Source organism: Oncorhynchus tshawytscha, linkage group LG26 (genome assembly GCF_018296145.1).
Source record: "Oncorhynchus tshawytscha isolate Ot180627B linkage group LG26, Otsh_v2.0, whole genome shotgun sequence".
In the NCBI taxonomy this organism is placed as follows: domain Eukaryota; kingdom Metazoa; phylum Chordata; class Actinopteri; order Salmoniformes; family Salmonidae; genus Oncorhynchus; species Oncorhynchus tshawytscha.
In genome coordinates, this window is record NC_056454.1 from 30,244,543 (window position 1) to 30,316,631 (window position 72,089).

Sequence of the window (72,089 nt, forward strand, 5' to 3'; positions counted from 1 at the left end):
AGCTGTCCTCCCCTCTCCAGCCTCCTGTGTACACACACACATGCAATCAACATCTCTTGAGTGATTTTATTGACCCAGCCAGCCAGTGTGAGGTGACGTCAGCGTCTGATGACGTCTTCAGAGCAGGGGGGTAGGCTAATACATTAGGGGTATATTGGGAGGGGGAGGAGGTTGTAGTGTGTTACTGTGTATGTCCCTTGTGCCCTGTGAAAGGAGATGCACTGGTGAAGAGAGGAGAAGGGGAAGGAAAGGGGGGTATCCCAAATGGAGTAGCATCAGTAGCACCAGCCACTCTCCTCTCTCTCACAAAAATAACACTACCCCGATGAGTGCACACACATCAGCTCACATTGCATTTGTGTGTCTATAAGGACTAACACTGTGTTGTTTGTGTGTCTGTAGGTAGTGAACGGCTATGCCACCACTCTGTACCGCAGCAGAGACAGGAGGAGTGAAGCAGTCATGAGAGGACCCCTCACATCAGAGAGAGAGGCTCTGCTACTGGGTACAGTACATATACATTTGATGTATACTACAAAGCATATGCATAATATTATCTGGATTGCTACATTTTCGCCTGTAATATTCATCTGACTGGGAGTGTTTTAATGGTTGGTGTTAGACATGTTGGAGGGGAGCCAATTGTTAATGGGTGTGGCCTCCCGGGTGGCACAGCAGTCTTAGGCACTGCATCTCAATGCTAGAGGCGTCACTACAGACCCCCTGGTTCGAATCCAGGCTGTTTCACAACCAGCCGTGATTGGGAGTCCCATAGGGCAGTGTAGGCCATCATTGTATATAAGAATTAGTTCTTAACTGACTTGCTAGTAAAAAAAAGGTTAATTAAGGCAAAAACAAATGGAGGGTCGTTGGTCGGACGTATAATGTAAACGTCTAGTAATCCAAAGGGTGCGCATTCAAATCTCATTCTGGACAACTTCAGCATTTTAGCAAATTAGAACTGCTTACTACCTTTTAGCTACTTTGCAACTATTTAGCACATTAGCTAACCCTTCCCCTCACCTTAACCCTTTAACTTAACTCCTAACCCTAACCTTAACCCCAACCTTAACTCCTAACCTAACAAAAGTATGTGGACAACCCTTCAAATTAGTGGATTTGAGCACAAAGTCAATCTCCATAGACAAACATTGGCAGTAGAATGGCATTACTGAGGAGGTCAGTGACTTTCAATGTGACACCGTCATAGGATGCCACCTTTCCAACAAGTCAGTTCGTCAAGTTTCTGCCCTCCTAGAGCTGCCCCGGCCAGCTATAAGTAATGGTATTGTGAAGTAGAAACATCTAGGAGCAACAACGGCTCAGCCGCGAAGTGGTAGGCCACACAAGCTCACAGAACGGAAACGCTGAAGGGCATAGCACGTAAAAGTAATCTGTCCTCAGTTGCAACACTCACTACCGAGTTTCAAACTGCCTCTGGAAGCAAAATCAGCACAAGAACTGTTCGTCAGGAGCTTCATGAAATAGGTTTCCATAGCCGAGCATCCACACACAAGCCCAAATTTACCAAGCGTCGGCCAGAATGATGTGAGGCTCGCCGCCATTGGACCCTTCACCATCTAGCACTCCGACGGATGAATCTGGATTTGGCGGATGCAAGGAGAATGCTACCTGCCCAAATATATAGTGCCAACTGTAAAGTTTGGTGGATGAGAAATAATGGTCTGGGGCTGTTTCTCATGGTTTGGGCTAGGACCCTTAGTTCCAGTGAATGGAAATCTTAACGCTATAGCATACAATGACATTCTTGATGATTCTGTGCTTCCAACTTTGTGGCAGTCTGTTTCAGCATGACAAAGCCCCGTGCACAAAGTGAGGTCCATACAGAAATGGTTTGTCGAGATCGGTGTGGAAGAAACTGGCCTGTCACTGGCCTGCGAGCCAGGCCTAATTGCCCAACATAGAGCCAGTCACAATGTTCCAACATTTGGGATGAATTGGAACATGATTTAGGAATGAAACCGCATACTTTTGGTCTTGTAGCCGGATTTTGTAAAATATAATAGTTTTGCCTAATGGATGAAGCCCAAGGAAGGGGGCTCTGAACGTAGGCACATGCTGAAAGGCACATGCAAAACGCACGTATGCAGGCGCACACACAAACACACACATGATCTCTCCCAGCTGCACGCGGCAGTGCTATGGTTGTGTTCACACACAGAAACACACTCCATCGCAGGGCGCCGGGGACACTGAGATAGACGAGGATGCCGTCAGCCAGAACAGAAGAAAAGACAAACCGGTTTCAGGCGAGAGGAGAGACTGACTGTAGAACACAAATTGCCTAATTCTCCCGTGGCCCTTCTCTCCGTCTCCCTCTATCCTCCCCCTCTACCTCTCCCTCTTTCCTCCCCCTTTCTCCTCCCCCTCTACCTCCCCTCCATTTCAGCTCCCAGAAATGTAGTTTCATCACAAAAAGGAAGCAGCTTCTATTCTGATTCTGACTGGAGTCATTTTATTTGCCTGCTTTCCTTTTGTTTCTGTTCACTGTCTGAATCTCCTGTAGGCACAAGCACAAAATAGTTCTGTGCCAATTCTCAGATTAGCAGCTGGAAAGCAGAGCTCCTTTTGGTGCTGCAGGGAGGTAAAAACAGCTTGGTGTAAAACAGAGCCAGGAGCCGGTTGGAGCAGAGCAGAGAAGGGGAGAGAAGAGGGGAGCAGAGGAGAGCAAAGAGGAGTAGGCAGAAGCACATTTATCTCTTTTAACACGGCCCACAGAAAGCCAACATGAAGGAGAGGAGAGGCAGAGCTCTCTATCTCCCTGCCAGCCAGCCACCCTGTCTGCTTCCCAGCCTGCCGCAGCAAGTGGGGGCTGGTGGTAGGAGATATAGGAGGACAGGCTCATTGTAATGGCTGGAATATAATACATGGAACGGAGTCAATCATGTGACTACCATATGCTTGATGTCTTTGATACCGTTCCATTTATTATATTCCAGCCATTACAATGAGCCTGTCCTCCAATAGCTCCTCTCACCAGCCTCCTTTGACTGCAGCCAACACTGCTTCTGGGCTTTTCATTTTTCTGTAAGGGATACACACCTTTACACACACACAAACACATATAGATACGCATCCGCATGCGTGGACATACACAACAACACGTCCACAAGACGTATAGACGTGACGCACACACACATGCACACACTAAGACCCCCCACACAAACACACACCCCCCCTCTCCCCCATGCAGTGTGGTGGTTCCGTCTGAGTGGTGGTGGCCGAGGGGAGTAAATTAGTCCTGTCTGTAATGGGCAATGTTCTGTCATATAAATCAGGGGAATAAATATTGGCTCAGGCTTCCCAGGGGACCGCACTATATTCTCTCCCCCTGAGTCGCTGTGTTACCTCTGCAGGACCTCTCACAAGTAATCAACTCAAGTGCTGTTTCTACTCGGACCAGCGTTTTTTATGGCGGCACGGGATGCTTTTATCGCATGGCACGTCGGCAAAATGCAGATTGCAGCTCTGAAGTTTAACAGCATGTTCTTTCTCTTCCCTCTTCCTGTCTCTCTCTCTTCTCTATCTTTCATCTCTCTCAATGTCTCTGCTTCTCTCTCTTCTCTATCTCTCTCAATGTCTCTGCTTCTCTCTCTTCTCTATCTCTCATCTCTCTCAATATCTCTGTTTCTCTCTCTTCTCTATCTCTCTCCATCTCTCATCTCCCTCAATGTCTCTGTTTTTCTCTATCTCTCAATCTATCACTGTGTCTCTGTTTCTTTCTCTATCTCTCAATCGCTCTCTGTTTCTCTGCAGGCATCATATCTACCTTCCTCCATGTCCATCCGTTTGGAGCCAACATCGACTATCTGTGGTCCTACATTCAGAGACTGGACACTACGGTCAGTTTATTGACATGAAATAGTCACTAAAATAGAGAAAGGGAAAAAGCTGGGGGGGAAACTGAAATGAGCATATGAAATCTTATCTAATTGTTACACAAATAGGAAAGACCCGTTAGGTGATGTCACCTGTCTCCGTCCCTCTCCCGTCCAGGTGTCAGCGGGTGAGTTGGAGTCTCTGATGGGTCGTCTGCCCAGTGTCTTCAGACAGGAGCTGAGTGGAGTGGGAGCCACGCTGGAGAAACGCTGGAAGTTCTGTGGCTTCCAGAGCCTCGCCTCCATGTGACACAGGGACACAAACACATCACATGACCCAAGACACACACATGGCCTGACAGACCACGTGTGGTACAGGAACATACACACTTCCTGACCAGCCACAAAGCCTGGTGGACACATGAATAGAAGGCGTGTCAAATCCACAGACTGTGTTTGAACGGTGTGTGTATGTTGTGTATCCATAGACATCCACAGTACATGGTGATGATTCTCATACACAAAACAGACACTGATGGATCTTTCCGAGGTTATATCTTTGAGAAGGATTTGCTGACACGGAGGTAGAGGGATCCACACGGATCTCCACTCGATGCTGTATAACTAGATCCACGGATATCAGCCAAGGAGGTCACAGAGCAGACATTCTCTATGGTAACCTAGTGACCAGACCCCAGCCAACAGAACCTCTCATTGACTGGAGTTGTGTGTGATGCCTATTTCTCTGTTCCCTCTCTTTCTCTGTTCTCTCTCTCTCCCTGGAGCAGTTGTGTAACTAATTTGTCAACAGCTGACTCCCACTAGGCTGGGAGGGATCCAGGAATATCGGATGGCTGCAATCGAAATATGGATGGGAATGGGGAAAATTTGAGAATTGGGTTACTGATTTATAACTGTAACCCTTGTTACCCCTCACGTCCAGTGTGTTGTGGGGCTTTTTGCTGTAAAACTATTAGCCAGCCTCTCTCTCTCTGTCTGTCTGTCTGTGACCCAGAACTGACTTTAGTAGCCTACTGATGACTGGTACTGATACTGCTGGGTTGGGTTGGGACTGTACTGTAGGTCTCCACCTCTGGATGTCTCTCTTTGCTCTGGCCTTCTGTGTCCAGTGTGTGCTGTGCGTTCTGCCACTGTTTAATTGGTATCTACTCATTTAAATTATTATGTTTTCTAATGTAATAAAAGGTTTTTATCCAAACATCTTCTGTTCAATCTAAAAACATTTTCAATTCAAGAAGCTTTATCGCCATGACAAGCAACTCAATTCACAGGCTGTTAATGGCAAGACAAGGCTGGTAATGGCAAGACAAGGCTGTTAATGGCAAGACAAGGCTGGTAATGGCAAGACAAGGCTGTTAATGGCAAGACAAGGCTGGTAATGGCAAGACAAGGCTGGTAATGGCAAGACAAGGCTGGTAATGGCAAGACAAGGCTGGTAATGGCAAGACAAGGCTGGTAATGGCAAGACAAGGCTGTTAATGGCAAGACAAGGCTGGTAATGGCAAGACAAGGCTGTTAATGGCAAGACAAGGCTGGTAATGGCTGGTAAAGACAAGGCTGGTAATGGCAAGACAAGGCTGTTAATGGCAAGACAAGGCTGGTAATGGCAAGACAAGGCTGTTATGGCAAGACAAGGCAAGACAAGGCTGGTAATGGCAAGACAAGGCTGGTAATGGCAAGACAAGGCTGGTAATGGCAAGACAAGGCTGTTAATGGCAAGACAAGGCTGGTAATGGCAAGACAAGGCTGTTAATGGCAAGACAAGGCTGGTAATGGCAAGACAATGCTGGTAATGGCAAGACAAGGCTGGTAATGGCAAAAGATACATGCTTTTGCATAAATCTGAAATACTGTATGTTTTGGTTTAATGTTTGTGATCCAGATAGTGAGCTGATATTCCATGTTGGATGATGTGCTGCATCTCCCTGATGATGGAGGTTGAATGTATTAATTCTGGATGAGAAGAGAGAGAGAGAGAGAGAGAGAGAGAGAGAGAGAGAGGAGGAGGAGCAGAACTCCTCTCCTCCTCTCCCGGTACTTTCTCCTCTCCTATAGCTTCTGATCATGTGCTGGTATGCTATATAGGCCCGATTCCGAAATAACACCTTTCTTACGCACATTTTTCCTACGCACTTCTCACTAGCTGGTATTCCACAACGTTAGTCTAATATGATCCATTAATGCCAGTGACCCTCACAAACAACTTACATGGAGGTGACAGAGGAAAGTAAGGTAAAGAGAATGGAATGACGCAAAATGTGAGCTACAAATTGATGAAAACGAACCGTAAAATGATAGTTATAAATGTATGAGGATATTACTGACGGTGGCACCCAATATTGGCAAATTTTTAACATGACACACATTGTACAATAAAACGAATAAAAGCTTAGGCATATGATACAATTAAAACATTCTAAAGTACATATATCAAATTCTGAGGGCCCACAATGAAAATTCTGAATAACGGCACAGCTATTTATAGCATATTTCACTGTGGAAAAGGGGCCACAATACATGTCATGTTGATGTGATTTTCATGTTGCTTCCATATGGCTGGTTTCACATTAATCTCCAGGGAACATAAGGGACAATTCTCTAAAACAATTGCTTTGTGTATTTACAATCCCCTTCTCCAAATGAATGACTCATTTACCTAGCTCTTATCAATAGATATTATCCATTCATAAATACAGTGCATGGAGAATGCTGTAGTAGATGCTTTTTCCACTTGGACCCAGCAGGTTCGCCTGACCTTTTCATGGTTTCCTAGCTCGTTAAGGTTGTGGAATAATGAGGGAATTAAGTCAAGGTCAGAATAAGGCTTATATCTATGGAGACACACCTCCGCCACACCGTAATGTCTTTGATCTCCACCCGAACGAATAGTGTGTGAATACCAAGCTATTCAAGGTCCGAATACGCATAAGGAGAAAAGTTCATAAGTAGGGAATACCGTTCCATTTACGTACGCTTAACTCGGGTCGGAATCAAGGCAGCCTATGTTGGTAAATCTGTACTGAGAGCATGTTGTAAAGCACCACACACACACACTTACATACAATACACACTGTATTGCTTTGACTGATGCAACAGCAGGGTAAGCAGGGGAGTATATGGGAGAATCTGGCCCTGTCTGCTCTGCACTAACCCCGTTCTGCTCTCTCATGGATAGAGGATTGCTGTCACCATGGAGAAAGCAGTATGAAGGGTCATAGGCCTGTAATATACCTGACAAAGACCTGTCATAAGCAGCTGTAGTAGATGGAGAAACCAGACCACTGCAGCCACTGTACCACTCAGACCCATGTAATGCATATAGGGCTCTGGTTCCACTGCTCTTTTCATTCTATTAATCCTCCTATCCACAAAAGAGATCAGCTGGCCAGATGTGATTGGATTGGAGTGTAGTCCATTTCAGAGATGTATATTTAATCCCTGATTGACACCTGGCAGTGGAGCCAAGGCTTTACTGAGTTTTCCCTCCATCCCTCCATCCCACAGCTCTGCTCTCCATATGATTCCACTTTAGACAAACTCTCTCATCTGCCTCAGGATTTCAGCACACATATTCAGGATGTCCAGCTGGAGAAAGATATCAATTAAGGAATCACATGATTCCTCCTCTTTACTCTGTTTACTGATGAAATATTTGTCCATTGTGAAATATTATGAAATATCTCATATTTTCCCCTAGCTGCATGGCTACCCCATATTTAGCAACTCAAATAGACAAAAAAAATAGCTGATGTAAAAAATAGGACAATATAGAATGAAAATAGGGTCAGAAATGTTTCCTTACCATGCAATCTGACCAGGAAACACTACCACCCCCACAATTCATCTGTAAATACAGATCTACACTGAATGATCTCTTGATAGTCATATTTGCAGATTCGGCATTTTCCACTGTTCTATATCAATTGAATTAATTAAATGTTTTATTAATCTACACATTATCATTCAGCAATGACATAATTACTCTTATCGGGAATGCCTGATTGTCTAGACATGCCCTTGATGTCAAAATTAATTCTTTAAATTATCATAAGATTTACTTTCCCAGTTTTTGATTTCCGACATTGAACGCATTTAGAGTAATTTAAGTAATTGTTTACATCAATTGATTAATTTAACTGTAAATCTATGTGACTAAAAGTATTATTGTCATTTAAGCATGAATGATAGTTACAGTTCTCAGAAATGTGATTAAATGAACCACATGTAGATAAGCGACAGGATATTTCTAAAAGCTACTTGTACCACAGTCTTGTTTTAGGCTGAAGTTTTGGCTAAGGAAGATTGTACACATGACAGTTCCTTATCCTCTGGGCCTGGCTGAAACAGAAACATAATCACTTCCATGAGGGATATACACAGTGATTTGCTATTTTTACACTCCTAAATAGTGAACAGGAATAATCGCAGAGCTCAAGTGAGGCCCAGACAGTTTGTTAATGTTGCCCCTGTGTTTGTACACAGACAGCATGCAGTAGTGGTCCATGATGTATGTTCTTACTCTCCCTTGCTCTGTTTTTGTGTCATAAAATGAAATAAACAAAAAGTGAACATTAAATATTAAACTGACACAAGTTCCAAAATAGAGACATTTCAAATGTCATATGTCTATATACAGTGTTGTAACGATGTGCAAATAGCTAAAGTACAAAAGGTAAAATAAACAAATATGGGCTGTACTTACAATGGTGTTTGTTCTTCAACTGGTTTCCCTTTTCTCGTGGCAACAGGTCACAAATCTTGCTGCTGTGATGGCACACTGGTATTTCATGCCAATAGATATGGGAGATGATCAAAATTGGATTTGTTTTCAAATTCTTTGCAGGTCTGTGTAATCTGAGGGAAATATGTCTCTCTAATATGGTCATACATTTGGCAGGAGGTTAGGAAGCGCAGCTCAGTTTCCACCTCATTTTGTGGGCAGTGTGCACATAGCCTGTCTTTTCTTGTCTGCCTACAGCGACCTCTCTTAATAGCAAGGCCATGCTCACTGAATCTGTACAAAGTCAAAGCTTTCCTTAAGTTTGGGCCAGTCACAGTGGTCAGGTATTCTGTATTGGCCCAATTCTGCTCTGCATGCATTATTTTATGTTTTATGTTGTACACGGAGGATATTCCAGATTCCAAATTCCAGAAAATTATGTCATAGCTTTAGAAGCTTCTGATAGGCTAATTTACATAATTTGAGTCAATTGGAAGTGTGCCTGTGGATGTTTTTCAAGACCTACCTTCAAATGTAGTGCCTCTTTGCTTGACATCATGGGAAATTCAAATGAAATCAGCCAAGACCTCAGAAAACAAATTGTAGACCTCCACAAGTCCGGTTCATCCTTGGGAGCAATTTCCAAATGCCTGAAGGTACCACATTCATCTGTACAAACAATAGTATGCAAGTATAAACACCATGGGACCACACAGCCGTCATACCGCTCAGGAAGGAGATGCATTCTGTCTCCTAGAGATGAACGTATTTGGTGCGAAAAGTGCAAATCAATCCCAGGACGACAGCAAAGGACCTTGTGAAGCTGGTACAAACAGGTACAAAAGTATCTATATCCACAGTAAAACGAGTCCTATATCAATATAACCTGACAGGCCACTCAGCAGGGAAGAAGCCACTGCTCCAAAACCACCATAAAAAAATCCAGACTACGGTTTGCAACTGCACATGTGGACAAAGATTGTACTTTTTGGAGAAATGTCCTCTGGTCTGATGAAACAAGAATAGAACTGTTTGGCCACAATGACCATCATTATGTTTGGAGGAAAAAGGGGGAGGATTGCAAGCCGAAGAACACCATCCCAACCGTGAAGCATGGGGTGGCAGCATCATGTTGTGGGGGTGCTTTGCTGCAGGAAGGACTGGTGCACTTCACAAAATAGATGGCATCATGAGGAAAGAAAATTATGTGGGTATATTTAAGCAATATCTCAAGACATCAGTCAGGAAGTTAAAGCTTGGTCACAAATGGGTCTTCCAAATGGACAATGACCCCAAGCATACTTCCAAAGTTGTGGCAAAATGGCTTAAGGACAACAAAGTCAAGGTATTGGAGTGGCCATCACAAAGCTCTAACCTCAATCCTATAGAAAATGTGTGGGCAAAACTGAAAAAGTGTGTGCAAGCAAGGAGGCCTACAAACCTGACTCAGCTACACCAGCTCTGTCAGGAGGAATGGGCCAGAAGGAAGTTAAACAATTTAAAGGCAATGGTGCTAAATACTAATTGAATGTATGTAAACTTCTGACCCACTGGGAATGAGATGAAAGAAATTAAAGCTGAAATAAATAATTCTCTCTATTATTATTCTGACATTTCACATTCTTAAAATAAAGTGGTGATCCTAACTGACCTAAGACAGGGAATTGTTACTACGATTAAATGTCAGGAATTCTGAAAAACTGAGTTTAAATGTATTTGGCTAAGGTGTATGTAAACTTCTAACTTAAACTGTATGTGGAAGAGGGTGGGGCTTAACTTCCATCCCTGTCTCACACTTGGCCCTGTGGAATTTATGGTGTGTTTTTTGCCTATTTTAACTGCACACGTGTTGTTTGTGAACATGGATTTTATAATGTTGTATGTTTTCCCCCAACACCGCTTTCCATCAATTTGTGTAGAAGACCGTCATGCCAAATTGAGTCAAAAGCTTTTTTGAAGTCAACAAAGCATGAGAAGACTTTGCCTTTGTTTTGGTTTGTTTGTCAATTAGGGTGTGCAGGTTGAGTACGTGGTCTGTCAAATTAGCATACCCTCTTTCATACCTGGTAGTTTGGTGGATTGGATCTCTCTGTAACCTAGAGGTCAACCAGTGGGTCCATGTCCTCTATACCATGTTTCTTGTTGGATGACAATGTCTGTATTTCCAATTTCTTTGACGAAGTCACGGTTCCTGCTCTTTAGGCCAAAGGCAGGTGACTTTAGACCTTGTATATTCCAGGATGAGATTGTAACAGTAGGTGTGAGCAGAGCATGTTGAAAAGCTTATTCTCTTGAATGTATTTGCCATTTGAATCAACGAGGAGCACCGTTTCTGGCTACTGAGTGTCCTTAGTGGATGTGTGGGGGTTGTCAGGAGGGCTATCGGGGGGTGGGTTGGGGGTCCTGTGTTGTCTGTCCAATTTTGGTGTTGAGGTTATGGTCCAGGTCTGAGGTGGGCTGTTCTGCTGGCTTCTCTGGAGGAGTGTCTTGCTCTCTGTCACACCTCAGCTTTCTCACCTCCTCCTTCAGTGCTGTTAGCTGTGCCATGTGTTCCTCTCCATCCTCTTTAATTTCTCTCACCTCAGTCCAGAGTGCAGCCAGCCGTCCTCTCAATGATGGAGGAGCAGGGCAGTTGTGGGACCTGGGTGTGTTCAGTGCTGGGGGGGGCTATCCTCGTTTGCAGGATAAAGTTTGAAGAGGTGTGATCAGACTCACTCAGGAAGGGGGAGTCATCACAGAGAGAGAGAGAGCTTTTCCTGCTGTGCTCTCTCTTTGATCCCGTAAAAGTCCTGCTGGAACTGCTTGAGGATGCCCTGCACCATTACTGTCCCAGACTTGTACACGTTGACAAGTCATTCTGAGTTTCCACCCGGCTCTTGTAGCACCGTGCCATGCCAGGGGATGGTCTGTGTGAAAAGTTAAGTTACTTACCTCTTTGTGGCAGTCAGCAAATGTCTCTGGACTGTCCTTGAGGATCTTCTTTTTGCACTTATTCTGTGCAGTGTTATTTTTAATATCCAAGGGGTACTCTACTGTGATGACATCTGCACAGGGATGTGCCATGGCACAGGGGGCTTCAAAGGTCTCTGCATTTGGGTGGGGGAGGCTGTGAAACACTGCTGCCATTGTTAGGCTCAAGAGTTTTCACACATCTCACTTCATTATTATTATTTTTTAAATTGTACCTTTATTTTACTAGGCAAGTGAGTTAAGAACAAATTCTTATTTTCAATGCCTAGGAACAGTGGGTTAACTGCCTGTTCAGGGGCAAAACGACAGATTTGTACCTTGTCAGCTCGGGGATTCGAACTTGCAACCTTTCGGTTACTTGTCCAACGCTCTAACCACTAGGCTACCCTGCTGCCCCAAATGAAGCTGCAGCCAGCTTTGGTAGCTTAGTAGTCTTATTTATTAAGCTTTATATAACAAAATTGCCTAGAGATTTTTATCTTTTACTTTTTGGCATCAGAAGTAGTTTCAGACTGAACATTATTTTGTCCAAAGTCAAGGTTTTAAGAATGGGATTTGGTTTGAAGGTTTTGATGTAGGGTAGTATTCTGTAGAAGTCCTTGCAGAAAAAAATCCAAGTTTATCTACATTTATCAAACTCTAATTGTATTTTTTTGCAGAAGAACTCAGGAGCCCATGAGCTCATGATCTCTCTCTGCCAATTCTGTTTTTTTGTTCTCTGGTGTGTGTGACATCACCAGCTAGCTGCTAGCAGATACAGAGGTCGTATAGTCTAGTTGTCTGCTGGGAGCTGGAATCCAAGAGTCTCAATATTCTGCAGTAGTTACTATACTCATCTCCTTTCATTGTGTCAAGTTGGCTTCTATTCTTGTCTCCTCTCCTTCTTATGCTTGGATCTGAAAACCCAGGATAGGTGGAGTGTAGGCAATATTTTGGAAACCCATACAGTCTATCATCTATATCAGTCGACATGAAACAAAGGCCAAGACAAGAGGAAACCATAACATTTGAAATAGTTTGGGAAGTGTCTAGGGAAATTGAGGAAATCTCCCATTGACATAATGTAAGATTTACACAACAGTTCAAATGTTTGATTTATCCACTTGTATTCTATCTCCAGTTATGATTGGGCCCATATGACAGTAAGGAGTAAACAAAGAGAATTGATTTACGTATGATAATAGACAACAGCTGCAGTACTGCGTCATTGTGACCTTCAATGACATGGCGGTTATTTACAGTCATTTCTACAATGCAAATAAATCTCTTAGAGCGAGAGAGAGAGTTGCGGACTGTCAGCTAGGATGCCAACACGTATGCCTCTGGGTCAAGAAATCTGTTGCTGCTTCTCTAAGCTGAGGTGTGCTTGTCTGTCTGCTTAGGTAGGTGTGTGTGTGTGTGTGTGTGTGTGTGTGTGTGTGTGTGTGTGTGTGTGTGTGTCTGTGTGTGTGTGTGTGTGTGTGTGCTCCTGTGTCTGCCTGCTAATGTCAGTGTGTGTGTATAAATGAGGGCTCCATCTATAAATATCAGTAGTGTTAGCAGCCGAGGGAGTGCAGACAGCAGCAGCATTATCCAGACAGCCTGTTCTAATGATGTCTGTTGACAGCATTAATTAGCCAAGGGCCTTTGTGTGTCTTTGTTTACAGCGTTGAGGCATTTCACATTCCACCTGTTTCAAAGCTTCAAATGTCATGCCTCTTTACTGAGGCCTCACTGCATGTGTTGTTCCAGCCATCTCTCTGCCAGACAGACACTCCACCGCGCCCAGCCCTGGAGCAGACATCCTGAGGGCTGATGGTGTAACTTCTCTGGCTGGCCTACATCTGAACAGAACCTCTAGTCCTCCTGTGTGTCTGACAGCACAGCTGCAGGAGGTGAGAAATCCTCTAAGATCTGAGAGGTGAGGACTGACAGGTAGAGGAGAGATTTTAGTTGAGTGTCAAAAGATGAGGGGATGAGAAGCGGAGCTGCAGCAGAGCAGTAGCCTGTGTGTGTGCGTGCGTGCGTGCGTTCGTGCGTGTGTGTGTGTGCGTGCGTGTGAACCAGGATCATCTGTGCACCACAACACTGAGTTATCCCACTGAGTTAAAAACAAAACTATGTTTTTTACACATTATGTGCTAATCTTTGAAATGCTATCTCAATGCAATTATTGCCACCACGAATTAACCTGTCATATGGTCTCATAGTTGGCAGATCAAGAGTGGTTTTGACACTGTCCTTCAGAGAGCCTTTTATTCTATATGTTGGTTAGGTTGGGGTGTGACTAGGGTGGGTGCTCTAGTTTTTTATTTCTTTGTTGGCCTGGTATGGTTCCCAACCAGAGGTAGCTGTCTATCGTTGTCTCTGACTGGGGATCATATTTAGGCAGCCTTTTCCCACTGGGTTTTTGTGGGATCTTGTATTTGTGTAGTGCCTGTGAGCACTCAAGACATCACGTTTCGTTCGTTTGCTGTTTATTGTTTTTGGTGAGTTTAATTTATACAAACATGTGGAACTCTATGTACGCTGCTGCTCCTTGGTCCGTTTATCCTACACACGATTGTGACAGGTTGATGACCCTAAATGTAGGCAAATTTTACTAGGGGGCAATGAGGAGATTTGGGATCTTTCCCACACAAGTTTCCATGGAATTTCCATTGTTGGGTTGAGTTCCATTGACCTCTTTACTGCAACTAATTAAGTGCATCTTGACATTTTAACATTGCAAACAACAGAATGTTGAATAACAGTTTCTAAGCAATCTGTGTGAAGTAATTATATTGAGGGAGAACAGAGCAGAGCAGTTGACTTGTCTGGTGGTGTTGTTGTGATCAGAGCTCAGAGCAGAGACCACTGTGTATCTCAGCATCAGTCACTGGTAATACTAGCCATGTCCTCTTTTCAACTAGGATGTTGTCAGCTAAACAACCCTCTACCTTGAGACTGTCATGCACACACAGAACTAGAATGAGATATACATGTATCTATGCATGCACACTCACATTCGTCCAAAATACTCTAGAATCTAGATCATGGCGAGAGTACATTCCCTGAGCTACACGTCCACTCTTTAGTTCTCTCTCACATTCTGTTGTTGTGGACCATATGATCATTCATCTCACTGCTTTCTGCTGCCAGTTGGAAAGAATGAGGAAATATTCAATGTGACTGCTGGATACTCTGCCATATGGTTTGGGTTGTTATTGTGATATTAACAGTGGAAAGATATTAGTGGGACAGAGAGAGTCTTGATCTGATGGTGTGCTGCTCAGAGACACGTGGAGGACAACGCGGCTGCAGTGCTACTGCACTGCTCTGTCATAGCTATCTGAGAGGAGAGGAAACAGACATGTGGATCAAAGACCTGTCTGTGTGCCTGTCTGCGTGCCTGCCAGTCTGTCTGCCAGAGTCTATCCACAGCAGCTAAGGATACACCTGAGGATACAATGCATCCAATGAGTTTAGAATGGCAAGAGTGACGGAATTCTAGAACTCAATAGATTGCTCTGGAATGCTATGCTCTGTCTAGAATGTTATGAAAGATGTGATGAATCTGACTCATCACAACAGGCATGCCACACAATTACATTCCTGAGTCCATTCTTGTCTCAGGGTATATCATGTGATATCTTTATGCAAAACATTTGATATGTAAGGGTTGGGATAATGATCAATGAGGGCCTATGCGTTTTATGGAAAAGAATGAAAGACGTGGAAGGTGTGTTCAACGATGTGCTAGAGGAGTGGAACTGACATTCCACTGAGTTGCATTATTTTCCAGAGAATGCATTGAGCCCTGAGTTGATTGTAACTTTAATACGATGGGTATAATGTAACACATTTGCTGCTATAAATGTGTTCAACATCTACAGAAGTAGCTAGCAAGTTTACTAGATAGTTACAGTTGTTGCCATGGTAACAAAACAAACATGCTTGGTAGTTTAGCTAGCTAACTAAACCATCAGTCCGGCGGCGTTTCAACTCAAAGTAGACAGCCCTCGGCCCTAAACCCTTGAATGACGTTTTACACCCGAGTGTACCTTAAATGTCCCTTGCCCAAGCGAGAAAGAGTGATGATCGAAGAGGCAACCTCCTTGGAAATCTGGAAGTTGAGTTTAAAACAACCAACCTAATGCTATTAATGTACCTAGTAAGCTAACGTATCTAGCTAGCACTCCTGTCAGGTAGCTAGCTACAGTTACTCATAACTGGCTAACGTAAACTCATTCCGTACAAATGTGCACAACCGTGACATTCAAACGAGGTTGCAAAGAAAACTAATAGGACTGTAGCGACTGTGTTGACTTCAAAATCTGGGGTGTGAACTACGTTTCTATTCAAGCGTTGATCGACATGGTAATGGCTCTATAATATTGGAGAAAAGTTGAGAAAACTGACCCTCCGTTACATCGTGACGTGTCACGCCATAACGTACAGCACGAGTAAATCAACTATTTCTGTCTTACAGCCTCTCTCCACCAGGTGTAACACTTCTCTCACCGTTTAAAAACAAGAAAGGGACAGGGTAAGCAGGTTACCGAGTAATTCTTTGTGTCATCACTGCAAGCGATCATGACTCTCAAAAGACAATGTTTACTTCTGAAGATCACTTTAGCACCGCCCTAAAAACCCGACTCAAATTCGACACAAACCTTCAAATAGGTATGTAATGACACATATTATAAACTCTTTATAGTGTTTTATTTACATTTTAGAGGCGATAAGTTGGACAGATCGAGTGAAAAAAAGCCGTTTTGCCACACAATATCTCTCCTTCTCACTATCACGCATTAGATTCGCTTCCCCACCCGTCATTTTTAAAAAGACCCGACGGAGCTCATTGTCTTCTTGAATCAAAGAAACAGGCAGCGTTTAGGTCATGTAGTTGATTTGGTTGGAAAGGGGAGAAATTGTGCTTTACAATGGTATTGACATTACAGTTGATCTGGAAGTATTACGTTTTTGTGGCGCTAAAATAAGGTCAATTGTACGGACCAAGGTGATGTACAAAAGTGAGTTTACGTTAGTTTTATAGTTAGTTTTATAGTTTGGTAATTTATTTCAACACATTTCAGAATTCCCAAAAATATGTTTATGAACCGAGCTACGTTTTATAGGCTCCTCACTACGAGACTATGCCAACGCTAAAATCAATATCTATTTAAACTGTATATATTTTAGCAAGATAGCCTTGTATTTTTGTCAAATCTAACCTTGTTATTCAATTTTACACTTCACGGCCAGCAGAGTTTGACATGTGACTACAGTAATTAGAGCAGTACAAATACATGTGCTATATGGTCTGATATACCATGGCTGTCAGCCAATCAGCATTCAGGTCTCGAACCACACAGTTTATAAGAGACTATATACCATGGGTATGACAAAACATTTCATTTTACTGCTCTAATTAATTTGGTAAAACCTAAAATGACATACCCAAATCTAACTGCCTGTAGCTCAGGCCCTGAAACAAGGATATGTATATTCTTGGTACCATTTGAAAGGAAACACTTTGAAGTTTGTGGAAATGTGAATTGCATGTTGGAGAATATAACACAAAGATCTGGTTGAAGAAAATAGAAAGAAAAAAACAACCGTTTTTTTCTACCACCATCTTTGAAATGCAACAGAAAGGTCCCTGTGCCAGCCATCACTCTGGTTGTAACTCTGATGGTGTCCTCAAGATGTCAGCAGTGTATGTGCAAAGGTTCAGACGGATAACTTGAAGTATGAGCGAACTACATGACATTTAGTGAGAAGTCAGCCAGGTACATTTGGGCAAATCGTGAAGGAGACATTTGCATTCATATTACATTTTTCTGCAAGAATATCGTCAAATCTGTATACTTGGACTTTGATTTAGCTTTTCCAGTATTAGTAGCCATATTATAAGTTCAACATTTGCAAAACAACCAGTTTTCATAACTTCATAACTCTGAATATTCTTATAATTTTAGTCCAAAAGGAAAAGGCATGCTGTCGTACAAGGTTAGTAGCTACATTTTACGACAGATATAGGGTTTATGATGGGCTCATACTCCCGTAAATACCTGGTTTATGATTGGGTCCGGATACTCCCATAAAGTCCAGCTCATTGGCTATCTAGCTAGCATTGTTTGACCCCAATTGGTGCTTATATGACAAAGTTAGAGTTGTTCAAGTGAAGGCCGCCCGCATCATCGGCGTGCCATGAAGGCGTCGCTATCTGATCAAATATGGTGTCCTATTGGATATACTACACCCCTAATTATATAGTGAAGTCTGGTTACGTTCTAGGATCTCTGAGGAATACATACGAACGTGATTTGACTGGTTGAAACAACATTTAGGGTTAGATTTTCACAGATTCCTTTATTTGTAAATTGAACGAGTGGAAATACAAACTCGATCGTGCATGCTATATGGAGCTTTTTAGGATATGAAAACGGATTTTATCTAACAAAATGACACTTCATGTTATCTCTGGGACCCTTTGGATGATAAATCAGAGCAAGATTTCAGAACGTAAGTACACATTTCACCTTCAGAGGTGAATTATTATCAAACCTATCGCGGTGAAGAAAAGTGTTTTGTTGTTAGGAGCGCTCCTCAAACAATAGCATGGCATTTTCTCGTAGTAATAGCTACAATAAATTGGACAGTGCAGTTATATTAACAAGAATTTAAGCTTTCAGCCAATATAAGACACTTATATGTATGACATTTGTTTCTCTAAAATCTGCATTCACGACACATGGCGCTGCATAATTCATTTTACTGCTCTAATTATGTTGGTAACCAGTTTATAATAGCAATAAGGCACCTCAGGGTTTTGTGGTATATGGGCATTATACCACTGCTAAGGGCTTTATATCCAGGCACTCCACATTGCATCGTGCTAAGAACAGCCCTTAGCCATGGTATATTGACCATATACCACACCCCCTCGGGCCTTATTACTTAAATAATGCAAACTCTAGAATGCCCTTCAAGCCAATCAGTATTCAACAATGCCATGGTATAAATACAGATAACTGCCTAAGGAAACACCAACATAGTGTCTTAATAGGGTGTTGGGCCACCACAAGCCTCCAGAACATCTTCAATGCGCCTTGCCATAGATTGTAAGTGTCTGGATGCGACACCATTGTTCCACGAGAAATGACATAATTGTCTTTTGTTGATGGTGGTGGAAAGCGCTGTCTCAGGCACCGCTCCAGAAGTGTTCAATTAGGTTGATATCTGGTGACAGGTGCGCACACAACCTAAAATCTCTTCTTCTAGCCATGGTAGCCAAAATAATGGGTAACTGGGCATTTTTATACATGACCCTAGGCATGATGGGATGTTTTTAATTGCTTAATTAACTCAGGAACCAGACATGCGAAAAAGCGCAAGCATTCAATATACTTTATTCTCATTTACAAATGTTTCCTTTATTTTGGCAGTTACATTTTCTTTTTTTTTGCGGCAAATTCCCAGAGCCCTGCATATGTATAGTGCACAAGCTGTTCGAGTTTTTACGAGGTGTGGGTTATAAAAGCGAGTCATTTCCCCTCTCTCCAGCATGGCAGTACCGCACAGATGCAGAAGCTTGGCAAAACAAACCTTTTGGACAGCAGGAAGCTGGCGAAGCAAAATCTTTTCACACATGGTAATGGAAAGATACCCTGATGGGTGGGGGGGCAGTGGGAGAGAGGGGTCAGGGAGAGAGAGGCTCAGGAGGGTCATGTGGGTTCTTCGCAGGGAGAGGAAAGCTAGAAATAGACCCATCCACAGGAGGGACAGCAGAGATCAGCCAAGCACACAGAGCCCTAACCTGTACTACAGCAACACACGAACAGTGCAGACACTATCGCACACGCCTGACGCACTCACCCTCTACATCAGGGATGGGCCACTGGCGGACCCGTCCTGAAAGCCCACGGACCAATAAAAATCTGAGTTTTGTTTTGTTGTGGCCGCCATAAAAGTTGCCCATCGCTGCTCTACATGATAATCAATAGCTTTCCAACAGACGGACATGGTTCAATGGAACATCAGTTAGGAACTGCATTCTACCAGAATGAGGTGATTTTTAATGATGCCTAGCTAAAGCATGCTGGAATGAAAGCATTTGCAACATGGTGCAGATTACATGGCTGTCTAGCCTTCCTCCTAGATATGTGGAAAAACCTACTGCAAGCTGCTGGTGAAATGGCTCACTTAAAGTAAAGTGTCACAGCTCACTGCAGGAGCTTCAAAAACAGCTCTTACCCAATATTCCCTCCCTCATCAGATGCTGCAGCACTGTTAGTCGTTTACTACAATGGCATCTCAGCGCAGAGGAAAGGGACTAATCACAGAAACACAATAATGTGTCATTGATTACCATTACAGAAAATGCTTTATTCAGCAAACTTTGATAAATTACTAACCGTGTTATTCACACACACTGCTCAGCTAGGCTTGGTCTCTGTCAGTGTGTTGTTAATCTCACAGTGGTCATAATGTCTTTACCACACAGAGGAATAAAAAGGTAACAGAAAGGTTTGAATTTCTTATTCTATGGAATATTATTCTCTTGTATCTTATGGTACAGTGTATTTACAACAGACTACAGTTGACTTTTGTAAAGTTAACTACAGGTGACCTTCAACTTGAAAGATATCCTTGTTCAGGAAAAATGTTTCAGAATAGTCTCTGGGGATGGTAATGTAGGGCTGGAATAAATAGATCTGTAGTATACTGTAGTCCAGGAGGTCAGAGGGGTGATGGGGACTGTAGTTTTTATCAGCGGCGTTGGTCTTTATCCAGCAGGTCCTTGGCCTCGTTGATCTTGGCGGCCATGTAAGGAGATCCACCTGGAGAGAGAACACACATCCGCTTCTCATCAATGCCCGTCTGTTTAATCCTCTTTTTTCCTCCCATTGTCGTCCCCCCCATTCCATCTCTCTCACCCCTCTATCCATTCCAGGTAAGAACAATATAACAGTCTACACATGGCATGCAAGCTGTTTCCCCAGGCATGAAAAAAACAACAACTCAGTGACATCTACTGTCAGGAGTAGAGGACTTCAGTAGGCTCAGTCACATCCAATCACCTTTTATAGTGCTTTAACACACGGTGGAACACTAATCACTATGGAGCACAGGAAATGGGTGTATGCTGAGCTAGCACAAACGGAGGTTGGGTCGCATACTAATAGTCTAAAGTGACTTCCTCTCCTCGTCTCCTACCCCCACCACACTGCTCTGAAAACACATGATAGAGATTTGTGTGTGTTCTGAGGCAGAGTGGTCTGCTCAGCTCACAGGGTCAATGAGTACAGCATCCTGGGAGTAGTAGTCTGCTGTGTGACACTACCAAGACAGCCTGAGGGCACAGGTGTGTGTACAACACTTTCTTAGTAGCCATGTGTGTATACTGCCCCCCCCGGTGGTGTGTTTTGTGTCAGCAGAAGCAGAAATGTATGTGTGTGTTTAGGGTAATAAATGAGTGTTATTGTTTGCAGTGACAGAGAGCAGGGCATGACGAAGGCCTCAACTAGTCTGCTAATCAGTCACTGACAAACACAGAGCCGGCCTGGCACGGCCTTCAGCACACTCACAGGGAAGGAAAGACACTAAAAACAGGGCTAGAGGCCGAGAGAGGCAGAAATAGAGAGCAGTCTGATTCCCTTTCTGAAATCGCGTCATCTTGCTCACTGGGCCTTATTGGCTCAAATACAGGAAATAATGAGAGGTAATTAGCCAATCATTCCAATCCATTACTCTGACCAGGAATCGGTCCACTCTTTCCTGCCCAGACCTAGCTAACTGACAGACAGAGAACCTGTGGGTTATTACCCTCTCTTCTCCATCGATGTCCCAGTAACCAAACACATGAAAATGAACTATAATAGATACTGTGCTACCTCCTGAAACAGAACACAAAGCCATATCCAAGGATGACAGTATTGATGGATGTTCCTACAGGTGACCCTATAGAGCTTATAGCCCCATATTTCATCCCCTATTTATTCTTTGTCCCCCTCTCTAACTCCTCCCTCTCTCTCTCTGTCACCTCAGCCCTTATCGCCCAGTCAGAGAGGAATCCCACAGGCCATTTCTCATTTCACACTGAGTAAAAACTACATGCTGTGTGTGTGTGTGTGTATTCCTCTCAGGAGAGGGAAAAACACTGTGCACGGGTGTGTAAAACTAGCTGCTGTGTATGAGCGTGACTTTGTGTGTGTGTGTGTACACACCTCTCAGGAGAGGGAGACCATTAACCTTGATAGAGGAGAGGGGGCGAGTGCACAAGCCTGACGCTGGGAAAAACACCTTGTATATGGGTTCAATAAAGACAGGTGATATGCTGTTCACACAAGAACCAGTAATAGGAGATCATCACTGTATAATTAACTCCGTTGTCTCCAATCTGTTTTTTCTCATGTCCAGTAAATTGGATTAAACTGTCAACTGACCTTTATCTGGGTGGTTGAGGACCATGATACTCCGGTGGGCATCTCTCACCTTGGACTTGGTGCTGGTCGGGCTATAGGGGGGGGAGAGATACAGGATTGGGATTAGAAGAATGTACAAAATAGGGCTACACACAGATTTAGCACAGGATTACAGCACCATCTAGTGGTCAAATCACATTCACAAATTGCAGTAAGAACATCGAGTTCTTCTGACCACTAAACTATTCAGGTGTTCTGTTCTCTTCTCCCTGATTGACAGTGTGAAATTTAACTAAACCAAAAAGAAAGATGACTAATATAAACCCATCAAAGACACAGAGAAATCAAACACATCCTTAGCATGAACACAGACTGAAATAAAACATTGAGTACACACCCGCACAAACAGGCGAGCATGACACACACTTCCGCCAGTCTTACCTAATACCAAGGATGAGGCTGGCTTCTCGCTTAGTCATCTTCTGGTCAAACCCTCCTTTATAGTAGTGTGATGAGAAGGTCTGGAGAGAGAAGAGATGTTAGTACTGAAAGTGCACACACACCTAGAAATGATTCAACTCACCCACTGACTGTCTAGAAATGTATCCTCTTTTACTCGTTAGTGTAAATGCTTAGAGTAAGAAGGGTGGAAGTGCATTCTGTGGTACATAGGGTTCATTAGCTCCCTTCGGTCAAGCACTGCCTCATTGTCACACAGTACACACTGGGAGAAACTGCCAGACACACGCAGTGTGAGGTCTGATCACTCATCCATCTCACGTCACACACTGCTTTATTTTCTCACACACTCACACACACACACACACACACACACACACAGGTGAGAGAGGGCAGTGGGTGCATCACCCTGTCTGGGAGCCTTTGGTCTGTGGAGCCATAACTCAGGTGAAGCAGGGGAAACTGAAGACCATGAGTCAGTCCACCAACTACCCACCCTACAGACAGTCAGTGGAATAAGTACTATACCACAAACATTGGTGCTTGGTGACTATCTGATGGGGCAATTCATGAATCCCCCAGATTTGCAAATATGCGTCTGTAGCGTGGTGGGAGAGTTTTCAGCAAAACCAGCGGGTGTCATCGTTGATCATGCATAGTTTCAGAATACAGTGTACCAAGACATACTAACAATCAGTTGGAGTTCATTAGAAGTTGCCCCAAAAAAACATATAGGTCTACATGGTTAGACACGTTTTCATCTCCATTTAGGATTGTGATGAACCACATAACCAAGTTAGTGGGTTACTTACAGAGGTGGGCATCTTCTTAGCAGTCTGTGACAGGACTTGTCCTAGAGGCTTCCACAACTGGAAGGCATAACGACCTGAAACACAGTACATAATTATTGTCCTACACAAACAGACCCCTTTCCACTGGTCACCAAAGTTATGTTCTTGTCCTGTATTGTTTTTTTTCACCTTTATTTAACCAGGTAGGCCAGTTGAGAACAAGTTCTCATTTACAACTGTGACCTGGCCAAGATAAAGCAAAGCAGTGTGACACAACAACACAGAGTTACAGATGGGATAAACAAATGTACAGTCAACAACACAATAGAAAAGTCTATATACAGTATGTGCAAATGTAGTAAGATTAGGGAGGTAGGGCAAAAAAAAAGGCCATAGTGGTGAAATAATTACAATTTAGCAATTTAACACTGGAGTGATAGATGTGCAGAAGATGAATGTGCAAGTAGAGATACTGGGGTGCAAAGGAGCAAAAAAATAAATAACAATATGGGGATGAGGTAGTTGGGTGGGCTATTTACAGATGGGCTGTGTACAGGTGCAATGATCAGTAAGCTGCTCTGACAGCTGATGTTTAAGTTAGTAAGGGAGATACAAAAATCACTGAAGCTGGATTCTTATAATTCGTTTGTTACGCCTGTGCTGGTTGAAATATATATTTTTTTAATGGGGCTCTATCCTCAGATAATCACATCGTATTCTTTAGCAGTAAATCCTTTTTTAAATCTGACAACGCAGTTGGATTAGCAAGATTCTAGGCACTTGTATTTTCATGAATGTTTAATATGACTATTTATGTAGCGATCACCGTATGTTGTCGAATTTCAGCCTGCTACCGGGTTCCGTGCGCAGAGAGGTTAACTCGGCTTTCGAAGATTTTAGAAAGGCAGGGCAGGATGGATATAGGTCTACAACAGTTTGGGTCTAGAGTGTCTCCTCCTTTGAAGAGGGGCCTGACCGCGGCAGCTTTCCAATCCCTAGGAATCTCAGACGATACGAAAGAGAGTTTGAATAGGCTAGTAATAGGGGTATAATTTTAGAAGAGAGATGGTCCAGACTGTCTAGCCCAGCTGATTTGTAGGGGTCCAGATTTTGCAGCTCTTTCAGGACATCAGGATTTGGGTGTAGGAGAAATAGGGGAGGCTTGGGCAAGTTGCTGTGGGGGGTGCAGAGCTGTTGACCCTGGTAGGGGTAGCCAGTTGGAAAGCATGGCCAGCTGTCAAAAAAATGCTTATTGAAATTCTCAATTATCATAGATTTATCGGTGGTGACAGTGTTTCCTAGCCTCACGGTAGTGGGCAGCTGGGAGGAGGTGCTCTTATTCTCCATGGAACTTAGTGTCCCAGAACTCTTTGGTGTTTATGCTACAGGATGCAAAATTCTGTTTGAAATAGCTAGCCTTTGCTTTCCTAACTGCCTGTGTATATTGGTTCCTAACTTCTGTTAAAAGTTGCATATCGCAGGGGCTATTCGATGCTAATGCAATACGCTACAGGATGTTTTTGTGCTGGTCAAGGGCAGTCAGGTCTGGAGTGAACCAAAGGCTATATCTGTTCTTAGTTCAAGATTTTTTGAAAGGGGCATGCTTATTTAAGATGGTGAGGAAAACACTTTAAAAGAATAACCAGGCATCCTCTACTGAAGGAATGAGGTCAATATCCTTCCAGGATACCCGAGCCAGGTATATTAGAAAGGCCAGCTCGCTGAAGTGTTTTTGGGAGCGTTTGACAGTGATGAGGGGTGGTTGTTTGACCGTGGCAATGAGGCAGTGATCCTGGTTGAAGACAGCAGAAGTGTATTTAGAGGGCAGGTTGATCTGGATGATATCTATGAGGGTGCCCGTGTTCAAGGAATTAAGGTTGTACCTGGTAGGTTCCTTGATCATTTGTGTGAGATTGAGGGCATCTAGTTTAGACTGTAGGATGGCTGGGGTGTTAAGCATATCCCAGTTTAGGTCACCTAAGAGTACCAACTCGGAAGATAAATGGGGGGCAAATAATTCACATAAGGTGTCCAGGGCACAGCTGGGGGCTGAGGGGGGGGGTCTATAACAAGCAGCAATAGTGAGAGACTTAATTCTGGAAAGGTGGATTTTTAAAAGTAGAAGCTCGAACTGTTTGGGCACAGACCTGGATAGTATGACAGAACTCTGTAGGCTAACTCCACCCCCTTTGGCAGTTCTATCTTGGCGGAAAATGTTGTAGTTGGGGATGGAAATTTCAGAATATTCAGACACGGCTAGGACATCAGGGTTGGCGGAGTGTGCTAAAGCAGTGAATTAAAAAAACTTAGGAAGGAGGCTTCTGATGTTAACAGGCATGAAACCAAGGCTTTTACTGTTTCAGAAGTCAACTAATGAGAGCACCAGTGAGTAGGAGTGGAGCTAGGCACTGCAGGTCCTGGATTAACCTCTACATCACCAGACGAACAGAGGATGAGTAGGATAAGGGCACGGCTAAAGGCTATAAGGACTGGTCTTCTATGTGTAACATGTATCGGAGTGTGTGTGTGGGTGTGTGTATCATTGGTGTGTACTGGGTCAGTGTTTGTGTTGGTAAGCTGCAGTCACTCTCCAAACCCACATAGAGCCAGTCAGCATCTATACCCTGCCAAACATTCTCTGTTTATAAAGTCCACACACACAAGAAGTTAGCAGAAACCCCTCTGGAGGGAGGAGCTGGTTTCCAAGAGAAAAACACAAAACCACTCAGTCATGTATGAGAGCCATGCTGCTAAGCTCAGGGAGTAATCAGGGCATTATTTATAACCTGGTGACTGACATGTTCTGAGTGGGCGGTGTAAATCCACTACTCCACCTCCAGGCTGCCTGGAAGTTCTGTTTTCCTAAAACTACAAAGCTGAAAGTCCATCAACTATGAAGGGACCGCACACACGCACGTGCATGGATGGCCTGCTGCTGGCCTTTCCATTTACATTGAGAGGATAATTAGACTGTGCTCTTCCTCAAAGCCGCCACGACAACTAACACTGACCTCACATTACCCGAACTCTGTGGCAACTGGCAGACCACACACTGCCTTACTATTAACCACTATACAAAACAGCTGTGCTTACTGACACTTGTACCAATGCGGATAATGGCATAGTGCCTATTCACTGCTGCGCTCTGCAACATGATATCTGTACTATCACTGTATAAAATGACAGGAATATACTGTTTTGTAAGACATCCAACTTTCTAAATCACATGGATGTGTGATTGGTTATATCACATTATCTGGCGTACAAAGATCTTTGGTGTCCATTACTGGACGTTAGAGGTTTGTCCATACAAACCACTGCAATAAATTCTTCAACTAACTTGGTATTGGCGGTACTCTCTTCGATCTTGATTCTGGAAAAACTTATCTTATACATGTGTATAGTTGCAGGTGGTTCTACAAACACCAGAGAAAACTCAGAAAGATAGAAAATCCATGTTTTGTATCAAGTGAGATATGCCTCTTGCATATGTGTAGTGTTGCATAGAAACAACTAGTTCCTGCAAAATGCTGTGAAATGCTAGATGTGGGCAGCTAAGATGGTGACGAACTGTCTCTTGCTTTACAAAACATGGATTTGCCACCTGCAACTGTACACTGACATGTGTGACTTGTTTCAGGAAACTAGGCATATGTTGCACGTCATGACTTCACAGGCGAGACATTTGAACGTAAGCATTTAAAAAAAAATCTAAATGCATTTTTTGGGGTAGAAATGGCTTCTGGAACATGTGAACTTTCATGAGCTTTCATAACAAAAAGTTGTATGCCATCTGTACATGCAAATAAAATTGTTAAATTATGACCTTCCCGCTAGCCATGATTTGCTGAGGTTATTGATGGGCTGGACATGCCGAGAGAGGAGTTCGGATTGGTCTGCCATGTAGCATGCTTCTGTCTATAATATGCATGAGCTGCTCAGAATGCGTTGGTAAGCCTTTCTAATGCGACTTTTTTGAAAGATATCACAAAGAACTGCAAAGGTGTTGCTAATGCTCTCCACTTTCTAGAGCACTGGTTCTCAATCTTGGTCCTGGGGACCCAAAGGGGTGCACATTTTTGTTTTTGCCGCAGCACTACACAGCTGATTCAAATGATCAACTCATCAAATGGCTTTGATGATTTGAAGCAGGTGTGTAGTGCTTGGGCAAAAACAAAGAATGTGCACCCCTTTGGATCCCCAGGACCTGGATGAGAACCACTGTTCTGGAGGACAATCGTGCCATGCTGACTCTGAAAATTAATCAGGCAATGAGGAAATCTCTGACTTAGGTAAAAACATTTTCTTTGAACCAGACAGTCATATGAAATTGTGATCAAGTGTTGTTGTCACGGAAGAAGGTGACCGAGTTTTAAAATCAGTGGAATGCCCAGAGGTTGATCGCAGAGTTTGATAGCTAAGGAGATTAAGAAAATTCTGGTATTTGATTACAAATATAAGGAGGGAGTCAAAGTGAACACACAGAATGCTGTTGCATAAAACACCGGTCTCCAGATTTTCTAATTTTGGTTGGAGTCATTAACTAGTTTTTAAACCACTCTACAAATTTCTTGTTCACAAACTATAGTTTTGGCAAGTCGGTTAGGACATCTACTTTGTGCATGACACAAGTAATTTTTCCAACAATTGTTTACAGACAGATCATTTCACTTATAATTCACTGTATCACAATTCCAGTGGGTCAGAAGTGTACATACACTAAGTTGACTACGCCTTTAAACAGCTTGGAAAATTCCAAAAAATGTCATGGCCTTAGAAGCTTCTGATAGGCTAATTGACATCATTTGAGTCAAATGGAGGTGTACCTGTGGATGTATTTCAAGGCCTACCTTCAAACTCAGTGCCACTTTGCTTGACACCATGGAAAAATCTAAAGAAATCAGCCAAGACCTGAAAACAATTGTAGACCTCCACAAGTCTGGTTCATCCTTGGGAGCAATTTCCAAACGCCTGAACGACCACATTCATCTGTACAAACAATAGTACTTAAGTATAAACACCACGGGACCACACAGCCGTCAAACCGTTCAGGAAGGAGACACGTTCTGTCTCCTAGAGATTAACATACTTGGGTGCGAAAAGTGCAAATCAATCCCAGAACAGCAGCAAAGGACCTTGTGAAGATGCTGGAGGAAACAGGTACAAAATTATCTATATCCATAGTAAAACGAGTCCTATACTGACATAATCTGAAAGGCCGCTCAGCAAGGAAGAAGCCACTGCTCAAAAACCACCATTAAAAAAAGCCAGACTACGGTTTGCAACTGCACATGGGGACAAAGCTCATACTTTTTGGAGAAATGTCCTCTGGTCTGATGAAACAAAAATAGAACTGTTTGGCCATAATGACCATCGTTATGTTTGGAGGAAAAAGGGGGAGGATTGCAAGCCGAAGAACACCATCCCAACCGTAAAGCACGGGGGTAGTAGCATCATGTTGTGGGGGTGCTTTGCTGCAGGAGGGACTGGTGCACTTCACAAAATAGATGGCGTCATGAGGAAAGAAAAGTATGTGGGTATATTGAAGCAAAATCTCAAGACATCAGTCAGGAAGTTAAAGCTTGGTCGCAAATGGGTCTTCCAAATGGACAATGACCCCAAGCACACTTCCAAAGATGTGGCAAAATGGCTTAAGGACAACAAAGTCAAGGTGGCCATCACAAAGCACTGACCTCAATCCTATAGAACATTTGTGGGCAGAACTGAAAAAGTGTGTGCGAGCAAGGAGGCCTACAAACCTGACACAGTTACACCAGCTCTGTCAGCAGGAATGGGCCAAAATTCTCCCAACTTATTGTGGGAAGCTTGTGGAAGGCTACCCGACACGTTTGACCCAAGTTAAACGATTTAAAGGCAATGCTACCAAATACTAATTGAGTGCATGTAAACTTCTGACCCACTGGGAATGTGATGAAAGACATAAAACCTTAAATAAATCCTTCTCTACTATTATTCTGACATTTCACATTCTTAAAATAAAGTGGTGATCCTAACGGACCTAAGACATGGATTTTTTTTTACTAGGTATTAAATGTCCGGAAAAGTGAAACTGAGTTTAAATGTATTTGGCTAAGGTGTATGTAAACTTCCGACTTCAACTGTATTTGTATCTCAGAAAGCCATTTGCTTTGCTAGTTATAGCCTAATGTTAGCTAGCTAACATTTAACCTAGTTGGTTAGCTTTAGCTACCTGCAGATTTAAGCATGGTAGTAACGTTATGAGTTGGGATTATGGTTAATTGTTTAGCTAGCTAGCCTGCTACATGTCTAAACAAGAGACTCCTATGCAAGTAACGATTTCACTGTACCGTTTACGCCTTCTGTATCCTGTGCATGTGACAAATAAATGTTGATTTTATTTGAAATTAAGTGTTTACCAGAGATGGTAATGTAAAGCACAACATGACCTGCACCAAAGTAAAATTAGGATATAACATTAGGCCAATGAGACAGTGTCCAAGTTCTAAAATTCTCCGGTAGAATGCCCTGCGTTTATTTCATCACTCTCACAACAGTAAATTATTTTCTGTAATTAGCTCATCATTAACTTGTAAATAAGAAAGTTAAGATGTTTCAGCTCTGATATGGTCATTATTTGAACTGGCTAGCCAGCTAACTTAACGTTAGCTAACAAGCTAGAAATGAACAAAAACATTGTTTACAAAGTTGCCTTTAGTTGCCTGGTTTGTTAGACTGACATATACTAAATTAATTGTTTAACGGATGGGTTTATTGGTGTGGTATAGCAGTGATGCCATTTTGGACCACCAGGCTGCTGATGTCATGCAGCACGTCTTTTTTATCGACAAGTTTGATGTCGGATGACTATAGAATGTTCATGATGTCACTGCGACAACTGTCTACAGACATGTCGATAGACGTAGTATTAACCACACTTTAGTCTTGAAATATTTGGTTGTTTAGTACACTACCGTACGCACTGCTTAACACATGTATATCCTTAAAGAGCTGGGTGGGGCTAAGGCTTAAGAGGGTGTGAACACTGATAAATGGCTGTAGACAAAAAAGAACTCTCCAGTAGGTTTACAAAAACATTCAAGGGCCATTTTCTCAAAAGTGTGGTTACAAGTTTATCAACTTTCAAAGCAGAATTACTTACCCACTGTTCCTCAACTGTAGTGTATGATATACCATTTTCTAGCTCCGGGTCTCTACTTTTATCGAAAGTTTAAAAAAAACACAATTTCAAATTTTCTACATAAGACCGAATCGACCCGGTCGAGAACGAAGTGATTATCGCCAATACCAGGTTAGTTAAAGAATTTATGGCAGCGGTTTGTATGGGCAAACTTGTAATTAACACCAAAAATCTTTGGTTATATCACATTATCTGGCATACAAACTGTAGCAAGGTGTGTGTGTGTGTGTGTGTATATTATACTATTTCTTACCTGCAAAGCCTGCAGCAGCAACACCAAGGCCAACCGCTATCAGAGTACCACCCTGAAGATACAGAACAATATCAATACAACAATCCATCAGTCAACAGTGGTGTAAAATACTTAAGTAAAAATACTTGAAAGATCTACTTAAGTAGTTTTTTGGGGGCATCTGTACTTTACTACTTATATTTTTGACAACATACTTTTACTTTACTATATTCCTAGAGAAAATCATGTACTTTTTACTCCATACATTATGCCTGACACACACAAGCATTCACTACAAATATTTTTAATACTTAGCAGGACTGGAAAATTGTTAAATTCGCGCACTTCTCAAGAGAACATCCCTGGTCATCCCTACTCCCTCTGATCTGGCAGACAAACTAAACACACCAGCTTCGTTTGTAAATTGTCTGAGTGTGCACTTGGCTATCCGTAAATACAATTTTAAAAAATTAAATGGTGCGGACTGGTTTGCTTAATATAAGGAATTTGAAATGATTTCTACTTTTACTTTTGATATTTATGTATAATTATAGACTTACTCAAGTACTATTTTACTGGGTGACTTTTACTTGAGTCATTTTCTATTAAGGTATATTGACTTTTATTCAAGTATGACAATTGGGTACTTTTTCCACCAGTCAACAACAAAAATTAACGCAGTTTTCATTGCAAGCCTGAGTCACTCAGCCGACTGATTACATCACAGCCTGTTATATGACATTCATGTTACTGGCGACTGCTAGATTCATCACCGTGATGACACAACCTTCTGTTGCTAGTACTGTAACTATCCACCAGCTAATTGCTAGTAAATAGAAGGTTCTGGCATTAGCTAGCTAGCTATCTTAGCTGCAGGCCTGTGAAATAACCAGCGCTTGTTATCCACCAAAAATTCAAACAACAAAATATACTTACAAGTCTTTTGTCGATTTCTGTTTCACTCCTGATTTTAGATTGAGAATTGTATTCAGCATATCGCATAGTTTCTCCTTCAATAGATACCCTGCTGCCAGCATTTGCCATGATGCCGCTGTCACTTGAAGGACACAACTATGGAGCGTCTGAGCGGACAACCAGAGTCAATTGAAAAAACATTTCGTAATACAGAACGAACGGGTGATCCACCTTGCACAATATTGTGGAAATCTGGAAAATGTAAATAAATCAACGAACCACATAAAAACAAACTAATTAAATGTTATAACATATATAGGCTACATAGTGGGATAATTCGCATAGATGGCAGTAGCCTAATACATTTTCTATTTGCTCCAAGGGAATTGTATTCTTGCCTAACATTGATTTTGAAAAAGTTTGAATTAGGCTATTACTGTTATATATATATATATATAACAGTAATAAAAGTATATATTACTGTAGCCTAATTCAAATTTATATATTACGATTATGCTTCCGTTGTAAAAAAAGAAGAAGATTATGATAAACTTTCATAGCGCGTTGGGCTGTTCCATAGGGCGGCGCACAATTGGCCCAGTGACGTCCCGGTTAGGGGAGGGTTTGGCAGGGGAAGGCCGTCTTTTTAAAATTCGAATTTGTTCTTAACTGACTTGCCTAGTTAAATAAAGGTTCAATAAAAAATTTAAATAAAACATCTATGGGTGACGTTTTTGGATAGAGAAGTTCCCAATACACTTGTTGTTATTTTATTTTTGTCTTCATTTTTTGTAATTATTTGTTAGTATTTTATTGTATTTTTTAAATATTTTTTTTCAATACACGTGTTTGCCACAGGGGACGTCCAATAACTACACCGGTGTTTTACTGATAAGGCAAGTCGGTAGGATATAGGCTGTAATGGACTACCAGGGGTATTAGAGGAATAATATAATCAATTATACAAATTCAGGAGCTAATCAGAGAACAGTGGACAGTTGGAAAATAATTAATGGCACGGACCCGGTGATGCCAAAGCTAACCCACCTGACAACGCAAACACAGCAGGATCAAACTCAGCCTCGACAGTGAGTAGGCTAGCCACAATATATCTATCTTCATTATTGACTTATTCCGTAACAGCTATGTTTTCAAATGTTTCAAGGGGACATCCAATAGTCATTCGGGATATTACGGATATAATATTATCTTATTCAACTGCAGTATCAAAAAAAGGGCGAAAAGTGTATCACATGAGGTATTCTTATGTAAAAATTATGGAATATAAATGATTATATTAAATAAGTACATTACATTCCGCATACAGTTTCGTTTTATGCTCCTTTCCCGTCATAATATTCCAGTATTTCTGGTTCCGGTGATGGGGAAGGGATAGATGTACGTATGCGCACATGGACAAACGTTTTTGTTATTTTTGGGTGTACAAGAATAGTGTGTGTATGCGTTAATGAGTTTCAGTACCACACCTCTGGGCTGGTAAACCCCCTTGGCATTTAAGATTATGAGGCTTATTAAATGTCTAAGTAGGGGGAGGCATTTACATTACCCTCTCTCTCCTCCCTCTCACCCAGTTCAGATGGGTTCGCCATGATATCACCCATTGAATCGCGACGGAGTAAACTACACATGAGTAAGTCTCATCATAGCATTGTTATGATATCTCCCCATCTATCCCTTCCTCCACACCTCCATCTACAGTATACCTCTATTACCCCTCCTTCCCTCCATCCCTCCCTCTAGTCTTGTTACCGGTAATAGTAGTAGTAATAAAATATTGTAATGTACTCACCATCCTGTTTAAACCTGCAGTGGTTCAGAAAGAAGAGGAGGACATACAGAGAAGCTAGGTACACACACGTATGCACGCACACACACATTAATAATATAATCTTCTAATACATGTATCTGTATAAGGTGGTGCTGTGAGGCCAGGGAGAGGCACCTGGTGGAGTTAAGCCAAGCTAAACTGCAGAAACAGGTATTCCATCGTCACATTTTAAAGTAAAGACTTAATTATTAGATTATGTCCAGAGAAATTGTATATACCATCCCACTTGTGCAATGGGCATGGAATGTAAAACACTCACATTCTACTCATCTTTTAATGATGCCTTCTAAATAGCCTTTAACAGACAGAATGAGTAAATTGTCTACTTGGGTTGTGTGTTAAGCTGAGAAAAGAGGAGAAGGACCGGCAACGGAGACAGGCAGAGGAAAAGGAGTATGAGAGGATGAAGGCTAAACAGCAGGAGAACGTGAGAGAGTGTTAGCAATGTACAAATAAATCACTTATTTACTGTCACTGTATTGTTCTTTAGGTATTCTCTCTGTAATACCATTTCAAGCCAATAGAGGTCACTGCAGACAGCTGGCACACTGAAACAATCCTAGGTATGGTGATTGAATGAGAGAGAAAGAGAGAGACGGAGAAAAATATATCCACACCCATAGGAGAGTTTCCAGGACTTACATGTTACAGCAGAGAGAGCTGTTTGACATGGCCTCCTGAGTGGCGCAGTGGTCTAAGGCACTGCATCGCAGTGCTTGAGACGTCACTATAGACCCGGGTTCGATCCCAGGCTGTGTCACAGCTGGCCATGACTGGGAGACACATGAGGCTGTGTGAGGCTGTGAGCTATTGTCCCAGTGTTGTACAGGTTGGGAGGGGCTGGCCAGCCAGGATTTCCTTGTCCATTGTGCTCCAGCGACTCCTTGGGCTCCTCCAAGCTGACCCTGGTTGGCAGCTAGACAGTGTTTCCTCTGACACATTGGTGCGGCTGGCTTCCAGGCTAAGAGTGTCAGGAAGCAGTGCGGCTTGGCAGGGTCGTGTTTTGGAGGACGCATGGCTCTTGACCTTTGCCTCTCTTGAGTCCGTAGGAGAGTTGCAGCAATGGGACAAGGAGAAAAAGGGATAAAAAATACATATTTGGCTGACTCTCTCTGGTTAATAGAGCTTTCCTACAGTTTATTTTAATAACTTTGTGGTGAATTTTCAAAACTCGGTACAAAACTCCAAACTGGTAACACCAGCCAGTCTTGCATTCAAACATTTCATTGTGCATTAATTTTGTTTATAGACATCTTTCATGATACAACAATTGATCCAAAATATTTGTTTATAATGAGTACATTGGTTTAATTACCAAAACAGAACATAATGATATCTTCTCAATTTAGTTATTTTAATAATCCAGTTAATCCAATAGCAAACTAATTTGAAAGAAGCATAATGTTTAGCATGCACTAGTTTGCATCAAGCCTGTCTTGAGCATTTGGCCATAGGTTCTCATCAAAATCGCAGTAAATATCCACATTTTTCATGCACCAGGGGAAACATCTTTTGGCATGTTGAATCCAAGCCGTACATAGGCCTGGATTGAAATCATTGCATGCCTCATCCAATGCCTGTAAGTGGGTGGTACGCTCATTGGGATCTTCCACCTGTATAGTAATTGTATTGTACATATTTATTGTAGTGGTCATGTATGTGGCTCAGTTCATTAGAGCATGGCACTGGCAACCCCAGAATTGTGGGTTTGATTCCCACTGGGGTCACATAACAAATTGTATTTTTATTTATTCAACCTTTATTTAACTAGGCAAGTCAGTTAAGAACAAATTCTTATTTACAATGACGGCCTGCCCCGGCCAAACCTGGACGACGCTGGGCCAATTGTGCACCACCCTATGGGACTACCAATCACGGCCGTATGTGATACAGCCTGGAATCGAACCAGGGACTGTAGTGCACTGAGATGCAGTGCCTTAGACCTCTGTATCGGCCAATATCATTTCAATAAAGCAGTGTGAACCCCCACCCCCATCAAAAATACCCCAGCAACTTCATTTTGGATGCATGTTTACTGTATAGGGGATGCATTACTTTCTTGTTTAGGACTTTCTGGATAATTGGTGTTATATTGTATTACTGCACTGTAGGAGCTAGAAACACAAGCATTTTGCTGCACCTGCTGTAACATCTGCTAATCTGCGTACCCGACCAAGACACTTTGGTTTGTAACATACAGTACATCTCTGATCTTGTAAATATCCAAGATTTTTTTTACTGTGAAGTAAAATCATAATAGTCATCAAAGTAGTTCTCAAAATCTGTAGAAGACAAAACAGTTTACATGTCAAATCTATAGGTTTACTAAACGTTTAAGTGATTATGAATTAAGAGCCGTCGGCTTATGTAACAGTAAAATGTATTTTAACAAAAGATAAGAGAATCACATCAAACGTAATGTGAGCATTGCATTGTGTGTGGCAATTCTTTTTTACATTTTATATTAATTAACATGTACTGCAATGGGAAACATGTATTTCTAGATGAAACACTGATTAAGTTTGGTGAAAAAAAGGGACTGTGATTTTGTGTGTTTTACTTAGTCAATTGAAAATGTGCTTAAGAGTTTTGAAACAATTGCCTTTTTGATGATCTGTTTTTAGTTTTGTACTAAGAGTTGTGATGTACCACATACTTGTGAAAATTGCACTAAAGCGATTAAAACAAGAGATGTGGTTACGGAGCCTTTTTAAGGGAGCCACCTAAAAAGTCAACCATGTTTCTCTAGACAACCCGGTCCTAGGTCGTGACTCAGAGTTCCAGTCTGAGAGACAGGAGGAGAGGTGTAGATGAAGTAATCCATCAGGACAACGTCAGGTCAGCACTTTGAATTTGTGAAGGAACTTGTAGCAGACATCAGAGGAGAGTTTTTTTTACATGAGTCACTCAACCATGATACAGTGCATTCAGGAACTATTCAGACCGCTTGACTTTTTCCACATTTTATTATGTTACAGCCTTCTTCTAAACTAGATTTTTTTTAAAATCCCTCATCAATCTACACACAATAACCAATAATGACAAAGCAAAAACTTTTTTTTTTGCAAATGTATAACAAAAAGTGGAAATATCACATTTACATTGGGGCGGCAGGGTAGCCTAGCGGTTAGAGTGTTGGACTAGTAACCGGAAGGTTGCAAGTTCAAATCCCTGAGCTGAGAAGGTACAAATCTGTTGTTCTGCCCCTGAACAGGCAGTTAACCCACTGTTGTAAGGCTGTCATTGAAAATAAGAATTTGTTCTTAACTGACTTGCCTAGTTAAATAAGTATTGAAGCACCTTTGGCAGTGATAACAGCCTTGAGTCTTCTTGGGTATGAAGCTACAAGCTTGGTACACCTGTATTTGTGGAGTTTCTCCAATTCTTCTCTGCAGATCCTCTTAAGCTCTGTCAGGTTGGATGGGGAGTATCGCCGCTGCACAGCTATTTTCAGGTCTCTCCAGAGATGTTCAATCAGGTTCAAGTTCGGGCTCTGGATGGGCCACTCAAGGCCATTCAGAGACTTGTCCTGAAGCCACTCCTGTATTGTCTTGGCTGTGTGCTCAGGATTGTTGTTCTGTTGGAAGGTGAACCTTCGCCTCAGTCTGTGATCCTGAGCGCTTTGGAGCAGGTTTTCTTCAAGGATCTCTATGTCCTTTGCTCCATTCATCTTTGGCTCGATCCTGACTAGTCTCCCAGTGCCTGCCGCTGAAAAACATCTACACAGCATGATGCTGGCACCACCATGCTTCAACGTAGGGATGGTGCCAGGTTTCTGCCAGACGTGATGCTTGGCATTTAGGCCAAAGAGTTCATCTTTGGTTTCTTCAGACCAGAGAATCTTGTTTCTCATGGTCTGAAAGTCGTTAGGTCCCTTTTGGCAAACTCCAAGACGGGCTGTCGTGTGTTATTTTTTGAGGAGTGGTTTCCATCTGGCCACTCTACCATAAAGGCCTGATTGGTGGAGTGCTGCAGAGATGGCTGTCCTTCTGGAAGGTTCTCCCATCTCCACAGAGGAACCCTGGAGCTCTGTCAGAGTGACCATCTGTTCTTGGTCACCTCCCTGACAAAGGCCCTTCTCCCCCTATTGCTCAGTTTGGCCAGGCAGGCAGCTCTAGGAAGAGTCTTGGTGGTTCCAAACTTCTTCCATTTAAGAATGATGGAGGCCGCTGTGTTCTTAGGGACCTTCAATGCTGCAGAAATGTTTTGGTCCCTTCCCCAGATCTGTGCCTCGACACAATCCTGTCTCGGAGCTCTACTGACAATTCCTTCGACCTCATGTCTTGGTTTTTGCTCTGACATTCACTGTCAACTGTAGGACCTTACATAGACAGGTGTGTGCCTTTCCCAATTTGTTCAATCAATTGAATTTACCACAGGTGGACTCCAAGTTGTAGAAACATCTCAAGGATGATCAATGGAAACAGGATGCACCTGAGCTCAATTTCAAGTCTCATACTTAAGTAAATGTTTGACCTTTTATACATTTGCAGTAAAAAACAAAGTTTTTGCTTTGTCGTTATGCGGTACTGCGTGCCTATTGATGAGGGATTTACAAAATCATTTTAGAAGAAGGCTGTAACGTAACAATGTGGAAAAAGGGAAGGTGTCTGAATACTTCGGAATCCACTGTATTATTGCAGGTGCGTAGGAGAAAAAACAATCAGTAGAAAGCAGAAACATTGCACTTTAATGGATGTTTATTTGAAAGTACAGAGTGTCATATGCAGGCATCTCTTCTCTAAAAGCATACTAATATGAACCACGAGCCCTAAAGCACCACACACAGTTTTGTTTTGGAACCTTGACTACTCTCAAACCCCTCTGGAGGAACAGTTCTGTTTGATGTCTCACCACTGGCATCAGCCCGAGAACAACTAACATGGCACAACAGCATACTTGGAGAACTGTACAATACAAACATGTAGAAACACTACAGACAGTGGGAGCAGGGTAGAGTTCAGGGGTAGAGAGAGGACAGGAGGTTACAGAGAACAGACTATCAGACCCTACAGAGAGAGATGGTGCTAGAGATGGGACAGAGGATAGGAAAAAGGATGAGGACAGTAATAGTCAGACCAGGACAAACAAACTGGACGACTCCGTTAAACAACATCCTGCTGTGGGGAGAATCAGGAGTGTCTGCAGAAATCACAGTGATTTCACAGCTGTAACGTGTGTGTGCATGTTCTTCAAGAGGACAGAGCAGCTCCTTCAGAGGGTGGAGAGGTCAGACGCAGCTCCAGTGGCATCGACTAGTGCCTCACACACATCACCCTTGGTAAGACTGCTGTGTGTGTATCCTCGACAGGGCCCTGGGTTCAGGCCTGTCTCGGAGCTGTGGCTGTGAGGCTGGGGGATCATTTATACCAATGGATCCGTTCGTAAACATGCTCTAGCGCTCTCATCGACTGGGGTGGAGTGGTGATAAACTCATCCCCAGAACGGTTGGTCCAGCCCAGCCCAGGGAGAGGACCGCTACTATTATCCACTGGTCAGAGCCAGAGGACACGTGTGTGTGTGTGTTTTAGAGAGAGCCAGGGCACAGAGGGGCTTTAGAGGGTATGATTGCATTTGAGTAAGTATAAATAAATATGCACTAGAAACCTTGCAATTGCTGTCTCTATCTCCCTTAATCTCTGTGTCTGTCTTTCTTTACCCTCACACTCCTCCTAGCTGTTTCTCCATCTCTCTATCACCCCCCTATTTTCATAATTTGATGGTTAGAGGAAGGGAGCTAGTGGGCTGAGAGGCTCACAGAGTTCAAGGGACTTCCCAGAGTTCACAGAAAGTACATAGAGATGGATAGAGACAGAAAGAGAGAGAGAGCGAGATGAAGAGAGAGAGGAGAGAGCAGGAGTCTGCAGACAGACCAAGGGTGGAATAACCTGCATAGTTCCTGTGAAAGTACCTGGAAGGAAGCCAGGCTGTCAGCCAATGAGAGATGAGGATGCAGGAAGACCTGCCAATCACAGAGGTCATCCATGCTATGTCATCCAGGTTGCTATGTCAACCAACTCCATAACAACCAATCAATCTACCTGGAGAGGAAGGATAGATAGACCACAAGCATCATAGCTCAATGTGTGTAACATACTATTATTAACATTTAGTGTGCTAATAATAATACTGTTCATGTTTCCTCTGGTTTCAGAGGTGTTGTGTCGTGGTGATGCTGCAGACAGAGGAGAGCCGAAAAGAAGGGCCCCAGGGCAGGGTTTGAGTATGTGTTGTTAGGGAGGGGTTTCATACTGTACCGACCGACAACGGTATTATGTGGCAACCAGTGGTGTAAAGTACTTTAGTAAAAATACTTGAAAGTACTACTTAAGTAGGTTTTCGGGGTATCTGTACTTTACTCTACTATTTATATATTTTACAAGTTTTACTTCACTACATTCCTAAAGAAAATCATCTACTTTTTACGTCATACATTTTCCCTGACACCCAAAAGTACTCGTTACATTTGGAATGCTTAGCAGGACAGGAAAATGGTATAATTCACACACTTATCAAGAGAACATCCCTGGTTATCTCTACTGCCCCTGTTCTGGCGGACTCACTAAACACATGCTTCATTTGTAAATGATGTCTGAATGTTGGAGTGTGCCCCTGGCTATCCATAAATAAATACAATTTTAAAATGTTGCAGTCTGGTTTGCTTAATATAAGGAATTTGAAACAATTTTTACATTTACTTTTGATACTTCCGTATATTTAAAAGCAAATACTTTTAAGACTTAAGACTTTTACTCAAGTAGTATTTTACTGGATGACTTTCACTGTTACTTGAGTCATTTTCTATTAAGGTATCTTTACTTTTACTCAAGTATGAAAATTGGGTACTTTTTCCACCACTGGTGGCAACTGACATCTTTGTTGAAATGGCACACGCAGCTCCTGTGGTAGATAGACAGACAAAGGAAATGTTTTCTTGTGTGGCTTTTCTCATTGTTGGACAAGTTATTCTCTTTTCCATTATTCCTCAAATTATTGTGAGAGTTCGCAGTGCCAGGAGGGAGGGAGGGAGGGAGGACAGGGAAAGAGGGTTACCAGAAGAGAAAGGGGGATTCCTCTCACTGAAGTGTAGGAGAACCCAAAATAACAGTAACATCACTACAGTAGGTTACAATACCCTTGTCAGCTCTGTGGAGACAGACGGACAAACGGAGTAATGTGTGTAGTAGTAGAGATCCTACATTCTATTCATATATTCTCTACTGGTTTTCTCTGAGAACATGGTACACTCTTAGAAAAAAGGTGCTATCTGGAACCTAAAAGGATTCTTTGGCTGTCCTCATAGGATAACCATTTGAATAATTATTTTTGGTTCCAGGTAGAACCCTTTTGGTTCAAAGTAGAACCCTTTCTTGTTCCATGTAGAACCCTTTTCACAGAGGGCTCTACATGGAACCCAAAAGGGTGGTACCTAGAACCAAAAATGGTTCTCCTCTGGGGACAGCCAAAGAACTCTTTTGGAACACTTTTTTCTACGAGTGTAGTGAAGGTGTGTCAGGATGTCTGTGTGTGTTCCTGCTTCACTCTCCACTGAACTAGTCCTCTGGAGGTGCTCCAGACTACAGTGCAGGATCCATCCAAGCTAAACCAACGTCACAGACACAGTGATCAAAGACTCCGAACAGGAAGGGGAGAGCAGGGGGAAGAGAGTGTGGTTGATGTGGTCTCTACAGTGTTACTGGGGGATTTGTTGTTCTATCAGATACGGCAGACTAATATTCTTATATCCTTTAGTGAGGAGTGTGTGCACTCCCCAGAGGAGTCTGAGGACAGAGAGCCTGACTCCAGACACAACATACTGTATCCCTTCATCCTTTCAGATTCCCCCTCGCTCTCTCTCTTTCGCTCTCTATTCAATTTGCATGGGAAACATATGTTTACATAGACAGAGATCTACTTCACTTGCTTTGTCAATCTCTCACATTCTCTCTCTCTCTCTCTCTCTCTCTCTCTCTCTCTCTCTCTCTCTCTGCCTGTGTTTAAAGCAGAGGCCTTTTTAAACCCACCATCCCCCACATTTGGGGGACTTAACTCTTTTTTGTTATCAAAACATTTATTTATTATTTTACTTTGCAAATATCTTTTTTTGCTTGGAAACATCTTTTTTGTTGTTGCCTTTTTTTCTTTTTTTTTCTTTTTCTTTCCTTGTCTTTTTTTCTTCTTATTTTTTCAATCATAGTCATTTAATACCATTGATAGACATTACAAATAACCATCCCACAATAGGAAAGTGGGAGCTAAAGGTTCATGGTCCCACAGACTACATGCCACAACTCCCCCAGAACACCCCACCCTCTCCACTACCCTCTTCCTTGTGTTCCTCTCCTTCTGACCAGAGTCCAGGAGTACAGGGAGGGGAGGAGAGAGGAGGAGAACACAGCAAGACAGCTGAAGAAGGGGGAACAGAGGATGAAGGTACCTTGTCAAATATATATATATTTTTCATCTCATTTATTGTACATTTACAATGATATAAGGATATGGTCAATGGCCAGATGGTTTTTCCCAAAATGACTTACAGTTAACACACATATGTTGACTATATGTTAACTAGGCAGGAAACAAACCATTGCTAACATGTTAACTGTGAATGTAGCCTAAGCAGAAATCAAAGCATCAAACTATACTCCAGTATACAAAGCAGTTCTAGTCCATCAACTAACAGTTCAGCCACAACATTTATCAGTCTATGATTATTGTTGCATCAGTCTAGTACTCATATTATGGCTTTATGAAGAGCCATACTAGGAGATACAAGTCTTTAAGTCAAATATTAACCCCAGTTGCTGTTATTGTAAATATTGTTATCAGCACTATTGTTAGAGGTCAGCCTTTGATGTCAATAGCCTTTGATGCTGTATGAGATACCTTTTAGATTGACAGGTTTAGTCCCCTTTGCCCTCTCTCTCTCTCTCTCTCTCTCTTTCTCTCTCTCGCTCTCTTTCTTGTCTTTCTGACTGATTTTTCTCTCTGTCTTCCTCTCCTCTCTCTGTGTGTTAGTTTCTCGCTCTCTCGCTCTCATGTTCTTCCCCTCAGAGTGACATCTTGGGAGAGAAAGAGAGAGAGATCAGGAGGAGAAGAGGAGCGAATTGAGAAGGTGTGCACCTATTTGCAATAATGATAAAAACGTCATTTAATTGTTGAGTTATCTGTTTAGACATCCCTTGTATATTTTGCTCCAGCAGTTGGCTGGATGGCCTGTAGTTTTCTGATATTATTTATTGATACCCGTAAAGGAGGTGTGGCTTGCAGCATTACAAACATTAGCATAGAAACGTACTGAATACATTCCAAAGAAACATTCAGACATTTTATAATACACACGTGGTTATGTGTTGTTGCAGGGGGATATCAGCCTTATTGGACCGACTGCAGGGTGGGGGCAAAGGGGTTGCATAGGGGCAGATGGAGGTACAGCTCCCCCTTGTGGCCGTGGAAGAAGACAGCATTGTCTGATAGACCCATAGCCAGACCTCCAGACCAGAGGACACCTTCACATTCCCTGACCCAGCACACAACACCTCAGAGTGGCGAGAGGAGACCGGTAAGACCCACACGCATGCGCACACAAACATTTACACACACTTGCACACTGGGTACCATTAATTACAATGTGCCAGTAAGGGAGTAAAATTCTTTGCCATTCAGTTTGACATTCTGGTGTCTCTGAGCCAAGCTGTCAGTGTGATTCTGTCAGAGAGAGAGAGAGAGTGGTGAATGAGCTGGCATGCTGTGTGATTGAGAGCTGGCTGCTTTGCGTGTGTGCACGAGCCATTTCACAGCACTAAGCTAGATGTTGTGGGGTTTGGTTTCCCATGCCACCCCACAGCTCCCAACTCAACCACTGTGGACCATTTTGACCCCTGCCCCCTATCTACAAAAAAATACAGTGTGACGAAAATAAAATCCCAAATGAAATTCTGAAACAATGTGTTAGAGAAATACCGGTAGTCAGGGTTTGGAACACTGCCTAGAGATGCTGTCTGTTGGCATTATTTACTGTTCTATGTGCCAAGGCATGCAGTCCTTAGATCAGACATGTCTTGTGTGTGTGTGCGTGTGTGTGTGTGTGCGCACAGAAGACTGAATTCCTTAAATGAACCCGTCTGTGACAGCAGCCAACGCCCACATAGCAGGACAAAAGCAGATGTTCTGTAGACTAGAGTTACCTCATATTAAAGGTACACTTTGATTCACTTCCCACGTTCCTGGGCTTCTGTAGCTGATGCTGCTAACACTTACACTATATTTGCAAAAGTATGTGGACACCCTTTCAAGTTAGTGGATTCGGCTATATTAGCCTCACCCATTACAGACGTGTATAAAATCGAGCACACAGCCATGCAATCTCCATAGACAAATATTGGCAGTAGAATGGCCTTACTGAAGAGCTCAGTGACTTTCAACGTGTGACCGTCATAGGATGCCACCTTTCAAACAAGTCAGTTTGTCAAATTTCTGCCCTGCTAGAGCTGCCCCGGTCAACTGTAAGTGCTGTTATTGTGCAGTGAAAATGTTTAGGACAACAACGGCTCAGCAGCGAAGTGGTAGGCCACACAAGATCACAGAACAGGACCGCTGAGTTCTGAAGTGCACGGCGCGTAAAAATCATCTGTCTTCTATTGCAACACTCACTACTGAGTTCCAAACTGCCTCTGGAAGCAACGTCAGCACAATAACTGTTCGTAGGGAGCTTCATGAAATGTGTTTCCAAGGCAGCTGCACACAAGCCTAAGATCACCATGTGCAATGCCAACATTGGCTGGAGGGGTGTAAAGCTCACCACCAATGGACTCTGGAGCAGTGGAAACATGTTCTCTGGAGTAATGAATCACGCTTCACCATCTGGCAGTCCAACGGACTAATCTCAGTTTGGCAGGTGCCAGGAGAGCGCTACCTGACCCAATGCATAGTGCCAACTGTAAAGTTTGGTGGATGAGTAATAATGGTCTGGGGCTGTTTCTCATGGTTTGGGCTAGGACCCTTAGTTCCAGTGAATGGAAATCTTAACGCTATAGCATACAATGACATTCTAGATGATTATGTGCTTCCAACTTTGTGGCAACAGTTTGGGGAAGGCCCTTTCCTGTTTCAGCATGACAATGCCCCTGTTCACAAAGCAAGGTCTATACAGAAATGGTTTGTTGAGATCGGTGTGGAAGAACTTGACTGGCCCGCGCAAAGCCCTGACCTCAAACCCATCAAACACCATTGGGATGAATTGGAACGCAGACTGTGAGCCAGGCCTAGTCGTCCAACATCAATGCCCGACCTCACTAATGTGGCTGAATAGAAGCAAGTCCCTGCAGCAATGTTGCAACATCTAGTGGAAAGCCTCCACAGAAGAGTGGAGGCTGTTAAAGCAGCAAAGGGGGGACCAACTCCATATTCATGCCCATGATTTAGGAATGGGATGTGTCTACATACCTTTGGTCATGTATTTCTGTTGGATTTCACTGTTCAGTTCGGTTTAGGAACAGTTCAGGACCTACTGCTGCTTGTCATTACCATCTGCTAAATACTTTTGCTCTCACAGCCACACACACCACAGCCCTGAAAACTTGTGTTAGTTACCCAAGGTACTGTCTAGGCTTTAGCTCAGTGGGCTTACGCAGGAGACCTTGGTCTGGTTTGAACCCAGCTGCCATCATAGTCACACATAGTTATCTGTCTGTCGGTGCAGAACTGACTTTGCCTGGCCACACTATCTCAACCATCATATCTGGCCAACCAGTGACATGCATCCTCTCCATCCATCCAGCAGCAGACTGTCAACTGGCTCTAATGGCTCAGGGGTTTGGAGCAGGGGGCTGGCAATGCTAAGGTTGTGGGTTCAATGCTAGATTTGTGGGTTCAATGCCAGGGTTGTGGGTTTCTACTGAATACAGCCATCTGCTTGCATCCGGTAGCAGTAAATGGCCATGTTCAGCAATCACCCTTATTAGGGTGTAATGTACAGAGTACAGTTGTCAACTGGATTTGGAGGACAGTTTTATGTTGGCTAAATGGCCATGGTGATTAGGATGTTAGGAGGATGGTAGTCCTTCACCAACCTGACAGTCCCAATGGTTGGATGATGCCCTCTCCCTCCAGGCTCCTTACACTACCCTGCATTCTGCCCAGGTGTGTGTGTGACCAACCAGGTACACTCTTAGAAAAAAGGGTTCCAAAAGGGTTCTTCAGCTGTCCCCATAGGAGAACCCTTTTGGGTTCCATGGAGAACCCTCTGTGAAAAGGGTTCTTCCAGGAATGAAAAGGATTCTACTGCCCAAAAAGGGTTCTTCAAAGGGATCTCCAATGGGGACAACCGAAGAACCCTTCTAGATAGCACACATTTTTTTTTACGAGTGCACCGGCAGAGTGTGGTTACTTTGGGAGAGCCAGGCTGGCAGAACGACTGTGGAAGATGATCAGTGTTTTCTATTCTTTCTCTCTCTCTCTCCATCCCTCTCTCTTTCTCTCATTTCCAGTCATCTGTCCTTCCAAGCTGAACCACATGACCCAGCAGAGAGCATCTTTGGAGTGTCCTGTCTGACTGAGATGAACGGGCTTGGTCTGGGATGAGACTGTCATCCTAATGTCTCGTCTGTGTGTGTGCCTGTGTGGGATCAGATGAGGCTGTGGCGTTTAGAAAATAAAGCAGGACTCTGTGTGTCTGTCATCGTTTCTCATTACAAGGAACATTCACTCCAAAATCTAACTTTTCAAAAGGTTTCATAACTCATAAAGGAGTCTAAAGTCGAGTCAATTTCCACGCCATCTGTTGCGCAGATCCTGCTGTATGCAGAATAAATATCCAGCTTTTATTTCGGGTTTGATAGGCCAGGGTATGGTATGTCTATCTCCTAAACCCCGTTGTTCAGAGACCTAAAGGATCACACTGTGTGTGGCATAACACTCCACGAGAGGAGTTGTCTTGCTTTCCCAGGCTTGTCAAGAGACCGCAACAAAGGCTTTCTTTGTTAACTAATATGAAAGGAAAAATCATAAATATGGATGATTGTTAAAAGTAGTCATTACATGAACAACTGCCTTATAAACACTGAACTGTCTGAACTGAACTGTCCTGTAGATCCAGACTTTGAGTGGGTTATGCTGAAGCTTCAGAATAGCTTCTTGTTCTGTGAGAGATCTTTTCTGGAGGACATCATCATTCAGTGTAACGGAGACTATCAACAGGCATGTGTGCTAGTCTAATGACAACCCTTGTCATTCAGTGTTTCCAACATATACATGGGTAACTTCAAGGGTACCTACTCTGTCATTAAGTATAACAGAGATAATCAATTTGACTGCTCATTTTTTTTACGACACTTTCTTTTGTGTGATAAGGAAAAATCAGCTTTTTAGCCATTATTAGTGTAAACTGTTAGTACTCTATCTTTGTCATATCTTAGTAATAATAATATTGTGAAATAATAATAATAATAATAATATTGTGATACTAGATAATTTCTTCGCACAACAATGACTCATATTTTCCATTGTCTCTGACAGTGATTTAGGATGATGTGCGTTTTACAAAATAACTGTAGGTCACTGGGATGAGTCAGCATCTCTATATGCATTTGGCTTTTAACAAGTTCAATGTGTTGTAATGGAAACATCTGTCCAGGAAGAGATGCTGTTTTCTGTTTGTCTGTATAAAGACTAATCCCAATGATATGTTGACTATCCATTACATGCTTCCTGACTGGAAGAATGGACATCAATGGATTGTTTCCTTTAATGTCTCCTGTTAGATCATGTATTAGGTCTTTATGATCAGTGTGATCTCTTGTTTTTACTGTTTCCTTTAATGTCTCCTGTTAGATCATGTATTAGGTCTTTATGATCAGTGTGATCTCTTGTTTTTACTGTTTCCTTGTTTGAATCAGTATTGTAATGTTTGGGTCAGCTATCCAGGGCTGTGTTTAATAAATGGGTGTTAAAATCAAATCAACATTTATTTGTCACATGGGCCGAATACACCGGGTGTAGACTTTACCGTGAAATGCTTACGAGCCCTTCCCAACGATGCAGAGTAAAAAACTGAATACCCAAGACTGATGCTATATACAGGGAGTACCACATCAATATGCAGCGGTACAAGGTATTTAAGGTGCGACACTGTGCACGGTTGAAGAAGCTTTGTCTTTCTATGATTCTGCACTTCGTTTTATTTAAGGGTACTTCCGAACAGGTCTTTGTCAGTTGACTCAAAATAGAACAACATAGAAGCCAGTGTTTGTAACAACAGATCAAGGTTTGTAAAGGTGGTCAAACTTCTCAGTTTGACAGAGAATGTCACTTCCGCTCATTATTTATCAGACAATAGCGATGTCATCACCTTTATATAAATGAACAGAACAAAGAACAGAGTGGTACTTTCACATGGCACAGGGTTGTGTTACTGCCAACCAAAATCCCCCTCAGTCATTATGGAAGTACTCATGGTAAATGTGACAACACAAAGTCTTCAGAGATGACCTGGAGATCTTCCTGTTCTCAGCTTTACTGTGGTGATGGGAGTACACCTGAACACACCTGCCATGGTTGAAGCAGCGTGTGTGTGTGTGTGTGTGTGTGTGTGTGTGTGTGTGTGTGTGTGTGTATACTGTATATATTTTCCAATGTGTTTTTGTTTGCTATATGTGTGCGTGTCACAAAGTGACAGAGGGAAAAACGAGTCCTCTGTCCCTAGATGAATGTTGTGTGCACATACAGTTGACTGCATCGTGGTACAAACCACCACCCTCAGTATAATCAAACCAGTATTGCACAAAGCTTTGTCTTGATGAGACCATGCTATAATAAGGTATCACATGATGCTCCTCGGGCGGTGTATGTGTATCTGTTACAGGATCACACGCACATGCGCACGCACACACATGCACGCACACACACACACACACACACACACACACACACACACACACACACACACACACACACACACACACACACACACACACACACACACGCAGTACCAGCAGACTGGATGATGTGTATGATCGCTGACAGGCCTTGCATGCACAGGCAACATGTGGGATGGTTAGCAACAAAGAAGAAAGAAACTAGACCCAAAACTAGTCAATAATGACAAAAACAAAATTACTCTCAGGGATATTAAATGTAGTTAGCCTTAATGTAATTGTACCTGGATGCATTTATTTGACAAAAAGTGATATTATATCTCCTCAACTCTCACTGTACAGTATCTTGATGATGTCTTTCAAACCGCTTGACTCATAGCAACTAGTCCTCTCCTCATTACACTCTGGTGTGCTTCTCCTCTGACCCAGAATCAGGGCAAGGGGGAAAAGGAGGAGACTCCACAGTTGTGGAGGTAGCGAGGAGGAAAGCACACCAGGGTGTAATACTGAAAAGAAGGACTTTTTTCACCATTATGTCTATCACAGGAAAGGGCTGAAAATAGCCCATATTAATATATGCATCCTTAGAAATAAGGTTCATGAAATCAATAACTTGCTAACATCAGATAACATTCATATATTAGCCATTTATGAGACTCACTTAGATAATTCGTTTGACGATACAGCAGTAGCAATACAAGGATATAACATTTGTAGAAGAGACAGAAATGCTTATGGGAGAGGTGTTGCTGTATATATTCAGAGCCATATCTCTGTAATGCTTAGAGAAGATCTTATGTCAAGTGTTATTGAAGTGTTGTGGTTGTAGGTTCACTTGGCACATCTAAAGCCTTTTCTTTTGGGGTGTTGCTATAGGCCACCAAGTGCTAACAGTCAGTATCTAAATAATATGTGTGAAATGCTTGATAGTGTATGTGATGTAAACAGAGAGGTCTACTTTCTTGGAGACCTGAATATTGAATGGTTTTCATCAAGCTGTCTGCTCAAGAGGAAGCTTCTTACAGTGCCTATAATCTGGTTCCGGTTATTAATCAACCTACCAGGGTGTTTGCATGGAACTTCCTTCCAGCTCATATTGCTCAAATAAACAGCATACCTGGTTTAAAAAAAACAGATAAAGCAACACCACGCGGCACAATGCCTCTTCCCTATTTCAAATCAAATCAATCTTTATTTGTCACATGCGCCGAATACAACAAGTGTAGACTTTTACAGTGAAATTCCTACTTTCAAGCCCTTAACCAACAGTGCAGTTCAAGAAGAAGAAAATATTTACCAAGTAGACTAAAATCAAAAGTAATAATAAAAAGTAACACAACAAGAATAACAATAATGAGACTATGTACAGGGGCACGGGTACCGAGTCAGTGTGTGGGGGTACAGGCTAGTTGAGGTAATCTGTACATTGTCCCCTCGGGGCGAAGTGACTATGCATAGGTAACAAACAGCAAGTAGCAGCAGTGTACAAAAGGGAAGGGGGGTCAATGTAAATTGTCCGGTGGCGATTTTATGAATTGTTCAGGAGTCTTATGGCTCGGGGGTAGAAGCTTTTGAGGAGTTTTTGGTCCTAGACTTGGTGCTCCGGTACCACTTGCCGTGCGGTAACAGAGAAAACACTCTATAACTTGGGTGACTGGAGTCTTTGATTTTATGGGCTATCCTCTGACACCGCCTATTATAAAGGTCCTGGATGGCAGGAAGCTTGGCCCCAGTGATGTACTGGGCCGTTCAGACTACCCTCCGTAGCGCCTTACGGTCAGATGCCGAGCAGTCACCATACCAGGTGGTGATGCAACCGGTCAGGATGCTCTTGATGGTGCGCTGTAGAACCTTTTGAGGATCTGGGGACCCATGTCAAATCCATTCAGTCTCCTGAGGGGAAAAAGGTTTTGTCGTGCCCTCTTCACGACTGTCTTGGTATGTTTGGACCATGATAGTTTGTGATGTAGACACCAAGGAACTTGAAACTCTCGACCCGCTCCACCACAGCCCCGTCGATGTTAATGGGGGCCTGTTCGGCCCGCCTTTTCCTGTAGTCCATGATCAGCTCCTTAGTCTTGCTTACATTGAGGGAGAGGTTGTTGTCCTGGCACCACACGGCCAGTTCTCTGACCTCGTACCTATATGCCGTCTCATTGTTGTCGGTGATCAGGCCTACCACTGTTGTGTCGTCAGCAAACTTCGTGGGTGAACAGTCGTGGGTGAACAGGGAGTACAGGAGTGGACTAAGTACACACCGCTGAGGGCCCCCAGTGTTAAGGATCAGTGTGGCAAACGTGTTGTTGCCTACTCTTACCACCTGGGGATGGCCCGTCATGAAGTCCAGGATCCAGTTGCAGAGGGAGGTGTTTAGTCCCTGAGTCCTTAGCTTAGTGATGAGCTTCGTGGGCACTACGGTGTTGAACGCTGAGCTGTAGTCAATGATCAGCATTCTCACATAGGTGTTCCTTTTGTCCAGGTGAGAAAGGGCAGTGTGGAGTGCAATTGAGATTGTGTGATTTGTGGATCTGTTGGGGCGGTATGCGAATTGGAGTGGGTCTAGGGTGTCTGGGAGGATGCTGTTGATGTGAGTCATGACCAGCCTTTCAAAGCACTTCATGGCTACCGACGTGAGTGCTACGGGGCGGTAATCATTTAGGCAGGTTGCCTTTGCTTCATTGGGCACAGGGATTATGGTGGTCTGCTTAAAACATGTAGATATTACAGACTCGGTCAGGGAGAGGTTGAAAATGTCCGTGAAGACACCTGAAAGTTGGTCCACGATGCTTTGAGTACACGTCCTGGTAATCCGTCTGGCCCAGCGGCTTTGTGAATGTTGACCTGTTTAAAGGTTTTATTCACATCGGCTACCTAGAGCGTTATCACACAGTCATCCAGAACAGCTGGTGCTCTCGTCCATGCTTCAGTGTTGCTTGCCTCGAAGCGAGCATATTTGACCTAGATGGTTTGTGTGTATGCATTGATATGTAGGCTAAGTGTGCCTTTCAAAAAATTTATGTATTTCTATCTTTGAGCTGTTCTTCTCTACTGATGTTCTGTATCATGTAATTCTGTATTATGTTTCATGTTTTGTGTGGACCCCAGGAAGAGTAGCTGTTGCATATGCAACATCTAATGGGGATCCTAATAAAATACCAAATACCAAAGATGGATGGAGTGAGGGAGCTAGCGTGGAGGGAAAGATGGAGGGAGTGACAGAGGTAGCAGGGAGGGAAAGATGGAGGAGTGAAGAAGGTAGCAGGGAGGGAAAGATGGAGGAGTGAGGGAGGTAGCATGTAGACATTAGGGAGGGAATATATTCCTGTCCAATCTGACCTTTATATCTGACAGTGTGAGACTCACCCACTTTTCCCAGGGCTTCAAAGTTGATTTAGCTCCTCTCTCTCATATCCAAACTACATACACACACACCCACAGGCACACATGCACACACACATACACACATATTGCTGCTCACCCAGTGCTCACCCAGTCTACAGTGGGAGGTTTTAGCCTTATAAAGTATGACGCCAGCCCTTCCTGTGCTCTGGCCTGATTAATCTCTGTTCAATAACAACATGGAGCAACTCCCTCTCTCTCTGTCTGCTGTTACTGGTGTCCCAACAGCAAACAGCTCAGTATCAATCACCCTGCCAGTGTGTGTGTGTGTGTGTCTGTGCCCCTGCATGCATGTGTATCTGTGCATGTTTATTCCCATGAAATAGAACTCTAGTTTAAGATCAAAAAGTGCAATTTGAAAAAAAATGATAATAAAGAGAACTTGAAAGATCTTCACCTCTCCACCCCCACAGCTAGCCGTCACAGCTGCTGAAACTATCAGAAAGAGCAGGTTGTCATGACGTTGGCTTGATGGGGGAAGGTTATGACCCCTATAAATACCTTTCCCCTTTTGCCTCTCTCTACCGATGTGACTATTGAAAATCCCTTTGTTAACATGGAGAGTCTGGTGACATCGAAAGATGGGAAACGGAACCATATTTCGGTAATCCAACCAGTTGAAAATATGCGTTGGTACTTAATGAATATGATCTCAGATCAGTTGTTGTCTGAGACATTATTACTAATGACAGGATGTCATAAACTGTATCTTGGAAAGTCGACACATTCTAGTTATCAGATTCACATGGAATTGTTGTGCAATTTAAATGTTTAAATATGAAACTATTTGTGAAAAATTAAATGTAATTCTAGCTTCTTAATGAGAGAACGGTTTGTCAGAAGAACACCACTCTGCTCACTCAGAGGCCCCGCCCATGTGAACAGACACTGGGTGTAAACTATGAAACACAGCCCTATCTCCCAATCCTATATAAGCCCCTTGACGAAAATGTAACTTTCTGTTCCGAGGACGTTAGGGCGATGGTCCTACGTTAAAAGGGCTCAGATAACCTAACGAAATCAGCATTGAATTTCAACGTGAAGATGACGGACAACATGCCGAAAGGATGCATTTCGACTATACCAGCCAGAATATAGCATGAGCTTAAAACTATGGCAACTTGGTACGAACTTTGAACTCTTATTCACTCCAGAAGTAATACCTCCTAGCCGTTGAGTTAGCAGCAGTCGCTGTAAACATGGGCTTGGAAAGGACGGACAAAGCATTCATTCTACCATGCTCCAGTTCACCACTAGACACTCTTCAGAGATCCATAAAGGACAAACTGGCCTTCCATCGACAACCAATCTACAGAAGCGCAGCTCAGAGTAAATATTGATTGCATTCTCCTTTTTCAAATGGGTGGTTATTTAGAATGCATAAGATTCTGTATTTACGATAGCATAGCTTCTCTCTTTGTTACTCAGTCTTCCCGCTCTTTCACTCAAACCCAACCCCCTCTCTTTGTGTAACCAGCTGTCGTATCTATCTGTTCCGTCAACTAGGGACATTTTCCTTTATGACATAATTTGTAATCAATGTATGATACATTCTGTGTATATGTAATTCTGTGTAATTATTTTGTATTTAGTAAATAAATAATTAAACCAAATTTTGCATTGCTGATTCAACTTATTAGCCAGGGTTCGTGAAGATAACCAAGAATGTACAACTTTCAGATGAGAATAAATAAAGTGATGATTAAATATTGACTGCTATTGAGGTAAAAGATTTCCAGGTCTTTAAGAGTTCATTCGGAAGATAACAGCTCTATAAACATTATTTTGTGGTGCCCCGACCTTCTAGTTAATTACATTAACTTGATTAGCTTAATCAGGTAATATTTATTACAGAGAAATTATTCTATAGAATAGCATTTCACATCACTTAATCCGGCATAGCCAAAGACACAATAAGGTCAATGCTTTCCCTCCACTAAACAGAAAAGTTTTAATTGTGAAAGGGCTGCATAATGGCCATAAGTATCCATAGCAAATCAGCATTTAATCTCCTCAATATTAGCTGGTATGCACTCACACCCTCATGCACCCCAGTATGAGTCAGGGGATTCCCCATGGGTGGTTCCCACTCTGAATGAGGTCACATCATTATACTGGCAGAAAACACAATGAAGGCTATCAACCACACACAATACACCCCTACAGATCTGGATAATATTAAATGTCGGTTTCTGAAATACAAAATATATTGATATGTCAGAAATCGTTTCAATTTTTTTTAGTTTGGACTATTAACCTAATGTTTTTGTGTTTTAGTTTGGACTTTTAACCTAATGTTTTTGTGTTTTAGTTTGGACTTTTAACCTAATGTTATTATGTTTTAGTTTTGACTTCTAACCTAATGTTTTTGTGTTTTAGTTTTGACTTCTAACCTAATGTTATTATGTTTTAGTTTTGACTTCTAACCTAATGTTATTATGTTTTAGTTTTGACTTTTAACCTAATGTTATTATGTTTTAGTTTTGACTTCTAACCTAATGTTTTTATGTTTTAGTTTTGACTTCTAACCTAATGTTTCTACGAATCCGATTGAGACAGATTAAGACACATTGTGACATGGTTTTCTAATTTCCATTCAACCGAGGCGCCGTCCTGCCAACTCTTTCATTCTCTACTCTAGAGAATATGAAGACAAAGTCCAAGCAATGAGAGCTTGTTGAGCACACACACACCCACACACACACCCACGTACGTGCAAGTGCACACACACACACACACAGGCACACACTTGACCCTGTTTCATAGCGCGTCCGTTTCAAAGACAGATCCTCATTCAAAGTGAGTAATGTAATTATGATGCATAAGCCAGTTCATTACTCTATCAAATCCCAGAGCATTGACTAGAATGTAATAGAGAAGTGTAATACTATCTCTATTTCCTCTTCTCTTCCATTGTGTGTGTGTGTGTGTGTGTGTGTGTGTGTGTGTGTGTGTGTGTGTGTGTGTGTGTGTGTGTGTGCACGCGTGTGTGTGTGTGTGTGTGTGTGTGTGTGTGTGTGTGTGTGTGTGTGTGTGTGTGTGTGTGTGTGTGTGTGTGTGTGCGCGTGTGTGTGCGTGTGTTTGTTCTTGAACTCTATGATCTTGGTGCTTGGCTCTCTGAAGCAGCAACAGAACTGAAAAAGCATACCATGCAATCTGTTGCTGCAATAATCCATGAATGTCTTTCAAATTAAATAGAATGTGAATAATATAGCCTAAATGCACTATTATCAACCCCAAATCTTAGTTATAAATAAAATCACTCCTTCAGTAAATATAGCTGTAGGCCAAGGTTCCCCAACTGGCAGCCCTATTTGGCCCCCCAAGTTTTCTGAGCAAAAAAAATAAAAGACTGTCAAAACAGCAGCAAATCAGCTCCAAGTGATTTTAATTTTGGAAATCTGTTCCAAAGTATTCCCAAGCCTAAAAGGTGATCGTATACAAATGTAACCAAGGTTTAAAATGATGTTTTAATCCAATTTTATATATGTTTGGGCAGTCAATTCTTGCAGTCAATTTGCAGTCTACATATTATTTGTAATTATCTTCCTACCCCTGACTATCTGCTCAAGAAAAAAATGGCCCGTGGCTGAATCTAGTCGATGATCCCTGCTGTAGGCTTTGGAAATACAGTGGACATCATTTTCCAATTGCTGTTGTTTGTTCTGATTGTTTTGGTGATAACACGGTTCTGATACCCCTTCCATGGTCTGTTTATGTGTTGCAGGTCTTCAGAATGAGTTTTCACACTAATAAATACATGTTTTGGCTGGCTGGCTGGCTGGCTGGCTGGCTGGCTGGCTGGCTGGCTGGCTGGCAGGCAGGCAGGCAGGGAGGCAGGCAGGCAGGCGGAGAGAGAGAGCGAGAGGTTGAACCCTGGCACCAGCCAGCTTCTTGATCTCTCTCTCTCTCACAAAGGTGTGACTTAGTTATCTTCTGCTCTCTCCCTGCTGAACTTTGAAAGAATACAAATACTATTTGAACCCAGGTCTGATCATTCTATTGAGTGCCTTGAATTCTCTCTTGTGGCGTAAAGACAGGAAAAGCATAAACAACTCACAGTACAATGAACCCACAACCACCATTGGTCAGCTCGCTCTTCCCAAAACATCCCCTCCAATAAACTCACTGACTTCATTTATCCGCTCCACAGGACTGTGACCTGATCGTGACTTGATCGTGTCTTGACCAAGCCTGTGGTCACTCTGTGTCTCTGTAGTATCCTCACTTATGAGTCTGAACTCCCAACAAAGCTTTGTTTTATACCAGCTTAATCAGCCTAGGAGCCTGGGAAACACACACACATGCATACGCAATAACACGCTGATACACAATCATACATAATTACTACACAATGCTCCCATAAAAACTGCTGCTGTTGCGTAAAGGCCAATTCAGGGCAATATGTAATTGTGGTCTTCCTCCCCTACAGGTCTCTATAGACCATGTCTCTCCAAGTCCGCTATGCGCGCACACACACACACACACACACACACACACACACACACACACACACACACACATTCTACACACAAAGACAACAAAGTGTTCCCTCCACTGGACCCATCCCATAATTATGACATAAATCATGGAATATTGCAGGATAATTGTATTGTCCACATGTAGGATTTTGAGCCAGTTTTGAGCCAGTTTTCTACAACAGAAAAATAATCCTGCAGAAACAGGAAATTCCAATTATTATGTGGATTATAATTCATAGATATTTATGTAGTGGTTGATACATTTATGTAAGAGGTTGATACAAGTCTGACATTTACAAACTTCAAAAGTGTTTTTAAACCTCAAATATACTACAAGTGCTACATTTCCCACATTGCAGAAAAGTTATCTTGAAACAGGGTGATCAAATTAAAATCCTACACCTGTATGTGTTCCAGTGATGTAATAACATGACAGGGGACTGGTATGATATAGAAATACCTACGTTTTTCACATGGTCAGTGTATTTTGTGTGGGTGTGTGTGTGCGTGTGTGTGTGTGTAAGTGTCTTTTACTTGGCAATAAAGCCTGTGTTCCAGAAGTTTCTGTGAATTTTTTATTACTTAACTGGAAACTACTTGTAAGTAAATTATTGGAGAAGTCAACCTACTGTGCCTTCACTGACTCTTCTGTTGACAACATGCACATCACTTGCTGATTGGCAGCATACTGTAGCAGCGGCAGCCTATCAAACGATATTATTAAGCTTGTACAACGTCAGTTATGCAGTCTTGTTGAAGGCATGCATAAGTGCATGTGATACCAGAGTGCCATACAATATTTAATTTACAGTTAATCACCATGTCATTTTAATACACACTTTCCTACCAGACTATGAGGCCAGTAAGTGTGACAGATTAGCTACAGTAAGTAACTGCTAATTTTACCAGCTGCCTTTTCAAGGAACATTTCACAAGTTTTCAATGTCATATTCATGATCTCCAGCACCACCCTAACATTATGTGACAATAGCATGTTTTCATGTGTTGTAATAAAAAAGATAAAGGATAGAAAAAAGATAAGTGTGTTCAATTACAGTGTCTTCAGAATGTATTCAGACCCCTTGACGTTTTCCACATTTTGTTACCTTACAGCCTAATTCTAAAATTGATGACATTTTATGTTGCAAATTTATAAAAAAACAAAAACAGAAATACCTTATTTACATAAGTATTCAGACCCTTTGCTATGAGTCTCAAAATTGAGCTCAGGTGCATCCTGTCTATATAAGGTCCCACAGTTGACAAAAACTAAGGCATGAGGCCAAAGGAATTGCCCGTAGAGCTATGAGACAGGATTGGTTCAAGGCACAGATCTGGGGAAGGGTACCAAAAAAATTCTGCACCATTGAAGGTCCCCAAGAACACTGTGGCCTCTATCATTCTTAAATGGAAGAAGTTTGGAACCACCAAGACTCTTCCTAGAGCTGGCCGTCGGGCCAAACTGAGTAATCGGCGAGATGGGCCTTGATCAAGGAGGTGACCAAGAACCCGATGGTCACTCTGACAGAGCTCTAGAGTGCCTCTGTAGAGATGGGAGAACCTTCCAGAAGGACAACCATCTCTGCAGCACTCCACCAATTAGGCATTTATGGTAGAGTGGCCAGATGAAAGCCAATCCTCAGTAAAAGGCACATGATAGCCCTCTTGGAGTTTGCCAAAAGGCACCTAAAGACTCTCAGACCATGAGAAATAAGATGCTCTGGTATGATGAAAACAAGATTCAACACTTTGGCCTACGGTAAAGCATGGTGGTACCAGCATCATGCTGTGGGGGTGTTTTTCAGCGGCAGGGACTGGGAGACTAGTCAGGATCGGGGCAAAGATGAACAGAGCAAAGTTCAGAGAGATTCTTGATGAAAACCTGCTCCAGAGCACTCAGGATCACAGACTGTGGCGAAGGTTCACCTTCCAACAAGACAACTATCCTAAGCACACAGCCAAGACAACGCAGGAGTGGCTTCGGGACAAGTCTCTGAATGTCCTTGAGGGGCCCATCCAGGTCCCGGACTTGAACCCGATCTAACATCTCTAGAGAGACCTGAAAATAACTACGCTCCCCATCCAACCTGACAGAGCTTGAGAGGATTTGCGGAGAAGAATGGGAGAAACTCTCCAAATACAGGTGTGCCAAGCTTGTAGCATCATACCCAAGGAGACTCAAGGCTGTAATTGCTGCCAAATGTGCTTCAACAAAGTGCTGAGTAAGGGGTCTGAATACTTATGTAAATGTGATATTTCAGTTTTTAAAATTTGGTTCAATTAATTAACATTTCTAAAAAACTATTTCTGCTTTGTCATATTGGGATATTGTGTGTAGATTGATGAGGGGGAAAAAATGATTTAATCAATTTTAGAATAAGGCTGTAACCTAACAAAATGTGGAAAAAGTCAAGGGGTCTGAATACTTTCCAAAGGCACTGTGTATCATTGGTGTGCATTCCCTACTAATTGGTTAATGATGTCATTGCAAACACTTACTCTTTATCTTTTTTAATACAAAAACATTGAAACACCCTTTTCACACATGTTGGGGTGGTGCTGGAGATTCTGAATATGAAGATGAAAAATGTAGAAATGTCCATTTAAGAAACTGGAAAATCCACAGGAAACTCTTAACAGTGCAGCACTTGCTTATCACAGGGTCTTACAAAAATTGCAGAACTATTAGTGTCAAAAGATGTGCTCAAATGTGCTAATGAGTCCAGCCAGCACATTGCCCCCAACAGCTGTGTCAATTCAGTAAAAGTTGTTTCCACTATTTTCACCGTAACACAGTAGCTGGTAACTTACACTAAAATTACAGGATTTTCTTTTGGGTGCTGTGTGTGCCATAAACACATCTAAAGTATCCTGTAAGTTTGAATGCATTTGCAAGTGAGGCATGCCAAGTTAATTGCAGGATGGGTCAAAAAGTACCCAAGTGCATTGTGATTGACAGTAAATATAGAGCAAAACACTAATACAGTATCCTTTAACTGTAGAAATGTACTGTAAAAAGACTGTAAAATGTACAATTGACTAATTACTGTATAAATAAACATACACAATGTAGTCAAAGTCTGTTGAATATGTACAGTGCTTTCAGACATCCTGACTTATTCCATATTTTGTTGTGTTACAACCTGAATCCCAAATTGATTAAATGTATTTATTTTTCTCACCCACCTACACGCAATATATATTTTTCTCACCCACCTACACACAATATATATTTTTCTCACCCACCTACACAATATATATTTTTCTCACCCACCTACACACAATATATTTTTTTTTCTCACCCACACCTACACACAATATATATTTTTCTCACCCACCTACACACAATATATATTTTCTCTACACCTCACCCACCTACACACAATATATATTTTTCTCACCCACCACAACATATATTTTTCTCACCCACCTACACACAATATATATTTTTCTCACCTACACCAATATATATTTTTCTCACCCACCTACACACATATATTTTTCTCACCCACCTACACATATATATTTTTCTCACCCACCTACACACAATATATATTTTTCTCACCCACCTACACAACATATATTTTTCTCACCCACCTACACACAATATATATTTTTCTCACCCACCTACACGCAATATATATTTTTCTCACCCACCTACACAACATATATTTTTCTCACCCACCTACACACAATGCCCCTTAATGAAAAAATTCAAACATGTTTTTAGAATTTTTTTCAAATGTATTGAAAATTAAAGACATAAATATCTAATTTACATAAGTTTTTACACCCTTGAGTCAATACCTTTGGCAGCAATTACAGCTGTTAATATTTCTAAGTAAGTCGCTAAGAGCTTTACACACCTGGATTGTGCAAAAATGATTTATTATTATTTTCAAAATTCTTCAAGCACTGTCAAATTGGTTGATCATTGCTGGACAACCATTTTCAGGTCTTGTCTTAGATTCATTTTTGTTGGCATAGCATTTACTGTGAAATCTAATGTGATCCTTTCAATCCACATGTGAAACTTCATGTGAAATATCATCCCATGTGAAGTGTCCCAAAAACACATGGTTTCACATTATTTCAAAACATGTTGAAATTTCAAATGTGAAATAATGTGGTTTTTCCGTAATGCTTCTGATTTCCATCCTTTCCTGTCTGTTTACAGTGAGGTTGGTTGTCTTCTCTCTGCTTCAGGTAATTGAAGTGAGTGGCACGTCTGTCTGTGTCTGTGTGTAATTCAGCTGCTTGTGTCATTTGTGTGTTGGCCACAGTACAGCGACCATAATCAGCTCATCTAAACAAACTCAATTCATGCATGGATACACAAACACACACATACACACACAGACACAGACACACACTGGCTCCTCAGATAGACAAAACCGCAGTGATCAAGTCTTCCACTCAAGCATTTTATTTTCCGAGAGAAGGCTCTCTGCTCCTGACTGAGATCATGTTGGTTAAATTCCCTCTGATTTGCCTAAACAGTAACCAAGCTTCCTGCATTCTGTGAGTGTGATCTAACCCAGCAGTCTTACTGTGTACTGGGTGTGGCTGGGGTGGTGTAGACAAATGTTTCTTCCAGTACCAAGAGTTTTAGAGATCTAATGTATGAGATGGTAACTAGTGTGGCTGTGGTCAAGTTGCTTATTGGCAGCTGTTTTTGTGTGTGTGTGTCTTCCTTGCTATTGATTGACCACTCAACCAGATTAAAGAACAAAAGAAGGGAGGATGAAAACCAGCAAGCGCTGCAGCCCTCCAGTAATGGAGTTTAAAACCCTCATTACCATTCTATTTAGTTTCTAAACAAATCTACTGTAGTAGGAAAACACTGGTTTCCAAGGCAATTAACAGTCTTTCTTAATCCTAGTGATAGAGTTGTTGTTATGACTGCCGCGGCTGATTGATGTGTGGATCTGAGAAATTCGGCCTGAGAACAACCACTCAGACACACCTTGGAAAATAAGTGTTTCTGAACACAGACTGAGACGGGGAATTCAGTCATGTCTGAGTGTGGGTGTGAGTGTGTGTGTGTGTGTGTATGTGTGTCTGTATGTGTTTTTATGTGTATCTGCATATTGTATGTGTTTATGTTGATTGTATGTGTGCATTCATGAGTGTTTGTGCGTGTGCGTGCCCGAGCGTGTGTGTACAGTGTGCGGACGCACATGTGAACGCAACACCCACGATGGAGATGAATAGCTAATGATGTTCTGAGAAAAGGGATGTCCCGTTCACCCACACAGACTCCACACAGACACATTTCCCGGCCTGTTGCTCATCTGGGGGAGAGGTTTACCATAAGTCTGTCCAGAGGATCTATCAGCCATCTACCCAATATATCTGAGGTTGGAGGAACAGTTCTCGACCGTACAGTAAGATTTTTCTATTACCTACTTCAAGACAAGGCCCTCCCCTACTGCCTTCTCTGTCTAGACTCTAGTATGGCGCCGTCAAAGATTAGCATTGACTGGAAATGGGGGGACCATACTGCTAACATTTCCTATAACCTCATATTGGTTTATGGTGCATGTGATGATGAAACAGGCACTAACTCTCTCTCCACCTGCCATCACCTCTCTTTCTCTTCTGTTTTTTTCTTCCCACAGGAAATGGGACAGGAAGTCCCTGGGTCATCAGAATGCGGTTTCAGCTTTGCGACCTTTTACTCTCTCGCTTCTGCAAGCAACAGATATAAGGTTTGAGACGTTTTGCTCATGCTGGTACAAAATAAACACACCGCTTTAAACTGCCTGTACACAATAAACACACCGCTTTAAATTTCCTGTACACAAAACGATCACAGTCTGCAGTTGAACACTGGTCCTCAACCCTGATCATAGAGCTACAGTATAAGGCGTGCATGGTTATGTTCCAGCTCAGCATGAACACGTCTGATTCAGCTAATCATGCTCTGATATGTTGCAAGCCTGCACAACCTGTGGGTCCCTGGGCCAGAGTTGATGACCACTGATGTTGAGCGAGATTTGTTCAGCAGTCATTCTGTATCTGCAGTGGTGTGTAGCTCTGTATATAAGACAGAGGTTAAGGATAATCCATGTAGCAGTTTGTTTGATTGAACACAGCCTTTGTGGTGAATAATAAAGCACAGTGGGAAAATGCCAGACTCCAACAAACCCACAACTAATGTTCAATAATCATCTGTCAAACTGGAGTAACGCCTGGTCAGCATCAACAGGACACACACACGTAGGCACACACACGTAGGCACACACACACACGCGCGCACACAGACGCACACACACATGCTAATGATGCGCAGGTTGACTCATAACCTGCAGTCTCCACGGTTATATCCGCGGGTGGGCGGGATTAGGGTAATGAATTATTGTGTGGATGAAAGGCGGGTGGGTAGTTGAATCTCAATGAATAATTCTGTTAAGATTGCAATGTGTATGTGTGTAGGTTTATAGAGAAAGCAATGCCTTAAAAATCGATAAACGTATAATTATTGGCATTCGTTTTTAAGCCTAAACTTTAGGGCCTAAAGGCTGGTTTACAGTTGGTCTATCGTCTTTCTATAGTCGTCTGACATCAAACTTGGAGTTGTCATTATGTAAAACTGTAAACATAAAAATGACAGGCTGAATGACATCAGCAGCCTGGTGATCCAAATAGCATAACTGTTATATATTAACACCAATAAACCCATCCGTTAAAACATTTATTTAGTATTTGTCAATCTAGCAAGCCACGAAACTAAAAGCAACTTTCTAAACAATGTTTTGGTACATTTATAGCTTGCTAGCAAGCTGGCTAGCCAGTTCAAATAATGACTAGAGCATAGATGACCATATTAGCTTTAGCAAATTTTTATTAATTATTACAGGAAAATAAACTCACAACAAAATAATTCTTTACATGTTAATGGCGAGCTAATTACAGAAAACAGCTTACAGTTATTAGTGTGACAAAATAAAAGCGTGGCATTCTACCAAATAATTTTGTGCACTGTCTAGTTACTAGCTCAGTCAGGTAACCATGACAGTGGACGCAGCGACAGGTTCAAAGTTTAACTGTCTGTGTGTGACAAGGAAACCGACAGTGACTGTTTACAAACATTCCACCCGGAGTATAAATTAAATGTTGTTTTCACCAGCAATGCTTGTCGCAGTCTAATTGTCTACAGCCATGTTGATAGATGACAATGGCACCGGAGAAGAAGGCTGACCGTTTTAAGTGTCCCCAACCGATTGTGTTTTTTTGTTCATTTATTTGCGCTGTTTGTAGCTTATTTTTTAACTTATTTGTACACAATGTTGCCGCTACCGTCTCTTATGACCGAAAATAACTTCTGGACATCAGGACTGCGATTAATCACCACGGACTGGTAGAATACTTTTTTCCTTTAATGAGTCTGACGAGCAAGACGCAAATGATGTACTGCTTTCTCGGTAACAGGCCCAGATCCCCATGATTAGAGTGAAGAGAAGGTGGAGAAAAAGGGGCAAGAGGGTGGCCTGCCTCCTGAGAATTCATAGGTGATCGAATAAACATCCACTTCCTTCCATTCTGCTAGCAAACGTGCAATGTTTGGAGAATAAAATCGATGACCTCCTTGGAAGATTAAACTACCAAAGGGACATTCAAAACTGTAATATCTTACAGTCGTGGCTGAACAACGACATTATCAACATACAGCTGGCTGGTTATACCCTGTACCGGCAGGATAGAACAGCGGTGTCAGCTTAGACAAGGGACGACAGACAATGTATTTTTGTAAATAACAGCTGGTGCACAAAATATAAGGAAGTCTCAATCTATTCCTCGCCTGAGGTAGAGTGTCTCATGATAACCTGTAGATCACACTATTTACCTAGAGAGTTTTCATCTGTATTTTTCGTAGCTGTTTAAATACCACCACAGACTGAGGCTGGCACAAAGACAGCACTGCATGAGCTGTATTCCGCCATAAGAAACAAGAAAACGCTCACCCAGAGGCGGCACTCCTAGTAGCTGGGGACTTTAATGCAGGGAAACTTAAATCGGTTTAACCCCATTTCTATCAGCATGTTAAATGTGCAACCAGAGGGAAAAAATCTCTGGACCACCTTTAATCCACACACAGAGATGCATACAAAGCTCTCCCTCGCCCTCCATTTGACAAATCTAACTACTGTTATGATCCTATGTTATGTTATGTTATGTTATGAATCTATGATCCTGATTCCTGCTTATAAGCAAAAATTTAAGAAGATCAATAAAAAAGTGGTCAGATGGAGCAGATGATAAGCTACAGGACTGTTTGCTAGCACAGACTGGAATATGTTCCAGGATTCCTCCAAAGGCATTGAGGAGTACACCACATCAGTCATTGGCTTCATCAATAACTACATCGATGACGTCGTCACCATAGTGAAAGTACGTACATATCCCAACCAGAAGCCATGGATTACAGGCAACATCCGCACTGAGCTAAAGGCTAGAGCTGACGCTTTCAAGGAGTGGGACTCTAACCCGGAAGCTTATTAGAAATACCCTCCGACGAATCATCAAACAGGCAAAGCATCAATACAGGACTAAGATCGAATCATACTACACCGGCTCTGAAGCTTGTCGGATGTGGCAGGACTGGCAAACCATTGCAGGCTACAAAGGGAAGCACAGCCGAGAGCTGCCCAGTGACACGAGCCTACCAGATGAGCTAAACTACTGCTATATCTCACTTCAAGGCAAATAAAACTGAAACATGCATGAGAGCACCAGCTGTTCAGGAAGACTGTGTGATCACGCTCTCCACAGACGATGTGAGTAAGACCTTTAAACAGGTCAACATTCACAAGGCTGCAGGGCCAGATGGATTACCAGGACGTGTGCTGCGAGCATGCGCTGACCAACTGGCAAGTGTCTTCACTGACATTTTCAACCTCTCACTGTCCGAGTCTGTAATACCAACATGTTATAAGCAGACCACCATAGTGCATGTGCCCAAGAACACTAAGTAACCTGCCTAAATTAATACCGACCCGTAGTACTCACGTCTGTAGCCATGGAGTGCTTTGAATGGCTGGTCATGGCTCACATCAACACCAGAAACCCTAGACCCACTCCAATTTGTGTACCCCCCAACAGATCCACAGATGGTGCAATCTCTATTGCACTCCACACTGCCCTTTTCCACCTGGACAAAAGGAGCACCTATGTGAGAATGCTATTCGTTAACTACAGCTCAGCATTCAACACCATAGTGCCCTCAAAGCTCATCAATAAGCTAAGGATCCTGGGACTAAACACCTCCCTCTGCACTTGGATCCTAGTCATCCTAACAGGCCTCCCCCAGGTGGTAAGGGTAGGTAACAACACATCCACCACACTGATCCTCAACACACAGGCCCCTCATGGGTGCTTGCTCAGTCCCGTCCTGTAGTCCCTGTTCACTCATGACTGAACAGCCAGGCACGACTCCAACACCAACATTAAGGTTGCCGATGACACAACAGTGGTAGGCCTGATAACCGACAATGACATGACAGCCTATAGCGAGGAGGTCAGAGACCTGGCCGTGTGCCAGGACAACAACCTCTCCCTCAATGTGATCAAGACAAAGGAGATGATTGTGGACTACAGGAAAAAGTGGACCGAGCACGCCCCCATTCTCATCGACGGGGATGCAGTTGAGCAGGTTGAGAGCTTCAGGTTCCTTGGTGTCCACATCACCAACAAACTAACATGGTCCAAGCACACCAAGACAGTCATAAAGAGCGCACGACAAAACCCATTCCCCATCAGGAGACTGAAAAGATTTGCCATGGGTCCTCAGATCCTCAAAAGGTTCTACAGGTACACCATCGAGAGCATCCTGACTGGTTGCTTCACCACCTGGTACGGCAACTGCTCGGGCCCTCCGACTGCAAGGCACTACAAAGGGTAGTGCGAAAAGCCCAGTACATCACTGGGGACAAGCTTCCTGCCATCCAGGACCTCTTTTCCAGGCAGTGTCAGAGGAAGGCCCTAAAAATTGTCAAAGACTCCAGCCACCCTTGTCAAAGACTGTTCTCTCTGCTACCGCACGGCAAGCGGTGCTGAAGTGCCAAGTCTAGGTCCAAGAGGCTTCTAACCAGCTTCTACACCCAAGCCATTAGACTCCTGAACATATAATCAAATGGCTACCCAGACTATTTGCTTTGCCCCCCCCCCTCTCTTTTACACCGCTGCTACTCTCTGTTGTTATCATCTATGCATAGTCACTTTAATAACTCTACCTACATGTACATATTACCTCAACTAACTGGTTCCCCCTGCACATTGACTCTATACCGGTACCCTGTATATAGTCTCGCTATCGTTATTTTACTGCTGCTCTTTAATTACTTGTTACTTTTATTTCTTATTCTGATCCGTATATTTTTAAACTGCATTGTTGGTTAGGGGATGGTAAGTGAGCATTTCACTGTAAGGTTTACACCTGCTGTATTCGGCGCATGTGACTAATAACATTTGATTTGATTTGATGAAGTATGAACAAGTATGTATGCCAAATAGCTCACACACCAATCTGGTCTTGAATTCAAATATATATAAACAGTACCAGTCAAAAGTTTGGACACACCTACTCATTCAAGGGTTTTTCTTTATTTTTTACTATTTTCTACATTGTAGAATAATAGTGAAGATATCACAACTATGAAATAACACGTATGGAACCATGTAGTAACCAAATAAAGTGTTAAACAAATCACTTTGCCTTGATGACAGCTTTGCACACTCTTGGCATTCTCTCAACCAGTTTCATGAAGTAGTCACCTGGAATGGTTTTCCAGCAGTCTTGAAGGAGTTCCCATTTGTTGGCTTCTTTTCCTTCACTCTGCGGTCCAACTCATTCCAAACCATCTCAATTGTGTTGAGGTTGGGTGATTGTGGAGGCCAGGTCATCTGATGCAGCACTCCATCACTCTCCTTCTTGGTCAAATAACCCTTCCACAGCCTGGAGGTGTGTTTTTGGGTCATAGTCCTGTTGAAAAACAAATGATAGTCCCACTAAGAGCAAACCAGATGGGATGGTGTATTGCTGCAGAATGCTATGGTAGCTATGCTGGTTAAGTATAAATCACTGACAGTGTCACCAGCAAAGCACCCCCAGACCATCACACCTCCTCCTCCATTTTTCACGGTGGGAACCATACATGCGGAGATCATCCGTTCAACCTACTCTGCTTCTCACAAAGACACGGCGGTTGGAACCAAAAATCTCACATTTGGACCACCGTTATAATGTCCGTTGCTCGTGTTTCTTGGCCCATGCAAGTCTCTTCTTATTATTGGTGTCCTTTAGTAGTGGCTTTTTTCTCTTTGCTTATTTGAGCTGCTCTTGCCATAATATGGACTTCGTCTTTTACCAAATAGGGCTATCTTAAGTATACCACCTCTACTTTGTCACAACACAACTGATTGGCTCAAATGTATTAAGAAGGAAAGTAATTCCACATGTTAACTTTTAACAAGGCACACATGTTAATTGAAATGCATTCCAGGTCCTCATGGAGCTGGTTGAGAGAATGCCAAGAGTGTGCAAAGCTGTCATCAAGACAAAGAGTGGCTACTTTGAAGAATCTCAAATATAAAATACATTTTGGGTTACTACATGATTACATTTGTGTTATTTCATAGTATTGATGTCTTCATTATGATTCTACCATGTAGAGAATAGTAAAAATAAAGAAAAACCCTTGAATGTGTCCAAACTTTTGACTGGTACTGTACTGTACATTTACATTTTACTCATTAGCAGACACTCTTATCCAGAAGGACTTGCTCAAGGTAGATAAATAACAACATATCACAGTTATAGCAGCGAATACGTTTTTGTGAACATTACTGAGAATGTTGTTGCTGTTCAGGTCGGCTACATACAAATGTATTTTTGTATTTAATAATACAAAAATACATGTATTTGAATTAAATAGTTTTTTTTTATAAACATAGATTTTTATGTTATTTTGTAATTGTATTTAGTCATTTTTTCCCCTTCCTGTGCACATGTGTGAGTGCGTGCTTGTGTGTGTGAGTGCGTGTGTTAATGGTGCGCAGGTCAGCTGTTTGTTCACCCACACCCGCCCGCAATTACTAATAACCCATCCGCAACTGCCGATTATATGTGATACAGTGAAATGTGATGCCGGCACCCAATCCTAACCCACTAATATAGAGAATGCTCTGTAGGCTGCAGTCAGAGACATAATTATTTGTTGACATAGGTTTTTTTGCCTGATTTAGATATGTTTCTGCTTACACAGATATAAAGGTTCCTTACAGAACCAAAAAGGGTTCTCTCGCTTGCTTCATAAAATGGAACCCCTAAAAGTTTGACCCTAGAGGTTATTCTACACCGAACCAAAATGGTTCTATATAGAACCCTGCATGGTTTATTTGATGAATTATAGCTACTACTATTAAATAATGTGTCTATAATGTGTCTTCTGCTCCATTCTCAACCCCCCAAACAGCACACCTTAAACATACAGTTGAGACAATCACAGGTTCAAGCTACTGTACATGCAGCACCACAGGATGGAGAGCATGTTGTGGGGTTAAGGCCCAACGGTAGGGGAATATTTTTAGGATGTGAACCCAGCAGCCCTCCAGTTGTCAGATTAATTCTGGCAGTTTTTTTTCCCAGCACCCAGCCACGGATTTAAACTGGACACCGTTTGGCCACAGGTCTAACTCTTGCCACAGGTCTAACTCTTCCCACAGGTCTAACTCTTGCCACAGGTCTAACTCTTGCCACAGGTCTAACTCTTGCCTCAGGTCTAACTCTTGCCTCAGGTCTAACTCTTGCCACAGGTCTAACTCTTGTCACAGGTCTAACTCTTGCCACAGGTCTAACTCTTCCCACAGGTCTAACTCTTGCCTCAGGTCTAACTCTTGCCACAGGTCTAACTCTTGCCACAGGTCTAACTCTTGCCACAGGTCTAACTCTTGCCACAGGTCTAACTCTTGCCTCAGGTCTAACTCTTGCCACAGGTCTAACTCTTGCCACAGGTCTAACTCTTGCCACAGGTCTAACTCTTGCCACAGGTCTAACTCTTGCCTCAGGTCTAACTCTTGCCACAGGTCTAACTCTTGCCACAGGTCTAAGTCTTGCCACAGGTCTAACTCTTGCCTCAGGTCTAACTCTTGCCACAGGTCTAACTCTTGCCACAGGTCTAACTCTTGCCACAGGTCTAACTCTTGCCACAGGTCCAACTCCTTAGCAGCTGAGGTACCTGCTTGACTGGTTCCAGAGAAGAAGAAAAAAGGAGCAAAAATAAGAGTTAATCTTCTAAAACTTTTCAACTACTTTTTAGCTACTTTTCAATGACTTCGCATGTTAGCTTACCCTTCCTCTAACCCTAACCTTAACCTTAACCCTTTTCCCAACCTTAATCCTTCAACCTAACTCCTAACTTAACCATAACCTTAACCCTAACCCCTAGCCTAGCTAACATCAGCCAGCTAGCTAATGCTAGCCACCTACCCACCTAGCTAGAATTTGTAGCATATCATACATTTTGCAAATACGAAGCATATAATACAAATTGTAATTCGAAACATATCATACAAAATGGGTGATGAACATTCACAAATGATACTACATACCATACTAAATGTAACTCAGACCACTTCCCTTTTTTCACATTTTGTTAAGTTACAGCCTTATTCTAAAATTGCTGAAATATATTTCCCTCATCAATCTACACACAATACCTTATAACTACAAAGTGAAAACATGTTTTTAGACATTTTTGCAAATTGATAAAAAAATAAAAAAATATCTTAAAACAAATTAAAAGGGAACGTTAGCTGTCATTTCAGAGTTTGATGTGACTGTGTTAGCTTTTGTTTGCTGTTTATAAAATAAAATAAATCCCCATTACTCTATGGGGTATGAATAGAACCCTCAAGGTTATTTGCCTTCACTGGGTATATACTGAACAAAAATATAAATGCAACATGCAACAATTTCAGGCAAAAATTTCAAAGATATACAGTTGATATAAGGAAATCAGTCAATTGAAATAAATGCATTGGGCCCTAATCTATGGACTTCATATGACTGGGCAGGGGCTGGCGTGGTTACACGTGGTCTGCGGTTGGAGGCCGGTTGGACGTACTGCCAAATTCTCTAAAACGACGTTGGAGGTGCAGTATGTAAAGTGTTGGTGCCATGTTTCATGAGCTGAAATAAAATGTCCCAGAAATGTTCCATACGTACAAAAATCTTATTTCTCTCAAATTATGTGTACAAATTTGTTTATAGCCCTGTTAGTGAGCATTTCTCCTTTGACAAGATAATCCATCCACCTGACAGGTGTGGCATATCAAGAAGCTGATTAAACAGCATGATCATTACACAGGTGCACCTTGTGCTGGGGACAATGAAAGGCCACTCTCAAATGTGAAGTTTCGTCAAACAACACAATGCCACAGATGTCTCAAGTTTTGAGGGAGCGTGAAATTGGCATGCAGACTACAGGAATGTCCACCAGAGCAGAGAATCGAATGTTAATTCCTCTACCATATGCCTTCTTCAATGTCATTTTAGAGAATTTGGCAGTATGTCCAACCGGTCTCACAACTCCAGACCATGTGTAACCACGCCAGCCTAGGACCTCCACATCTGGCTTCTTCACCTGTGAGATCTGAGACCAGCCACCCAGACAGCTGATGAAACTGAGGAGTATTTCTGTCTGTAATAAAGCCCTTTTGTGGGGAAAAACTTTTCTGACTGGCTGGGCCTGGCCCTCCAGTGTGTGGGCCTATGCCCTCCCAGACCCACCCATGGCTGCGCCCCTGCCCATTCCTGTGAAATCCATAGATTAGGGCCTAATTTTTTTATTTAAATTGACTGATTTCCTTATATGAACGGTAACTTGTGTCTATATTTTTGTTCAGTATAGTTGACATCAGTAAAGTTCTCTGTCATTTCTGCTTCTTCGTGGAGCAAAGACGTTTAGGGACCGGGGAGAAAATGCAATAATTCAACAAAAAAAAAAAAACAGGAAAGATTTTCTGTGCAAAATGTCCAAATGTCATCAGTTTGACTGGTTGTAAGGAAATCTAGAAATCATAGAAAGCTATATAAAAACTACCCAACTTGTTCCTGGTAAGATTTCAGTTCAGCTTGGATGAATATTTTATGTGGTTGAAATACTATCAGCTTTTATGATGCTGATAAAGTTAGCAGCTCTAAAGAGGGTATGTACAGCAACTGCACATTTGCATTCACTCAAGATGCTGAAAGAAAGAAATCATATTTCTCCTGTTCCGAGTTCAAATATATTACATTTTTATTTATTTAACGAGGCAAGTCCGAGTTAAAATGTAGCCTACATTGGCTGTATAATTTTACGACAAGAAATGCTTAATTCTGCAGAGTTAATATTAAGGCTATGTGAGAGGTTATCTGTGTGAGAGGTTATAGACCTACAGTAAGTGTCCAGATTTTAGTTCCACACTGTAAACAATTTCCAGTAATATTTCCTAAAAGCATTTGGCGATTGGCGTGTAGGCTATTTGGCGTGTGTACAGTTAGGCCCTAAAGCTAATGCCAGAAAGCTTAAAATAATGAAAGAAAAACCTCAATGTGGCCTATAGATATAAATTGCATGAGAATTATACATTTATGGATTTTTTTAGGTGTTGTTTTCTCTTTATGCAACCCGCCCCCCACCTGCCCTTCATACAGCAGGGTAGCCTAGTGGTTAGAGTGTTGGACTAGTAACCGAAAGGTTGCAAGTTCAAATCCCTGAGCTGACAAGGTACAAATCTGTCGTTCTGTCCCTGAACAGGCAGTTAACCCACTGTTCCAAGGCTGTCATTGAAAATAAGAATTTGTTCTTAACTGACTTGCCTAGTAAAATAAAGGTAAAATTAAATTAAAAAATACACATGATACTTCTTGATTTTAAACCTGTGCGCTGATATAACTGTGGGGACTGCGGGTTTTGAGTCAAC

At 42.3% G+C, this 72,089-nt stretch overlaps 2 protein-coding genes and 1 long non-coding RNA gene across 4 annotated transcripts in view; 2 read left to right on the forward strand and 1 right to left on the reverse strand.

Annotated features, from left to right (window-relative positions):
* The window catches only part of enox1 (ecto-NOX disulfide-thiol exchanger 1), an 84,785-nt gene extending 79,709 nt beyond the window's left edge, over positions 1–5,076 (forward strand). The window contains exons 13-15 of the mRNA XM_024389539.2: positions 403–505; positions 3,778–3,863; positions 4,018–5,076. Of these exons, the coding sequence (XP_024245307.2) occupies positions 403–505; positions 3,778–3,863; positions 4,018–4,149 (321 nt within the window). The 3' untranslated portion in view covers positions 4,150–5,076. The remainder of the gene's footprint in view (positions 1–402; positions 506–3,777; positions 3,864–4,017) is intronic.
* A 13,834-nt stretch (positions 5,077–18,910) lies between these two features.
* dnajc15 (DnaJ (Hsp40) homolog, subfamily C, member 15) lies at positions 18,911–31,703 on the reverse strand. Its single transcript, XM_024389538.2, has 6 exons — positions 31,540–31,703; positions 30,625–30,676; positions 23,213–23,286; positions 22,383–22,462; positions 21,963–22,033; positions 18,911–20,357 (listed from the first exon to the last, which is right to left on the reverse strand). Exons 1-6 carry the CDS (start codon positions 31,645–31,647, stop codon positions 20,287–20,289), a joined length of 456 nt encoding a protein of 151 aa, XP_024245306.1. The 5' UTR covers positions 31,648–31,703; the 3' UTR covers positions 18,911–20,286.
* Positions 31,704–32,029: 326 nt separating this feature from the next.
* Positions 32,030–47,317, forward strand: LOC112225515. Of its 2 annotated transcripts, XR_006080026.1 has the most exons (8): positions 32,229–32,606; positions 33,111–33,169; positions 33,349–33,386; positions 33,454–33,517; positions 41,722–41,800; positions 42,386–42,482; positions 42,730–42,929; positions 45,856–47,317. It is a non-coding gene; the product is annotated as an uncharacterized LOC112225515 (long non-coding RNA). The 2 variants fall into 2 exon arrangements; XR_002949607.2 differs by lacking the exons at positions 41,722–41,800; positions 42,386–42,482; positions 42,730–42,929; positions 45,856–47,317 and adding exons at positions 33,711–33,794; positions 36,117–36,205; positions 38,565–39,771 and having other exon boundaries at positions 32,030–32,606.
* The last annotated feature ends 24,772 nt before the right edge of the window (positions 47,318–72,089 follow it).

Excerpts from the sequence above, each read along its gene's own strand:
- dnajc15 (XM_024389538.2), bottom strand. The coding sequence starts at position 31,647 with ATGGCAAATGCTGGCAGCAGGGTATCTATTGAAGGAGAAACTATGCGA. Across the intron at positions 30,677-31,539 it reads CAGAAATCGACAAAAGACTT|GGTGGTACTCTGATAGCGGT; the intron begins GTAAGTATATTT and ends CTGTATCTTCAG. Across the intron at positions 22,034-22,382 it reads AGCCTCATCCTTGGTATTAG|CCCGACCAGCACCAAGTCCA; the intron begins GTAAGACTGGCG and ends CCCCCCCTATAG.